This window comes from Erigeron canadensis, chromosome 7 (genome assembly GCF_010389155.1).
Source record: "Erigeron canadensis isolate Cc75 chromosome 7, C_canadensis_v1, whole genome shotgun sequence".
NCBI lineage: Eukaryota > Viridiplantae > Streptophyta > Magnoliopsida > Asterales > Asteraceae > Erigeron > Erigeron canadensis.
In genome coordinates, this window is record NC_057767.1 from 37,538,195 (window position 1) to 37,606,419 (window position 68,225).

At 31.2% G+C, this 68,225-nt stretch overlaps 6 protein-coding genes and 1 pseudogene across 7 annotated transcripts; 6 read left to right on the forward strand and 1 right to left on the reverse strand.

The window, feature by feature from the left end:
- The first annotated feature begins 7,505 nt into the window (after nt 1–7,505).
- LOC122609478 (WRKY DNA-binding transcription factor 70-like) lies at nt 7,506–8,894 on the forward strand. The gene is made up of 3 exons (XM_043782523.1): nt 7,506–7,825; nt 8,178–8,279; nt 8,393–8,894. Exons 1-3 carry the CDS (start codon nt 7,506–7,508, stop codon nt 8,892–8,894), a joined length of 924 nt encoding a protein of 307 aa, XP_043638458.1.
- Nucleotides 8,895–9,528: 634 nt separating this feature from the next.
- Nucleotides 9,529–10,974, reverse strand: LOC122608684 (probable WRKY transcription factor 70). Its single transcript, XM_043781775.1, has 2 exons — nt 10,596–10,974; nt 9,529–10,200 (listed from the first exon to the last, which is right to left on the reverse strand). Exons 1-2 carry the CDS (start codon nt 10,943–10,945, stop codon nt 9,597–9,599), a joined length of 954 nt encoding a protein of 317 aa, XP_043637710.1. The 5' UTR covers nt 10,946–10,974; the 3' UTR covers nt 9,529–9,596.
- A 17,917-nt stretch (nt 10,975–28,891) lies between these two features.
- On the forward strand, nt 28,892–30,971 carry LOC122608151 (probable WRKY transcription factor 70). 2 transcript variants are annotated; one of them, XM_043781242.1, is made up of 3 exons: nt 28,892–29,746; nt 29,872–29,988; nt 30,211–30,971. In XM_043781242.1, the coding sequence occupies exons 1-3, from the start codon at nt 29,457–29,459 to the stop codon at nt 30,560–30,562; spliced, it is 759 nt and encodes a 252-aa protein (XP_043637177.1). In that variant the 5' UTR covers nt 28,892–29,456; the 3' UTR covers nt 30,563–30,971. The 2 variants fall into 2 exon arrangements, with proteins under 2 accessions (XP_043637177.1, XP_043637178.1); XM_043781243.1 differs by having other exon boundaries at nt 29,878–29,988.
- Nucleotides 30,972–37,115: 6,144 nt separating this feature from the next.
- On the forward strand, nt 37,116–38,614 carry LOC122608150 (probable WRKY transcription factor 70). Its single transcript, XM_043781241.1, has 3 exons — nt 37,116–37,509; nt 37,619–37,723; nt 38,026–38,614. The coding sequence occupies exons 1-3, from the start codon at nt 37,169–37,171 to the stop codon at nt 38,444–38,446; spliced, it is 867 nt and encodes a 288-aa protein (XP_043637176.1). The 5' UTR covers nt 37,116–37,168; the 3' UTR covers nt 38,447–38,614.
- A 5,211-nt stretch (nt 38,615–43,825) lies between these two features.
- LOC122608540 (probable WRKY transcription factor 67) lies at nt 43,826–46,319 on the forward strand. The gene is made up of 3 exons (XM_043781643.1): nt 43,826–44,292; nt 44,757–44,858; nt 45,707–46,319. The coding sequence occupies exons 1-3, from the start codon at nt 43,943–43,945 to the stop codon at nt 46,179–46,181; spliced, it is 927 nt and encodes a 308-aa protein (XP_043637578.1). The 5' UTR covers nt 43,826–43,942; the 3' UTR covers nt 46,182–46,319.
- A 10,283-nt stretch (nt 46,320–56,602) lies between these two features.
- On the forward strand, nt 56,603–60,209 carry LOC122607344 (annotated as a pseudogene).
- Nucleotides 60,210–64,534: 4,325 nt separating this feature from the next.
- LOC122608731 (probable WRKY transcription factor 70) lies at nt 64,535–66,569 on the forward strand. The gene is made up of 3 exons (XM_043781825.1): nt 64,535–64,896; nt 65,286–65,387; nt 65,948–66,569. The coding sequence occupies exons 1-3, from the start codon at nt 64,535–64,537 to the stop codon at nt 66,423–66,425; spliced, it is 942 nt and encodes a 313-aa protein (XP_043637760.1). The 3' UTR covers nt 66,426–66,569.
- Nucleotides 66,570–68,225: the final 1,656 nt, after the last annotated feature.

A 68,225-nucleotide genomic window follows, 5' to 3' on the forward strand; every position in this document is an offset into this window, starting at 1 on the left:
ACCACACCACATAAAACCCTTAAGTAAGTGTTCAATCTCCTTAGTGACAGTTTTAGGTAGTAAGAAAACAGATGCCCAGTAAATTTGCATAGAGCTCAATACAGAAGCCACCAATTGAAGTCTGCCAGCATAAGATAGACATTTATTTTTCCAGTCCATGATTCTTCTTCTTACCTTATCAATAAGATTAAGGGGCTCGAGGATTAAGGCAGGGGGATCCTATGTCCCCTTACTTATTCACGTTAGTTATGGAAGTTTTCAATTTAATGCTTAAAAGGTTGATTAGAGAACACAATGGATTCAAATATCATAGAGGTTGCAAAGATATGAAAATTACACATTTGAGCTTTGCTGATGATTTGATTGCAATGTGCTATGGGAACTCACAATATGCTAAGTTTATGAAAGAAGCAATAGATGAATTCAGTAGATGTTCTGGTTTATATCCTAATGTGGGAAAAAGTTCAATCTATTTTGGAAATGTAAAACAAGAGGTGCAGAATAGTATTATGGAGTTGTTGCAATTTAAAGTGGGTAAACTTCAGGTGAAATACCTTGGAGTTCCTTTGGTATCTAATAAGAGCATTGGTGTCATAGTTTTACAACTTGCATATACATGTTAGCAACTTATAGACAATCTACATCGTGCAACATTATCAATTAATTATTTTGTTTTTAAAGGTGAATTTTGTTGGAAATAAATGTGTCCAAAAATCATTTAATTGAAATATTTATTATGCCGTTGTATTTTTACACTAGTCATCTCTAAATAATCAAAATATACATTTTATGTCGATTAACTTCAATTTAATATTTATCATTTTATTATGAATCATAAATATATAATTTTTTTATTTTGTAAAAGGAGTTTGAGTCTATTAAATATAGCGTAACTTGTGTTTGGAAGTTGGAATACAAGCTAGCTAAACAAAATCGTAAACTAGCATAGTTGCATTAAGTAAATAAAGGAAATGATTAATTCTCATAACCAAATAGCATAATAATCCTACTAACTATGTGATTATGATATGTGAAAAAATCAGAAGACAACATTAGGAAAGAGAATTAGTGGATACCACATATTACCTTTTTAATGTATTAGGAGGATTTATCATTTTCCTTATTGAAATTATAGGCTTATTTGTTATGTATTCATCGAATTTTATCTAAAAGATATTTGTTTGAATAAATATAGTTTGTATAGACTAAACGTTATTGTTGTTTGTTTTTTATGGTGAATGAATGAATGGTAAGTGAATGAGAAAAATTTAGTCTAAGAATTTAGTAAAAAAAAAACAATACATCTGTAACTTTTAAAGATAAATTACTTTCTATGGATCAAATCAGAGAAAAACATATATTTGTAACTTGTTAGTTGTTACATTAAAACACTTTTTATTAAGTCACAAACAAGATCTATTATCTCCATCCGAGTAATAGGATGCTTGATTATGGCCTGTAAAAAGGCTTTTTATATATATAACCGTGACCCAAATAGTACAAGTATAATTGGGGCTCTCAACTATCAGCCCATTATTATACTTCACTATATGCCTCCAAAGTCCAATCCAATTCATCGCACCCGTTAGGTGTTAACGACTTAACGTGCATAAAACTTTTATGCTTTCATAATAAAATTCAGAGGAACCTTTTATATAGAAGGTAAAACCTTTTTATGCATATTATTAACATCGTAAAAGAAAGAGATATAAATTTTTAGGGAAACATTTATAAAAGTCTATAGCCTATTATCACATGCTTTAAATTTATCAAATAGAATAAACAAAACAGATAGGATGCCTATTCTTATAATCTTATTGCACTGTTTTAAGAACGACTGTTAGTTAGTTGTGGTTTGAACACTAGCAGTGACAACCAACCAGATATTATGCTAGAGGTTAGAACCCGAGCCCTGGAGACCAAAGGTGCGATAACACGACCCGCACGCATCTGAAGAGGTAATTCCCAAAACCATAGATAATTGAGATTCGATCCCTAGTCTTTAAGCCAACATTTATTCTCTCAAAACCCTTAAAGAGGATCTCAGGTAGCCACTTGATCTGAGATCAAATAATTAAATCATATACAATTATAAATCTCTTCAATTATTGTATTTTTGTTTATGACTGATATAGTTTCATTACGCTAATTTACTTGGGTACATTTATTATTGATACGGTTTAGTTATGTTAATTTATTTGGTTTAAATCGACAAACATAAAGGGTATATTTGGCAATAAAAACTTGGAGTTGGGGTTGTGGTCAGGGGTTTGGAGCTGGAACTTAGAAATGGGGCTAGGAATTGGGACTTCTATTTCAACCTTCTTCCACTAGCTTTTATTTTAAAGACCTTTTGGGGATTTTAGAATCTTTTGAGGGCTGAGGCTTTTAATTTAATTAATATGTATACCCAAACAGGGCTACCATAATAAATGGAGTTTCTTTTTAAAAGCTTGGGGCTTTTACTCTCCTAAAAGCCTCCAAAACCCCTTTACCAAGCAGACACAAAGTGTAACAAGATATATAAATTGAAGGTCCAAAGAAATAAAAACGAAAACAAGAGAGTGTTGCAAACAGTAATAGAAAACTAAGAGTCAAAATGTAATTTTTTATAGAAAAATAAAGAAATATTGGGGACATCCAATTTCAAAGCAACAACTCTTTTATAAAATAGGGATCCTTAACCAAAAGTATTTTGGTAGCTTTAAACAAGATCAATTTTGGGGCTTAGTTTCTTAACATATAAAGTAAAGTAAATGGGAAAAATAACGACCCTGCTGTTAGCTGTTGTCGGATTACTGGTCTGCTGGGCTGCTGTTCTGTTGATATTGTTGTCCTACAGGCTACATTGTATAGCAAATTTGTTATTTTATCTCAAGAGAAACAAATCAAAATTAACTAATAGATAGAAGTAACTCATGGATCAAATAGGTTGCAAGTCAAGTTCATATCATTTTGGACAATTAATAAAAACCCTCCTCTGGGCTTGGGATCGGCATATATAAACTAAAAGGCTTACAAATGGCAGAGTTAAAAACTTTTTTTATCTACTTTTTTAAGTGTATAAAACATAACAAATAATCACAGATTCACCAAATCACAAAAATCACTAATTCACAAAAAACTAGAAAGTTAAAAATCACTAACAATAAGGAAACTTAGAAAGTTAAAAATCACTAATTCACAAAAACCACAGATTCACCAATTCACAGAATCACGGAATGAAATTTAATAGAAATAAATCACAATATTCAAATTCACAAATTAATTAACATAAATGAGAATAAAAATTAATAAAAATCACAAAAGGTTAACAATGAACCTGTTGGTGCCGGTGTGTGTGTGGCACTGCCGTTGGTGATTAACCGTGTTGTCGCCACCGATTCAGATTTACAGAAAAAATAAATTGGTGAATTAAATCCTCTCCTTTTAATCCCTCGTTCGCAGTTGTAAACAACACCAAAACAGATTTTTTTAGGCATAAGAAGTTGAAAGCATCAGTGCATGGTTTTTGGATAATAGAAACAAAAGGGAATAAACTTACCCAAATATAAGGGTAGCAGGTGTTTCAGTTTCACTATAATCAAGAGTCTCGAACGTTGTCATTATAATTGCAAGCAGACTTTTCAATTTTCAAGAAGATGAAAATTTCAAGAAGAAGGTGTGTTTGGACTTCTTGCGTAACCCTTTTTTTGGTGAATATTTCCCTTTTTCTTTTAGTTGCTGCCGTTGCTTATATTATTTATTTGTTGAACATTAGCTTCTATTTTAGGTATATATAAAAACCCATAAAAAATTGAGGGCCTTTAGGTTTTAGGGGCCCAAAGCCCATGCTTGACTCCCTTCTATAGTGGGTCGCCCGTGTGTTTTATATATACTGAAAAGGCATACAAGGACGAATAAAACACTGTTCTTTTGAAAACAAATCATATGGTTATGGAATGCGACGACGATGGTGGTAATAACGTAGGGTGGTGGCGGCGACAGGTGGTGGTGGTGACAGATGGTGTTGGCAACAATGGTGGTTAATGTAAATGTAATCGATGTTAAAGGAGATAGTGTAGTTGTTCTATAAGTATCGAAAAGTTTATGTTTTAAGTTATTTCATTAAAAGATATTATAAGTATGTTATATGAAGATGTTTAAACTAATGAATAAAGAGTAGATATTTTTGATAATTCAGAATTGTACTGTGAGATTTGGGAAGGACTTTTCTTTTTTATATAAGTGTATATATATATAGGAGTTGGGTATTGTAAAACAAGTATTAAAGTAAAACAAATAAGACAAGATCGTGACCCTTAGATCATGGTTAAATTGATTCACGAAGATTCATAGAGCAATTGATGTACGATGATTTTAATGATGCACGGTGATAATCACTTAAAAAAAACCTATTGTTTTATTTGTTTTCCTTTAATACTTGTTTTATTTTACCTAAAACCTATATATATATATATATATTATATATATATATACTATTCTCTTTTTTTCTTTATGAAAGACATCTATATTACTACATAAATAATCTACCTATGTTAAAATGTCTTAATATGAAATTATGTTTTTGCCATTAATTAATTAATTTCCATACTAAGTCCTCTAACTTATAAATTTATACCCTAAACCTTCATCTTTTAATATATTTCTACTTCCCTTCCTAAACCTTCATCTTATAAATTATACTAAGTCCTCAATCCTACTACCGCCATCATTAGTCGCTGTCATCACCACTAGTCGATGTCATCACTAGACCGCCATCGCCACTACCATCGCATTGCTAGTTAAACTAAAAGAAAAAGCCTACAAAACCTCTCCAGGATTTGAATCCTGATTTACGCGTAAAACTTCTCTAAGTTTTATTGGTTATTCTCTATTAAAACTTTCCTTAAAAGGGTAGATACCATAATCGATCAAATTCACTAGCCGTCTAATGAAGACAAATAGAGCCAACTATAATTTTATATATAATAACTTGTATACTTTATAGCCAACTTGTGTGTAAAGCAGGGGATTTATCTGGATCTAGTTAGACAAGTTGGATGCTTAAGGTTAATATATAAGTTTATTCAGCTTTTCTAACGAATATATATTTATTCAATTAACATATGCCTTTTGTGTATTCTATAAAATTAATATCCATGTTTCTATAATACTCATAAAAAAGTATGCTTTGTTAGCTGTTAGCATTTTAAAATATATCCTTCAAGTGGATGCTTAAGCATAATGACTCAAGGCGATAGATACTGTAATGTATATCAATTAAATTTAATGACATTTTTTAGAAAGTGAGTAAAACTATTTCTTTTTCTACCATTTTACGCAAAAATTTAAGTAAAGGTGGAATGCGCATGTAAAAACATTCCTTATATTTCTAACAGTTAGATTCAGGTTCTTACTACAGCTTAACAATTTTGGAGGTTTCACACTTGGTGTTGTTGGCATAGTTCATATGGGAATTGATAATAGTATATTATTTTTAATTAATTTATCATATATATATGTACTAAAAGATACACATATTCGAGTTGTACCAAAAGATACATTAATGATTTTTTTTTTTTGATGGCAAAAATAAAATAAAAATAAAATAAAAATAATAAAAAAAATAAATTCATGATAATAATATGGTTCCCGTTCATTATCTTGATATTTTAGTCCTGACTCCTATATTGTTGGGCTTGTATTAGTTCTGCCATACTATTTGTTTATTGGTTCCAACTCCCAAGTTATCGTATAGTGGACATAGGAATATAGTGGGGCCAGGGTTTGTGCCATATCATCATATCTGTTTGAGGTATCAAATGTGGATAAATTCATTTCTTCAGATGAGTGGTCCCATGTACCTAGATCTATACTACGGAGTATATTATAAATCAAATTCTACTTACATAAATTTTAAATTTTAACATTTGTTCTCTTAAAATACTTTTTTATCTATTCTATATTTACTTAAATAATTATAATACTTTTTTTTTCTCCTCAAATTTCAACTAATCATTTTTTCATCTCTCCTCCATAAATCATTTATTGCTTCAATTCATTCAAAATCTTTTATCTAAAAAACCGTACATCGATAAATTTTAAAAATTTTATGAGTGTTCTTAAAATTTCATGCTCTTTTATTAGAGATGTCATTCGATATACTTTCAACGAATTTTTAAATCCGTGGACGGAACCCGGACGGCTATGACATTTAACTATCATACTCTATGATCTATCACCCTCACCATCACACCAACGCAACACGCGGATACTATGTCCCGTTTAAGTTAAATTAAAATTAAAAGAGTTGAGCCACTGATGAAACTGTATAGCTCGACTAACTCGTAAGTTCCCCGATCGATTCCTTAATTTAAAGAATTTCTTTCACGTCCTGTGCTTGATCTATACCTAAAGGTAGTGATAATATCCAACTTATAATTTCTAATCCGCCATACGTCTAACACAATTCTAATCATCCAACCATTATATTGATTGATATACCAATACAATATTATTGTTTTAATAAATCAAATTTCTCTTTGCTTAACCAACTCCGCTTAGGTGAGTTGGTTATCAGGGGTATGTTCCAAATTCACTATGAGAGCCCTAGAGGTGAATTTTTTTAAGATATCAGGTACGAGTCTTGGTTTTTTTTATCTCAATGTATTTTCTATGAGGAGTGAGTTGGAGGTCGAACGAATCGCTTGTTAATTAAAGTTGTCTTTAACACGTCTGAATCGCAACTAATTTTATAAAAATATATACATATATATATATATATCTTTGCTTATTTATGTGACCAATTAGTTGTCTAGCTATTATGAAAACTTTTTATAGCAAATGATTTTGTTAAATGAATCTTTAAGGGTTTTTATTATTATAGTTGTAATTTAAGGTGGACTTTTTATATAAAAAAATATAATTTTTTATGCATATTAAGTGAATTTGAAAGACTTCATTTAACATTTTCTTAAAATAAAAACCCTTACTCTTAAAAACTTAATTTAGGATTCATTTAAATTCTATATTCAATTATGGACTTACCGATACTATATTAAGGAATCGTCATGATTCACTTGTGATAATTAATCTGCTATTTAATAATAAAAAAATAATAATTCTTGTAAGTTGTTATTAAGATAAAACTCAGACCTTTCCCAATTTGATTCAATTCTCCACGTCTCAAGGCACCTCCACACTATTCTTCAAGCCAAACACACCTTAAGTATATATGAATTTTATTTATAAAAGCTACAGTATATATGGTTAATTATGGTTAATTAAGCATATATGATTAACTTAACCGTAGTTAACTTTAATAATCAACAAATGCTTACGTTAGAGTATGAGGGTTGCAGAAAACGTCACAAACAAGTGGGATAGATATAATATATAGCTTAACTATTATTCGTAAAAACAATTATAAATATTAATCGGGAGGTGTACATCATGATGGAATAATAGTTATATATCCTAGAGTCACCAGCTAATTAGTGACAAAATATATATCAAAATATTCTATGGAGTGTTCCCCTTGGCAAGAGATTTTTACAAACAACAACCAGATTGAAGCATTTCAAGAGCTCATCATTGAAGGTCATGAATTCTCAGAGGAACATTATTGTTTGCCCGAAAAATGCAATGATCTTGCACCAACCGATCATCTACTAGCAATTACGGCGTCACAAATATATGGTGACCCCTTTTCGGTCATGATGAGTAAATACAATGTCAACCACATCCCTCATATACCGGCAAATGACTTGGAGGGCGTGAGATCAAAGGAGACGGTGAAGACTAATCAAAAACCTGGAAAGAAAAAAAGAATGGGCTATAATAGGTATGTAGTTGTTACTTACATTTGTTTTGCCAATTGGTTGTGTTGAAACTTTTGTTTTGTATAACATATTATGATGGAATTACTCTAATTAATGGTAATACTTACATAGCTTCCTAACATATGACCATATCTAGCTAGCTAGCTAGATATATTAACTTTGGCCAGAGGTTCTTCTGAAAACAGCTCTTTATAATATATATATACGTGGACAGCGTCTAAATCTCACCTCATTCATATCCTACTCATGACAGGATTTGTATCGTTAACATTGAGAGAAATGATAACTTTGACCCGTAGACACGACGCATACATACATACATAATAGTTATTGTGTTTGGTCATATGTATGTAGGAAAAGCTCATGGACATCTACGAAGGTAACTTCATCTCCTGAAGATGGACATCAATGGCGAAAATATGGTCAAAAGGATATCCTTAATACAAAGCATAAAAGGTTATTTCTTTTAAATTTATCATTGGTAACTTTTAATTCTACATATTAAAATAGTTAAGTATATCTTACTACAAGGTGCATCGATTTCTTACTATTTTTGTTCATGTGTGTAGGAACTATTATAGGTGTATATATAGATTTGACCAAGGGTGTCAAGCAACCAAACATGTTCAAAAGATTCAAGATGAGCCAACTAAATATAAGATAACTTACCATCAATACCACACTTGCAAAAACTTCTTAAGATCCCCTCAAATCATTCTTGATACCTCCTCGGATCCTAAAGATACATCAATTCTTCTTAGTTTTGAATTAAATGGGCTAACCGACGAAAGACAAGTTGAACCTCATATTCCATCAAAGAAACGCGAAGAACAGTGTGAGCCCTTTTCTTCTGTAGGAGTGACACACAACCAATCATTTTCCTTTCACAATGACCCAACGCCCGAACCTATTTCTCTAATGTCACCGGGCTTGAAACATGAGGACATGAGCTCCATAAGTGGATCTTTCCGAAATTTTGAGAATGGCGATATACTTCTTCAAACTGTTGATTTTAGTCAAATTCCATTTGATGTTTCTCATTGTTACTCGGACGAATACAATTATTTCTAGATTGATCTTGGGTTTATCAAATTCGTTCACAGATCACATGGTTACGTACGGGTCAAGAGAGACTAAATGGTCCAAGAGTAATACGTAAGGTCTTTTGCAGCAAGGTTGGTTTATGAACTCATGGTCGAAGCTATATGTTGACCGAGTAAATTGGAGAATATATGTGGGCATCATAGAAATCATGGAAGAGGTGTTCAAGTGTGTTGGTTTATTTGTTTCGTTTATTATGATGATTAGGAACAACCCTTTATATTGTTTACTTAAGAAATATATGCACGACATGATCAAAATAATGTTCTACTTCAATTCTTGTTCCAGTAAGCGATATTAAGATTTTGGATTTTGGGTTTGTTTTTCAAAAGTTTTCCCAAGCTTTTGATTATATATTCAATCTTCAGTCTCTGATTGTTGTAAACATTAATCATCTCAGCAGAAACAAGAAGCATAACAGTTTTCTCATGATTAATTAATCAAGTTTACATAGATAGCTCATCAACAGACAATCATAATTAATCAAGTTTACATATATCATATATGTGTAAATAAAATATATTGGCATCATACATTTGTAAGTAAAATTATATTGGATATTTTATATCCTTATTAATTCAATATAAAAAAATTATTTGTTTGGCTATAAAAAATGAAATAATAAATTGAATAAATAAATTTAAGTGAAACATATATAACCTAAGGTACTAATTAAAAACGAAGTTCATCAGGAAAATCTTTGAAGTCATTCCTTTGAAGCACATAGTTCATCGGATGATCATAACCATAGGTATTAGTATTAGGCATATACGAATATCCCTCCGAGGATATATCCCCAAGATTCAATGGTATTTGTGAAACATAAGTAGTGTTCGGATCACACGATGGATCCTTATTATAAGAAAATGGGTCATGGTGTTTCACATTACCAATTGAAGGAAACTGCTCTTTAGGTTCAAGTTTTATGGAGGAAAAGTTTGGTATTACTTGTTTCTTTCCTACAAACCCCTTGGTGTCGAAGCTAAGAAGGACCGAGGTTTCTCTAGGATCCGGCAAATCCAAAATGATCTCGGGTGCTCTAAGTAGATTCTTGCAAGTATGTTCTCCTATATAAGTTGTTTTATATTTTGGTGGGCTGTCTTGGATCATTTCGACATGTTTGGTTGCTTGGCAGCCTTGGTCATGTTTATAAGAACATCTGTAATAGCTCCTTTGAAATTCGGAGTTCATAATAGTCTTTTGACCATACTTTCTCCATGCATGTCCATCATCAACCAAAATAGAAGCGATTTGTGTAGATGTCCATGCGTTTTTCCTGCATTTTTGTCAAAAAGAATCGCAACTTAAGACATTTTTATATATGAAATCCAAAAAGAAAGTGCTTAATGCATGGTTCTCATGTATTATTCTTTTCGTCCAAATTTAAATGTTTTGTTTGACATTTGAGTCAATTTTTTCTAAACTTTAACTATAAATATTTTTGTTTGTGTTACATTACATTTAATGAAAACTATATCAATAAAAAAGGAATTTAAAACTCAATTTATTCATATATTTAACATCAAGTATAATATAGTACAACCAAAGTTATTTACGGTCAAAGTTAAAAGTGCAAGACCTTAAAAGTCAAACGAAAGAATTTTACATATACAGTGTTCTCATTTCAATTCATGGGTAAAATTTATCTAGAGATAGTGATACAAGGCATACCTTCTTTTATAACACCCCTTTTTATTTTTCTCTGGTTTTGTAGTCTCTAAGTTCTCATTGGAACTTTTCGATTTCTGCTCATCCGAACTACACAAGGAATGATCAACATCACGGGTCGTAAGTTGAACGACCTCGTTAGAGGGACAAGAGCTCATAATTGAGAGTGCATTCTCAAACATCCCTAAAACTTGAACCACTAAACCATCTTCTTGTATGAAATTTGACACGTCGGTTTTCGGCCACCAAAGCATCTCCTGAAGAATATTGATCGATTCTTGACCTTGAGTGAGCTCTTGAATTGCTTGAATCCGGTTACTTGGTAAAATTTCCGGCCAACTTGTGGACTCCATACAATAATTGGTGGTGGTTGTTTTAAGTCTTTGAGATGCAACTATAAAAAGTACAACACGGCTAAACTTTCCTTTCACTTATATATGAAAGAAATTGGGAGGCATACATAACATCCTTTGAACTAAAGTACAAAAAACCGTTAAGAAAATATAGATAAGGAAACTGACTAGAAATTACCAACATACTTCTTATTCTTTGTATATGAGAATTTTTTTTTTGAAAAGGTGTTTAAAGTAAAATAAAAGTAGAAAAGGCAAGTGACAAGAAGTTGAGGATATAACATAGTATCATAAACCTTTTTAGAATATTTAAAACATGCCCACGCGCCAAAAATGAAGAAATCTACTAAGACCATATACTAGAGCATCCCCAATTATGTACAGTTTTAAGAAAGATATTAACGACTTTCGTTCCCCAATTCGACTTTAGGCCTATAGAACTTCTGCTCTAACATCAATTTTATGACCACTATGTTAAAATTTACACGACAGAGTTTTAAATGTATGTTTCTTTCTTTTCTTTTTTTTTTTATTCCTATAACAGGCACTCCAGAAAAACGTTTAATACAAGCACTACATGTACTTGCAACCCGGCCATTAGTACCCCCTTTGTATATAGTATTGTAACCCGAAACCTATTTGATATACTAGATAGATTTAATTTCGAGGTAGTAGACAGTTTTGTTAGGCGATGAAGTTGTAGAAGGGGACAATCCCCCCCTAGACCGTTTGACAAACACTACCCTTAAAAAATAATAATAAAAAAAACCACTTTTATTAAACTCGAATCTTAATGAAATATCTCAAAGATAAAATACTCTATTAATATAATAAAGATGGTCTAGTCATATAAAAATTGTCTAATGTTTATTGTAAAGGAAATAATAATAATATAATCATTTGTTTTTAATTTGTCATAATATATAAGATGTGTAACATATTGCGTTAGCTAAACGGAGCATATATCATTTGTTGTGGTATCGACTCACTCCCTTTTTTACGAGGATTTTATGAGGAGTTGATATTCGTATCATAGTAATTAATAAATTTATCATAACTATGCATCACATACTTGTACAGTACGCTGTAAAATTTGTATATTGTGGTACATCTATCATTTCTTGTTGTACATTTATCATTTCCTTTCTTTTTTTTTTTTATTTTTTATTTTTTTTATTTTTAGGTAGAGTGATATATATTTGGTACACGGATTTAAATGAGGGTGGGGGTACTACATGACGTTTACTATAGCCGTCCGCTGACGATTAAAGCCGTGTCAATTGGGTCATAGAAGTTGACGGCAATCTGGATGGTCGTTAGAAAACATTATTCTAAGTAATAAAGCAACACATGTGTTTATCCATAAATAATTAATTAATCAATGCATATAATAGAGGGTTAATTGGTTAATAAAAACAATGGTTCCTGTGTTATCTCATATCTTTATGCTTGATTCAATTTCATTCATTTTTTTCCCTTCATTTATATCCACATGACTCTTTTTTAAGTAAATATAGCCTATATGATATCATAAAAAACACTTTCTTTGGTTTCGGGTTTTATTTGTTTAGTTTTGTTAATTAGTCCCAATTTTAGAACTTAAATTTGATGACCAGTGAATGTTTGCTGATGCAAGTTATCAGCGAAAAGCAGTAGTTTATGATCAACACACAACGTACATTCAAGTGGAGTCAAAAACTATCGCGTCTAAATAGAACCATTAAGAAGGTGTAGGTTTTGTTATTTTAAGCAATTAAAATTTAAAAGTAAAAAAACTCTTCGATCTACACAATGATACTAGCTTCTTTCTTCATTGGTACACTTCAAGCATATTATTTAACTAATTTAGTTTTTCTATATACTGTTATGTATGACTAGCCTATTCGATAGAGATTTTCGCTGCCTAAGGGCAAAATTATGGTTCAATCCCGACGCTTCAAAAGGGAAAAAACAATAGTATAGTCTTTTCTTTTTCTTTTTACGGGATAAATTTGAAAAATCATCATCATCATATGAGGTCTAATTGAGTGGAGCGAATGAAGGGCGCCATTTCGGAAATATATCAAGTCATGTGGTATTGAAGTTTAAGTAAAGCCCCTTTGAGTTGACTACTTTGAGGTCGAAACTCGAAATTAATTCCCAATAATCCCATGTGGCACAGTAGTTTCATATTGCATTGTTGATTGTTTCATGAAATCAATAAATTAAGCGTCGAAGTTAGCTACGTACTAGCTACTTGAACTCTTGAAGAGTATCACATAATTAGACGTTTTTAAAAAAAAAAAATTTTTTTTTATGATAACTGATATAAGCATCATGCTTTTTTATACATATACGTCATTATGTATAATTTATAAAGCAAATTATACGAGTTTGCATTATATAATATTGGTAAAAATATTAAATAAATACTACCATTATTACTTTTCTTTCTTATTGGTGTTATTCAATGATTTTTTATAGAGGTTGTTGCGGATTCGTAAGTAATGCAATAATATACATGATAGTGTTTCGATAAATTAAAGTTTTTTCTTTATTTTTCATAATAAAAAAATTTATATAATTAAGTTAATTGTTAAATAAGGTAATTATACGCCTACTACAATGACAAGGAAGGCCTTTACTCTTATTCCTGTTCCTGGAATGCTTTCTTTCATCAAGAATGAATGTTTGACTAAATAAAAGTATTACTAAAATATTATACATAGTTGTGAAAAATCAACTGGGTTGAATTAGTGATTGGAGCTCTTGTCTCTGAATACAAAAAGTCATGGGTTCGATCCTCATACACATTTTGAAGGTTCTTTTTTATATTTGGTAGCACTTGGAAGTAGTCTCTCTATCTTTAATAGGGGTAAGGTTGTCTACATCTCAACATTTCTCATATACCGTTAAAAATGGTATTGAGACGGTATTAGAGTTACCTTACTTTACATTACATAGTTGTAGAAGAGTAAAATAAGTATTTAAAGTTTGAAAGTTGAAAAAAGAATGATAAATAGTTTATAAAGTCAGGCGGAGTGCACATGTGGAAGGAGAGGTAGTACCGTAGCACAACGTACCTCAAGAGAACCCCACCCCATATGAAGTATCTTGCGTTGGGGAAGACATGGTGAAAGAGGTAACCAACCTCGTCAAGCATGAAGGAGGGGCAGTTTTAAAAAGAGAAAACGAAATGGTGGAGCCATCTTTGAATAGATAGTAGAGGAAGGAGAGAACATTTCTTCTATGAAGAAGAAAAACAAAGTGTTGAATTATAGCCTTAACTTAAACTATTTAAACCTAAGGGACCATTTGTGTTAGTTTGTTATTTTGCAGGTTTGGTGCCAAAAGTGTCAAAGAAGAAACAAGAGAGTGAAGATTGAAAGATGTTTATTTTGTCTCCTATATATTGAAGACTATACCCAGCCTAGGGTTTTTTCTCTTGAGAGAGATTAGAGAAAAATCATACCGTTTGAAGTTTTGTACGATCCTCTCCTGTTATTGTTTAATTTGTTTTGTAATAGAACGATGATCATTATTAGATAATAGGTTTACAACCGAATAACGGGGGTAAACTTTTATTTAGATTGTTTGTGTTTAGTTTGATTGAAATTAGTCTTGTAAACGTTTATTGGATTGAGATTCAATATATATGAGTTTGTTTAGATTTCTTAACATAGTATCAGAGCCAGGTTACGGAAAAATACTAATTTCACCTAAATCTTCTCAATAATAACTTTTAGGGTTTGTTGATCGATTTGGGGTTTTTTGATTAGATCTGGTTTTTCTTGAACGGCGTATGATTATTTAATCACCGGTTGAGTTTACAGATCTAGGTGTGTACGGAAACCCTAATTTCTTATTTTAGGGTTAGGGTTTTCTTGTGGTTCAGATCCTCTGGGTTTATACTATTGACTAAGTGAATCAATAGATAAACTCTTTCTTCTGGTGCTCTGCTGCTTTGATCCTGCTATGTTTATTGACTAAGTGAATCAATAAAATATTAGGGTTCTATCATCTGAGCCGTCTAAATAGCACTGTTTGTATCTTCTTCTTCCCTTCTTTCGCTCTATGCTTATTTTGTTTCCTTTTTTCAAAAAGTTTTGTTATCATCCTTTTTTCACAAAACCAGCTGTGTTAAACTTGACCTACCTCTGTGAGAGGCAAGGAATCCTGTCCCTGGCACTGTTTGGGGGAAAAAGATTATTTTCTTTTTTATAAATATATATATATATATATATTCTTTTTTCTTGCTTTATTCTTTTATATATTCCTGCCTTTCTGTGTGTTCTTGTTGCTGTGCTAGTTTATTTGTGTTGTTCTTCATCTTGTGTATATTATTATCTGTGTTTGCTTGTTTCTACTTGCTATCATGGATATGGATGATAACCTGCATGACTATGATTATAACACTGATAATGAATCTGTTGAAAGTGAAAATGCAACAAGAATTAGTAAACTTGATATAAGTCACCCTTTACATTTGCATCCTAATGACTCTGCCTCCTTGACTGTTGTCTCTATTAAACTCAAAGGAACTGAAAATTATAATATTTGGTCTTGTGCTATGATGCTTGCTCTTGAGGGTAAAAATAAAATTGGCTTTATTGATGGAACTTGTAAAAGGTCTAATAGAGATGAGGTTTTAGGAAAACAATGGGACAGAGTCAATGCTGTTGTACTGGGTTGGATCTTGAACTCTATCTCTGAAGAGTTGTATGTTGGTCAAATTTTTTCTAAAAGGGCTTCTCATGTCTGGGCTGAATTACAAGAAACTTATGATAAAGTTGATGAATCTGTTACTTTTAATTTGCATCACAAGATTAACTCTCTTTGTCAAAATGGTTCTACTATTGCTGATTATTATCATAAACTTAATGCTTTGTGGAAACAGTTTGATGCTTTGGTTAAACTGCCTAAATGCACTTGTCATGCTGTTGAGGATTTTAAAAAACATAATCAATTGTTAAAATTGACGCAATTCTTAATGGGTCTTGATGATGTTTATATGCAAGTTAGAAGTAATATTCTGTCTAAAGATCCTTTGCCTGATGTGAGACATGCTTATGCTATTATTTCTGGGGAAGAGTCACATAGGTTAATCTCTAGTGGTAATTCTGGTAACTCTCAAAAGGTTTCATCCTCTGTTTTTCACTCTAATGTGAATAACAAAACTGATTTTAAAACTGGTTTTCAAAGGAAAGTCTCAAATGAAAACAATTTAAGGTTTGGAAACAAAAACTCCACTTTCAAAAGGAATCCTGGTGGTCCTTCTGTTGTCTGTGAACAATGTGGTTACAATGGTCACACAATTGATAAATGTTTTCAACTCATTGGATATCCACCTGATTTTGGAAAAAAGAAGACAAATGGCTTTCAAAACACACAAAATTTCAACAAAAGATTTGTAAACAACAATAACATTGTTGGTTCTAGTACCTCTGCTTCTTTCTCTGATGAACAAATTTCTCAGCTAATTTCTCTGATCAAAGAAAATTCTGTTGGTGCTCCTAGTCAAGGTGTGAAAGTGAATATGGCAGGTATAAGATTGTTTAACATCAATGCCTTTTTTAACAAAAATTTTCACAAGTTTGTGTGCTTCAATTCAAAATTCAAACCTGCATTAGAAAAACTAGGTTTAATCTGTGATTCTGGTGCTAATCAACATCTCACTTACACTGATAAGCATTTGGTTGATGTCATTGACATATCTTATTTAAGAATAAGAGTGTCTCATCCCAATGGGACTGAGGCTTTTATTACCAAAGTTGGTAACATGATTCTGTCCAAAGACATCATTCTATATGATGTTCTTGTTGTTCCTGAATATTGTGTTAGTTTAATTTATGTGCATAAAATGTCAAGAGACAATAAATGTATTGTTGCTTTTAATGAAAATGCTTGTTATGTGTTACCTCAGGATTTGAGGGATGTGAAAATTCTGGGGATTGGTAGACAGATTGGTGGACTTTATTATTTTGATCAAGGTATTACAATGTGTCAAATAACCTCCTGCTCTGTTAAGCAAATGTGGCATAATAGACTTGGTCACCCTTCTGACCAAGTCTTAACTGTTTTAAACAAAAGAGATGATATAAATTTTTCAAAGGAAACTGTAATGTGTGAAATTTGTCAGAAGGCCAAACAAGTTAGAGAACCTTTTCCCTTGAGTGATCATAAATCCACACACCTTGGTGAGCTTGTGCATCTGGATGTGTGGGGTCCATATAAGGTTCCAAGCCTTGAAGGGTATAAATATTTTTTAACCATTGTTGATGACTATTCTAGGGCTGTTTGGGTGTATTTACTCAAGTCTAAAACTGAAGTGTATGATTGCATTGTTGTTTTCTACAATCTGATCTTAAATCAATTTGAAAAAAAGGTTAAGATCTTTAGGAGTGATAATGGGACTGAGTTCTGTAATAAAAATTTCATCATGTTTTGTGAAAACAAAGGTATTATTCATCAAACTTCAATTGCTTACACTCCTCAACAAAATGGAATTGTTGAAAGGAAGCACAGGCATTTGCTTAATATTGCTAGGGCCCTTTTGTTCCAGGGGGGATTGCCCCTGTACTTGTGGTCTGAGTGTATCTTAACTGCTTGCTATTTGATTAACAGATTACCTGCTTCTGTGTTGAATGGAAAATCTCCATACTATATGATCTTTGGAAAAGAACCTTCTTTATCTCATCTTAGAATATTTGGATGTCTTTGCTTTGCTACTATTCTTGCCAATCATGACAAGTTTAGTAGTAGAGCAGAGATATGTGTGTTTGTTGGTTATGCTGGTTATAAAAAGGGTTATAAGTTATCCAGTCTTAATAAGAAACACTTTATCTACTCAAGGGATGTTAAATTTTTTGAGAAAGTGTTTCCCTTTAAAATAAGTGATCAGGCTGCCTTAAATAATGATCAAGAAATAAATCAAATTGATTTTTTCAATTTGTGTGATGACCCTGATGTACCCAATGATGAAAATGACCCTGCTAGGACCCCTACTAGTGAAGGCAGCAACTCTGGGCATTCTGGCACCCCAACTATTGATCTTGGAGAATTACCTGGTGGTAATTTACCAGATTCCAATGAGGGTACTAATGCACATGAGATGGCTACAACACATGAGGAAAATATTGACAATTCTGAGGGGAATGATCAAAATAACACACATAATATAAATGAACTTGAAGGTCAAAATACTTCTCAAATTGGAAATAGAAAGTCAGAAAGGTCATCACACATGCCAAACAAATAAAAGGATTTTTTCATTGATTCTAAAGTAAAATTTGGTATTGAAAAGTTTGTTGGTTATGCTAGTCTTGATCTTGAAAGTTTTTGATGTGACTAATTTATACCCATTACCCACATCATTATTGGCCATTTATTTATATGTTTTAAGTCTACTTTGTGTGCATTTGGCGCGTTTATGGTGTTTGTTAGTAGTTTCAGGCGCTTAGCAGGTTACGTAGTCATTTGGCTCACATTTGGAAGACTATTGGCTAATACAATAATTCATGAAGTCGAGAGTTGATTTATGCAAAAGAGATGATGAAAGTGGCGAGTGGAAAGTTGAAAACGAAGTTGTCGAAGTCTTTGTGTCCACTGCGACGCAGTGGAAATGCACATTTTCCCACTGCGCCGCAGTGGTTATTCATGCAGGAGTGACTTTTGTCCAGTGAGTTTTGGATGCGCAGCAGTGGTCGTAATCGAGGATCACTACGCCGCAGTGATCAAGCAAGTCAACAGAGACAAGTCGTAGGGCACGACTGCGCCGCAGTGGTGGGTGTGTACGAGCCCACTGCGCCGCAGTCACCCATTTTGCACGCGAAGATTTGGCAGAGATATTTGGCTGCGACGCAGTGGAGGCCATCACATGACCACTGCGCCGCAGTGGGAGGCTGGTCAACAAAAGTCAACGGCCCACTTAAAGCCTTATTTTTCAAGAGGTATAAATATAAACCCTAGGCACGAATTTCTAGGTATTCAAACTCTTTCTAGGAGCTGCTCTATCAGGATTCTTCCTTCTCCAATCAAGTGTTTCACTTAGGCGGACTCATTGAAGATATTACGGGCATCCATCTAGATCGTATCTACATTATTGTCTTGCAAATTATTTTCTTCAAACAATTGGTACTTCATGTTTCTCTTCTGTTTCTTTGATTATTGTGAATTGATCATGAGTGGCTAACTGTTTAATCATCCACCTTGATGAAACTAGACGGATAATGTGATTGCTATATTTTTAATTCAAAAGGGTTTATTCAATTATCGTTGTTCCGTGATCTTGATGGTTTTAATTCTTTTCATTTATTTAAAATCGATATTGGTTGCATATGATTCTTCGTTGGTGGTACCAGTCGAATGTGTATGTGATTTTAAAACGGTTACTTGTCTATAAGTAATTATCACTAGTTCATGGTATGATAGTGAATATCATTTTAAGTAAAGATTAAATTTGTCAACGTGATTGATATCGGTTGGTGGTACCACGTTATTGTCACATAGGTTCAATTGGTAATTCAACTTTAATTTGAAACCAAATCATTTAAAGAGCATCGAGGAACAAAAGTTTGATGGAAAGAAGAAGTGGGATCCCTATAAGCACTTGGAGAGGTTTGAGAAATTGGCACGGCTATACCAATATGGTCAAAACCAAATGAATGCCGTGAAACTTGAAACTTTTCCTATCACTCTTACCGGGGAAGCCGATGATTGGTTTAATGATCTTCCCGAGAATTCAATTACAACTTGGGATCAACTCAAGGAAGCTTTTATCGGAGAGTTCTACTCGGTTAGGACTCAAAGGCAATTGGAAAACTTGATTAGGTCTTTTATGCAAGAAGATGGGGAAGATATGGTAGATGCATGGATCCGTTTTAAAGAAATGTTGAGGAATTGTCCGGGTCATGATTTGACCAAGGAGAAATATGTTGAATTGTTCATCGATGGATTGACCAAGGCTTCAAAAAGAGAGATGGGATATGCTTTTGGTGGAAGTTTTAGCAAGATCACTCCAAATGAAGGTTTTGACATTTTGGAGAGGATGGTGAAGGATAATGCGGCCATGGATGATAAGAGGTTTATGAAGAATGAGAGCCGATTCAAGCAAAACAAGGTTGCAAGGGCCGATGGAAGCAGTAGTTCTAGTGTAATTGATGAGATTCAAGCTTTATCGGCAAGGATGGATAAAGGTTTTGCTAACCAAGAAGCGAGGTTTGGATATCTAGAATGAGATGTGAAGGTGCTTGCTGATGGATGTGACCATTGTGGAGACATACACTATTCAGAAGAGTGTCCCAACCGGGGACCTGAAGATGTCAACTTTGTTTAGAATCAGCAAGGAGGTTTTTAGAGGAACACTGGTTTTCAGAATCGGACAGCAGGTAACAATTCCTATAACTCTTCTTTTCCTGCTAATAGTTTTCGTTTTTCAGGTAACAAGTGGCAAAAGAGCAACTATCAAAGTCAGCCACAGCAGCAGGAGACTAGGCAAGGTCAAGGATCGAGTTCTTCCTCTTCTATTACCGATCCTAATGCCGAGCTGGAGAGATGATGAAGCAAATGATGAGTAATCAGATCGAGACGAATACATGTATCCAGAACATAAGGGAGGATACTCGGGAGTTGAGTGAAAGGATAGACAGGATTAATGGCAAGGTGGAGATGAATGCCAAGAATCAAGATATTAACTTCAAGGATCTTGAGAGTAGGATGGCTGCTCTAACTAGGCCCCAGGGTTCTTTGCCTAGTAACACTCAGCAGAATCCAAAACAGAATCAAGGATCCAGCAGTAATCAGAAGTACACTCCACCACCTGTTCGTCAGGAGCAAGCGAACATTAGTCCACTGCCCGTGAGTGCGTAGTAGTTAGTTCTTTGGTAGTTTTAGTTTACAAATATTAAAGCTTGATTTGGCACATCAGTTTTGCATTTACTTCTGAATAGAACAAATCTGTTGAACTTGTTCACTATTGGCAGGCTTGTAAGGATAGTAATTGGGTAGAAGCTATGAACCTTGAAATGAGTGCTTTATATGATAATGATACTTAGGAAATTACTGAATTACCTGAGGGTAGAAAACCTGTAGGGTGCAAATGGGTATATAAAATCAAGTACCAGGCTAATGGGGAAATAGAAAGATATAAAACTAGACTTGTTGCTAAGGGCTACAGTCAAAAGCCTGGTGTGGACTTTGATGAGACATTTTCTCCTGTTGTTAAAATTGTTACTATTAGATGCATGATTAACTTAGCTATGCAAATGAATTGGTCTTTGTTTCAACTTGATATTAACAATGCCTTTTTGTATGGAGAACTTGATGAAACTGTGTACATGTCTTTACCTGAAGGTTACTTCAATTTGGATGACAATAGGGTTTGTAAGCTTAAAAAATCCCTATATGGATTAAAGCAGGCACCTAGGCAGTGGAATGCTAAACTTACTCATGCCCTGCTTGAACACAACTTTGTGCAAAGTAAGAGTGATTACTCTCTTTTCACAAAAAGTGAAGGAAATGTGTTTATTGCCCTACTGGTGTATGTTGATGACATTATTGTCACTGGTAACAATCTTGATGCTATTGATGAATTTAAGATGTTTCTTAAATCAAAGTTTATGATCAAGGATTTAGGGTTACTTAAATATTTTCTAGGAATAGAAGTGATTAAAACAGAACAGGGTTTAGTGCTATCTCAGAGAAAGTATTGTATGGACTTGTTAAGTGAATTTGGCCTACTTGCTTGTAAACCCTTTGCAACTCCTCTTGAACAGAATCTGGTTATTACTAGTGAGGCCAGTGAAAAAGATAGTGTCATTGATAACATCACTGAATATCAAAAACTGATTGGCAAATTAATCTATCTTACTCATACTAGGCCTGACATTGCTTATTCTGTCCACTGTTTGAGTCAGTTTATGCATAAACCATTAAAATCTCATGTGAAAATTGCTCTTAGAGTATTAAAATACTTGAAAGGGTCACCTGGTTTGGGGGTTCACATTGTCAAGAATCCCAAGCTTTCTCTTGAAACCTTTGTTGATGCAGATTGGGCTAAGTGTGTAGTTACCAGGAAATCTGTTACTGGTTTCTGCTTGTTCTTGAATGGGTCATTAGTGTCTTGGAAAAGTAAAAAACAACTTACTTTGTCTAAGTCTTCTGCTGAAGCAGAATATAGGTCCCTTGCTTCTGCTACCTCTGAAGTTATATGGGTTCTAAAACTGCTTGATGATCTTAAATGGGGTAAGTGGCTTCCTGTTCCTGTGCATTGTGATAGTGAGGCTGCAATCAAAATTGCAGCCAACCCTGTGTTCCATGAGAGAACAAAACACCTTGAAATTGATCTCCACTTTGTGAGAGACAAAGTCTTGGCAGGTGTCATTGAAACAAGAAAGATTAATTCAGCAAATCAGATTGCTGATATTCTGACCAAAGGGTTGAACAAAGTTCAACATGATAAGTTAGCTTCAAAATTAGGTCTCTATGATGTGTTTAAGGTTAAGGCTAAGAGGGGATGTTGAATTATAGCCTTAACTTAAACTATTTAAACCTGAGGGACCATTTGTGTTAGTTTGTTATTTTGCAGGTTTGATGCCAAAAGTGTCAAAGAAGAAAGAAGATGGTGAAGATTGAAAGATGTTTATTTTGTCTCCTATATATTGAAGACTATACCCAGCCTAGGGTTTCTCTCTTGAGAGAGATTAGAGAAAAATCATACCGTTTGAAGTTTTGTACGATCCTCTCTTGTTATTGTTTAATTTGTTTTGTAATAGAACGATGATCATTATTAGATAATAGGTTTACAACCGAATAACGGGGGTAAACTTTTATTTAGATTGTGTTTAGTTTGATTGAAATTAGTCTTGTAAACGTTTATTGGATTGAGATTCAATATATATGAGTTTGTTTAGATTTCTTAACACAAAGAGAAAGAATATGAAAATTGAGTAAAGACATGAGAGACACTATATATTGACTTGAAATATCATAGTATTGTGATAATAGGTAAAAATTTCTTTCAAATTAATTTGGACACTAGTCATCAATAAAATATGCAAGACATTCTAACAAAAGATTTATAAGCGTAAAAATTGATTAATAAGTTGTTATGTTCATTTTATTCCTAAATGGAATTTTCAATTCTAGTTCACTTATTTTTTGGGATTTGCATTGCAAGATATCACGCATATCAATCTTTTGTCCTGTAAGAAGCTCTTTTGGATAAATAATTTTCTTTAAATAGTAATTAATCAATAGTCGCATGCATAAACATGAGAAGACATTTCGATAGTTGATAAAAGAATTAAGTATTTGATTGACGAGGTACCATACTACATGGGCTCTAATTGGACTTACTCACATAGTGAAGACCCAAAGGGCAAAGGCGTTAAAGTTCATAAGACCCAACTGTACCCGTTATAAATAATGTGTCATCCTCTCATTTCCCAAAAGTTGGATAAGGCTGCTTTAATTAAACGATTAAAAACTTACCTTTGTGAAGTGCTTCTATATTTTAGGTACATGACTTTTTACATCTTAACCTGCTCAAACACCATCAAAAACGATACTAAAAGCCTATAATCCATAAAAAACGATATTAAATGTTCCTTACTTTTTACTTTTGTCTCTCATTTTTCATAGGTTAAGAAATTATTTGTTGATACATTTTATCCACCAAATACACAACATCATCTCTTGCCACGGATATATATAAGGGTGATGGCATCACCACCACCCACCACTCACTCACTACTCAATTTTAACCAATCAAATTACGTCACCTCAAATTCACCACTCACTCACCATTCACCCAAATTTGTTGGCATTGCCACCACTCACACATCACTCACACCACACTATCCCTTACAAGAAAAGACAAAAAAGAAAGAAAAGGACAAAATAAAGAAAGAAGAGAAAGAAGACCACTAGTGGTTGTAGGAAGTGGAAGTTCCACCCAAAACTCACCACTCATGGGTGGAAAATCGTTGGCGGCGGTGTTTCACGAGTGGTCGGGGCTTTCACTCTTGTTCCACGCGGGTGATGCCAACGCCCCATAATATACTCCGTAGTACCTAGCTATATATGCTCTTTTCTTTTTCACAGATCGACTGTAGTATTGTAGTTTGAAGAATTAATTACATGGGTCGTCCCGTCATAGGAGTGAATGACTATAGTGTTTTCGATATAATGAATAATATAAATAACTCTGAGTACGTTTACATGTTTGATTGATTTTTGTTTTTGAACATCTATATATATTTTACTGCTTTACTAATTCTGTTATGCATATAAGTCGTTTGTGTTATGTTGTCGGATAAACTGATATTAGTTTTGATTAATTTATTATGATTCTCGTGGTCATAACTCATAACGTACATGGGATATAAACGGAGTTTACCTTATAAAGTAGTCTTATATAAATTAAATATGTTAATCCTTATACCAAGTCAATTTTGAAAATTTTTTTCTGTATAATAATATTCACCTTTGTAAATATATATATATATATATATACTTTCCATAATTACATATAACTTTGTTAACATAGTTTGGATTATAACATGAAATAGAGATGACAATTATTGTTAGTATATATAACTTTGTTACCACCTTATTTGTTCACGGTAACTAAAAAGTTAACGTGGACAAATAGGGTATGACAAAATAATTATGAAAGTTTACATTAAAAAGTGTGAACTTTTAATTCTACACACTTTTTAGTGTGGAGAAATTTCTATACATTTTTAGTTCTATACATTTTTACACACATAAAAGCGTGACAAAATTTTAATTTTTGTTCACACTAACTAAAAGTATGGACAAATGCAATATAATTTGTAGTGTTAGCATTAGTATGTTTAAAATTCGAATATAAACTATGAAAATTTCCACATGTCGATCAAAACGGATATTACATAATGAATTTAGCTTACTAATATTCATAATCTCATCTCATCTGATTGTCTAATAAATTTCGAGAAATATGTGTTGTATTTATAATTTTAAAAAACTAAAAAATATCTAATGTTACGACTACGTCATTGTATGAAAAAGCAGAAACGTCACACCTATAGCTCAAGGTTTTAAAAATATATTTCCTTTCTCTATCTTATAATAATTTAGTGATCCTTTTCGATAAAAAAAATATTCCATGTTTTCCATAAAAAATGGGGAAGGATGTGTTTTTGGGGTTCTATGCTTGTAATCGAAACAACAATATATATATTACAAATATTGTAGGAGTTTTTCATCGTATTAGCTAGAGAGTTATCAAACCAACCAGATCAAAGGCAGTTAAGATGATTGATAATTAAGCTTGGAACGATTGCTCGGTCGTCAAAGATCTATCGAAGCATGGACACTTACAACTCCGATGAGGTTATCAGGTACGAATGAGTGATTTAAACTTCTAAATATAACCAAGTATTTGATGTTATAAACCATTTTGAGAATGATAAATTTATTTTTAAGCCTATTTTTTCTTAACATGTTATAAACCAAGTTTTAGGCTTTTAGCTAAATATCTTTATGCATCATATGCCTTCCTATTTGAGTTTTGCTGTTTTGCATACATATCTGAATATGAAATCTAATTCTAATAATTAGTTTGTTGGGTCACATGTAGAAAAGTTCTTGGGCATCGATCTACAATACTATGGTCAAACAGATGCATCCTCAAATAAAAGGTTTGATTTTTTTTCTTTAACCCACCAACGGCAATAAAGTATTCACTTTCTTTGATTTAGAATTTTAAAAGCAATTTTTATAAATATTTAAGCTTATTTGAACACTCAAAGATGCTTGTTCAAAGAATTTAAGCATCAAACTGTGATAAAGACAAAATAAATACAGCTCAACAGAATAATGACACATAACAACTCAATTTTTTGTTTGTATTACAACATTATTTTTAAAAGAACATATGTGCCTTTCAAAGTAATATATTTGTTGTTTCCAACTAGTTAATTTAGTTTTATCCACAAATACAAATTTCGAGTAATAATGTAACAATAAATACATTTTTGATGTATTATTCTTTACTTTGAAGATTAAGAACCACAAGTTATGTGCAGAAAATGACAACATAACAATCCAGAAGGACCAGAACCTTTAAACTTTGTGGAGAAATACTTTTTCTTTTTGACATTAGGTACTTGAGATTTGAGATATTGGTGCCACAATGTTTAATTATAAGTTAACAAGCTAAATAACCCAGGTGCTCGGGCATTTTAATACGTTTTGCTAGTCAATATTCAATAATGCTTAGTAAAGAAATAATTACATATTTGTTTAATTTTTATATATGAAATATACTTAATCAAAGAATGCAATAATAATTAAACAGGGTGCAATAAAGTAGTTCGCATTGATATATTTCACATATATGAGAGAAACTGATAAAATAATATACAAGAATGGGAAAAAAAAGTTATAAACATATTAATGTATTTAAAGCTTTTAATAGATATCATACAATCAACTTTTCATTTGCTTAACACCTTCAAATTCAAGAAATAATAAAAAAATTTATGAAAATTATTACAATATTGTTTAAGAAGAAAAATCATTATTAAAGCTAAAAATTTTATAGAATACACATGAATTCATAATTATATTCCTTTAGTTAAGCTACAATTAAAAAATAATAATAATTAAGCTACAAATTAAAATAAACTATAACTTTATATTACTAATAATAATATTAGCATAATGATAATAGTTAATAACTATAAGTGAAAATCTTGGCATGGAATTTGTAGGAGGAAGATTTGGTTTCCAAATTAAATCAAATTCTACAAAAATCTAAAGAAAAGAAAAATCAAAATGATTTATGATTAATGATGTCATAATTTTTTAAAACCCTTGTAAGAAATAATATGAACTTGACATATAAGATTTGTATTTAAAAAATTCCTAGAAACAATCCTCTTTTATTTATATAAAAGATTTCTCTAATTAATATATGTATTACACGTTACATATCATAGATTATGCATAATATATTCAATAAAATTCAATACTGCCCCAAAAGAATAAAAGATACATTAAATACGAATTCTAGCCCCAAGATCTAGCTAGCAACAATTTTTATTCTTCGATTTTTTATACAGATTTAGAAAGAAACTAGATTATTACCCACGTAATATGCGAAAAATATATATAATTAGTGTCATGTTAAATTTTTATAATATCATCATAAGTTCACTAACGTTTAACCATGTAAGAATTAAACCACTTAAAACATGAAGTTACGATAGTGGTTGTTTAGTTTCCGGTTAACAGTAACTTACATTATCTATTAGAGGTCTCGCTAAGTAAGGTTTTGATTTCTTTGGAGTCTTTCATTCATCTGGAATGTCTACATTGTCATTGTACTTGTGCTTTAACGTTTTATTCGAATAATTTAGTTATACACTAAAATTAATAAGTAACTTAATTATCAATCTATATATCTCATGTTATGTTAATCTAAGTTAAGATTATGCATAATATCATTGCAATTTTCATACAATTATTTTTTTGATATGTAATTTTGATAACTTACTATTGACTTCCTGTTTGTTTTTTAGTCCAAAAAACATTTATTTAATAAAAACGTTACATAATAAAAGTCTTATACAAAAATCCTTGTAACCAAAATTTATTCGTTATATGATAAAAATCATATACAAAAATATAATTTAATAAAAATGTATTACGCTAAAAATGAAAATTTTATTGTTGAAAAATTTAAAATTGTTTTTTAAGATAAAAAATGATGTAAAATATATAAATATTAGTTTTCATAATTATATCATTAAAAAAAATAATTATTAATGTCTACAAACTTAATTAAGGAAATAATAATAATTTAAATTTATTAAAATAAAATTAAATCTAAAAATGTTAAATAAGGTATATGACATCATCATTTGATCTAATGACTCTAATTAAAAGTTGAACTTCATCTAAGGGTTCATGTTTCTCCAATTATGAATTAAGGTTTTTCTTTCATATATATTTAGAAATTTTTTTATTTTTATAAAAAACCAAACCTATATCATATATGGCTATATCTGAGCAAAATATAGAGGCCCAGATAAAACTTCGGCCCATATTAAGTTCGAGCCCAAAAACTAAAAATCTGGCTCTCCTGAGTTTCTAAATCTTTCGTTGAAGTCAATATTTTGGTTATGACTTGTGAAATTTAGACCGTGCTTGCCAAACTTTGAGCCGGTAAGGTGGTTGGTTTTTTTTAACGGGTCTAGTATATCTGTAAAAGCAATAATTTCAATTTCAAATGTTGTACCTTTCTTTTACGGGAGTGATATCCCTATTACAACATCTTAAACACAATCATGCATATATATTCTACAATATAACGTTATATTCCGTGTAGTAAAGTATGTAATTTGGTTTTTTTTTTTTTATGCTAATATTGATTGTATCCGAGCTAGTGATTGTAATTAACTAATGACCGTTTTTGAACTATTAGCCTGGTTATTTAATGAGATTAATTACGAATCTAATACATTTTTATGATTAAATAGAACTTCGAATCGGTAGGCAACCTAGCTTGGTTTGTTTCATAAAATTTCCACACCTAGTATTCATAACTTAATAATTAACGACCAAAATTAATACGAGTATTTGTTTCTTTGTCAAATTTTACATACTCTAAAGCCGCGTATAAACAATTATGCTTCACTAAAAAATAGTCATTGTGTCAGCTGTCAACGTCACTTAATTTCCAACACTCACACCTTCGCACATGCTTACCAATAAAAACTGTATTGGAACCTCCAAATACTCATATTATTCTCAGTTTGGGGAGTGCAATTGATATATATATATATTATGAGAACAGTAAATACGTACCTGTTAGACACCAAGGTAAGATATAGAACTCTTATTAACTACTCCGTAATTATGTAATATTTATTGTATAATGAATAAGTGATTCTATTATTTTTATGTTGGATCCACAATTAATCCAATAATGGATCCTTAATTACGATCATTTTTTAATTTTGAATTAAAATATAAAGATGTGAGAAGTTTATATCTAAACTTAACGAGCATAATATCCGCGCGTTACGGCGGAATTTTGTTTTAAGAATGAAATAGATTCGGTGGTAGTTTAGTCCAACTGTAGAGGTAGGTATAGAAAAATGTATTAAGGTAAGGGGCATTTTAGACTTATCAGGTTCTTAATGACTTAAAGCTAGTTTGCTTTATAAGAGAGTATATAAGGTAAGGGGCATTTTAGACTTATCAAGTTCTTAATAACTTAAAACTAGTTTGCTTTATAAGGGAGTATAGATATCTAAGCAGTAACACCTACATACCAAACCTTATATATTATATAGTCATCTAAAATGTTTAGTAATGTTCTTTGTCATTTTCTTACCACGCACCTTCTTGTCAGTTGCGTATTTTAAGTTTAAAGAGAATACAAAATTTCAAAAATTGCGATTATATAAATATGAAGAGTTAGTGTACGTTGTGCGTATTTGTATAGCTAGCACATCCACCAATTATTATTATAGTATATATGGAGTCTCCAACATTGCCGGAGAGTTTTAGTAACCGGAATCATCAAGCTATCCAAGAGCTCATCCAAGGCCAAGAATCGATCAACAATCTTACTGATCTTCTTTGTAAACCACAAAAGATTGAACCTAGCCCGATATTAGATGAGGATGGTGTCGTTGCTCGAATTCTTGAGATCTTCGAGAATACCCTCTCAATAATCAAGCATTCTTCGTGTGTTTCGGATGGGATGCACTTAATAAAACCGGACGAAAATCAAAGCCAAGTAGCACCCGGAAAAAATAAAAGAAGGTATATATGTCTAATGATTTGTATCACTCTTTGCTTTTGAAGTAGTCCACCTTGTGTATTTAACAAATTGCATCATATGATTTCAATGTTTGCCAAATATTAAAGTTTATATAAAATTAATTAAGCCGCAGAAAAAGAAAAACCACATGGAAATCCACACAAGTGACTTCTGTTTTGGTTGATGATGGATATGCATGGAGAAAATATGGCCAAAAACAAATTCTCAACTTCAAACATCCAAGGTATGTTTAGTTTTTGAAGTAAATATGATTTAGGTTCTTGATGTTGAAAAAGAATATTAATTTGACGGTATTGAGTGTACATATATATGAGCCTTCTTAATTTGACAAATACTTGGTTTATATAGACTAGGAACTTTAGAGAAATTAATTATGTGTATATAAGAAAAGTAAATTTTCCATATATACTTATAAGATTATGTATGCTAATTTATTGATATACAGGAGCTATTATAGGTGTACTTATAAGTTTGATCAAGGGTGCCTAGCAACCAAATATGTCCAAAAGATCCAGGACAACCCATCTAAATACGAAACTACCTACATTCGAAACCATACTTGCAATAATCTACTCAGAACTCCTCCAATCATTTTGGATTCTATGAACCCTACCGACACCTCAATTCTTCTCATCAACTTTTCCACAAACAGGTTCATTGAACCGAAAAATGTGGATCCTTCTACCAAATTTGTGAAACATGAACTCGACGACGGTTTCCCTCCTCTAGGTGATATGAATCCTAATTACTTGTCCCCGTCCTTCATTAGCCATGTACCGTGGGAAGCATATAATTAAACGTGTTCTAGGAGTACCATCCGAACCAACATCATCAACGACTGAATTATCAAGGCTAGATCATGGAAACATCGTACCATTAAGGGTACATTCGGGGTATATATGATCGATACCATTAGACGATAATAATCGATGCCCGATGCTTATGGTTATGAGATGGATCATATGTTAATGTTGAAGGAATAATCTCAAAGATTTTCGTTTTTGATATTGCTTTTAGCAATATTTGCTTAAATTTCAAAATGTAACTAAGCCAAGTGCGCGCAAACTTTAATTAAACATAGATTTTATGCTCAAGTATAAGTGTAAAATTTAGTTGAACGTAATATTTTTACATATATAAATAAGTGACAAAAATGTAGACGATTTATACAGGTAATTTCCGAATACATTAAAAGTTAACATATTAATTTTCTAGCAATTAAACTTATGCTCGCTCAATGCAACGATAATGGTGATAACGGCGATGGTGTGGTGGCCGGTGATGGTTGTGGCATGCATGTGGCGGTAACAATAATGATAAATGTAAAAGTAATTAATGTTAAAGGTGACAATATAATTATTTTAAGGGTTCGAGAATCTATATTGTAAATTATTTTATGAAGAGTATTATATGTATTTTAGGTAAAAATATTTAAATTAATGAATAAATAAAAATAGTATTTTAGATAGTTCAAAATTATAATCGAAAAAAGAGAAGAGTTGATGCTTTATATAGTAGTATAGATATAGATAGTATTTTAGGTAGTTTAAAATTATAATTAAAAAAAGAGAAAAGCTGATGTTTTATATAGTAGTATAAATATAGATATAGATACAGATATAATCATATACATATACTTATTGTCTAACCCTACAACATGGTAATTAAGGTAAAAGAGATTGATTAATATTGGAAAGTAGTAGAAACCAAACAGTTTAATGTATAAATACGATTACAATATAACAAAAATAAATTACAAATTAAGTACATGAAAAGCCAACGAGTTGGTGACTTATTGGTAAAGTTTTAGATCTCAGAGAAATTCATCAGGATTTGAATCTTATTTTCTAAATTTGTAAGAGTAGTTGATTATTAGGAGGGTTTTCGAGAGTCTTAAGTTTCATCTCAAGCATATGTGGTTCGAGCTCCGGATACTACTAACTACACACTAGTTGTTAAAACGAAAAATACACAGAAAAACAGAATGAAGAAGAAAGAGATGTGGTTGTTCATGCAAGTCTTTACCACGTACGGTTTCCTTCAAACAGAATATTAATGTGTGTTTCGTAGAGTATAAAGCTTGAGCAATGTACTGACGGAGTTGATTCTTGCCTAAAAAGTGATTGGAGTACTGGTGTTGATTAAAATGGGTGTGTAAATTCTTCGTCCCGTTTTAAATTTATAATTTGATTTTCCATTTTTTTATATTTAAATGCAAATACTTTTTATTCATGACATATAATACTTGATATTAATTATATTAATTGATTGGTTTATATTATTTTTCAATGATATAAGTTTTTTATCAACTAATATATAATAAAAATAAAATATTTACTTTTAAAGTTAAAAACAAAAACTTATAGCTAAAAAAGTATCATAATGGAAGAGCGTAGTGTTTGTTGCCTTTTCATTTCGTTGGGGGTGTTTCTCCTCCCATTGTAAGCCCAGATTTATAGAGCCAGAAACCAAATGATGGATTTAATTACTGATTATAACTTGTCATTACAATCATTATGAACACACTCAAGTTAAAGTTATATCAAAACAGCCTAATCATTACGACCTTTCTGATAATTTGTCATTACTACAGAAGATAAAATATAATATATGCGTTTAGTATTTTATAATTATATATGTTCTTTAAGTTGATTTTACTTACATGTTATACATTTAAATTTATATATCTAATAATTTGTTTTATCTTGAAAATGACTACTGTGTATTTAATCGAAACCGGCAAAATCTAGCTAGTATACATAGTGACCATTTTTAAAGCTAATTAGCATTTTGATAATGATTAATTATTTTTTGTACTCATCCCGTTTTATGGTGACGATTCCTGCCATCACTCAAATTTCGTCATCACGATAAATTATTTTTTTATTTAGTCAAAATTTTGATATAAACTATGAAAGTTTTATTTGTCCTTTTATAGATACTTTCACCAACTATGGAGTTGTGTGCAAAGTTTGACCCGTTTATGGTCTTAAATAAGACTAAAGATATACCTATCAATGTATATATCCACGTATGATACTTGTTGCCATTACAAAAAGGTACTAAATGGGTACCCGCGCGATACGGCGATACCTTTTTAGTGATGGTTAAATGTGTCGGTACCTTTTTGCAGTTGAATAGAGAGAGTGGGGCCAATCTTTTTGTAGATTGATGTTGATTGCCGTCGAGATGAAACTAATTTTTATATTAGGGTTCAGGCTAGAGCAAGAGAGAAGGGATTAGGGATAGATATTGGGAAATAGATGGAAGGGTAGTACGGGAAAATCAAGAGTGGAAGGGATATTTGTTTGTAGGAGGGTATAATAGGTATTTCAAAGGTAGAATGGTTGAAAAAAATAGGTAGTTTGCTTTAATATGGAGTATAGATAATTAATTTTACAAGATCGGTATAGAATTAGGGTGCGTTTTTTTTAAACGTTTGAACCAAATATCATAAACGGAAAATCTAAATTATATTGTTTTAATCGGTCCACGTTAAAAAGTCCGCCCAAAACTTAATAGAGGAAAAATCCTCTAATAGTCTTCCTAAAGACAAGAAAACATATTAGTGGAAATTTTACCGGTTGCAACGTGTAAGTTTGGATAAGTTTATAATTCCTTTTTTTAGAACAGCGAATGTCCAGACCACGGATATCCGGACTGAATATCATGGGCCTATCCGACCCCCTCTCCGACCGATCCAACTATGTTTTATGTTTTTTTATGTTTCCGTGGTTTGAATATGTCACTGTGACATGCATCAAAGGGCATTTGCTTAGAAGGCGTATGAAGGGTTTTTTTACCTATAGATCGGGGTTTAAACTATGGCCGGGTCTTGTAAGTTTTATTATCCTTAAAGAAAAAAATGTTTCCTTTAAAAATAACACAACTCCTAACTTTTTGGCACTAACTGCAACTTTAAAAACCTCAAATTTCTCTCCAATGTTACTAATTAATATATGGATAGGAAATATTTATTGATAGATATTAGTAGTTGTTTGATTAGCTTGTTAGTTGTTACTGCTGTACGTATATTCTGATATAATTATTAAAGTGAAAATTTTGATGTTTATCCAAAATTGTGTTTAATGTAAAAACAGGATAATAAGTTCATGAAAAAAAAATTTATACTGATTTTCCCACCTTTACCCATACCAAATTCAGTGTCACTTAAACCAATTTGGATCACATATATATATATATATATATATATAACTAATTATCATTATTTAAGTGTATAATAACACATTGGCCTGTTAAAATCAAGAAAATCATGTTTTTTGTTTTGTGCATCCATCTTGGATGCATATTCTTCAAAATGATGCATCCACCAAAAAACATGATTTTTTCGATTTTGACGGATCAATGTGTTGTTAAACACTTAAATAATGATATTTAGTTATATATATATATGGTAACACTCCGCTGAGAACAGTCTTAAAATAAGAACGGTGAGAACACTTAAAAAACATCATTTTGATGCATTAAAAGTCCATAAAACTAACATATTGCATAACTAATTATCATTATTTAAGTGTTTAACAACACATTGATCCGTCAAAATCGAAAAAATCACGTTTTTTGGTGGATGCATCATTTTGAAGAATATGCATCCAAGATGGATACACAAAACAAAAAACATGATTTTCTTGATTTTGACAGGCCAATGTGTTGTTATACACTTAAATAATGATAATTAGTTATGTATTACGTTAGTTTTAATGGACTTTTAATGCATCAAAATGATGTTTTTTAAGTGTTCTCACTGTTCTTATTTTAAAATTGTTCTTATTTGATTGTCCCCTACATAGATACATATATATATATATAGTTTTCTTATTTTAAAAACCATTTTTTTGTAGGAACCATAAGAACTGTTAAAATATGCATTTGTTTACATTTTTTTTTTGCTTATTCACATGTGAAATAATGTAAAAATTTATGTTGTAGAAGAAACTTTTTTAAGAAACCTCAAAAATAGTCTTTTGTAAACTTATAAATGAATATGTTCATGTTTTTTGTTTACATATTATAAACGGCTATATATAAGGTTTTGAAAAAAAAAATTCTTTTACAACACATGTTTTTATGACCTTTCAATTCACATGTGAATGAACAAAAAAAAAAGCATGTGATCTAGATTACCATGTGAATGAACAAAATAAATTTTACGAGTTCTTACAGTTCTTGCAAAATAATGAGTTCTCAAAATAAGGGTCCTATATATATATATATATATATAAAAGAAGATTTTTAAATTTTTATTTAATTTGTTTATTCATGTATCTAGATTAATTACCTGAATGTCAATGTTAACTATGTATGTCACTATGTCAGGTTATTTGGAAAAGAGTTAATTGCAAAATTGGTCCATGTGGTTTGTACATTTTAGCAAGGGGGGTCTCTATTCAAGAATCATTACAATAAGGGTCCATATTTTGAGAATTTTTTTGCAAAATTGGTCCAAATTTAACAGATCCGTTAAATGTGACCGTCAAGTATGCACCTGTGGGGGTATTTATGTACTTTTCACCCCACAAGGACCCACATTGCTAAAATGGAAAACCACAGGGATCAATCTTGCAACTAATACCTTGATATATATATATATATATATTTAATTTAAGAGATTGTAACATACAACTATCTGCTCGTTAGGTATATAATAGTAAATTTATATGTACCTTAAAATTTTAATAATAGAAATATAACTTATATAAATACTTTTGTTTTATAAAACCGATTTATATATAAATTTTTGTTATTATATAAACTTAAATAAATAAAAGATTGTACGTTAGGAATTTGATATTTATTAAAAAGAAGACAAAAAATTTGTTCGAGTAATCTAAATGTCATATATGGTATTTTAGTTATCGATTCTCGAATCAAATACACAAAAAGTCAACCACATTTTTTAAAATAAAATAAATTATTAAATAAATAAAATACACGAAAAGTCAACAACATTTTCTGTCTACTTTACTCGAGAATAGATAACTAAAATACCATATATGACATTTATATTATTCGAATAGATTTGTTTTTTTGTTTTTAATAAATATCAAATTCTAACATACAATATTTTATTTATTTAACCTAATATAATAACAAAAGTTTATATATAAATCAGTTTTCTAAAAAAAAAGTATTTATATAAGGTATATTTCTATTATTAAAATTTTAAAGTGCACATAAATTTAGTATTAGGGACTTAATAAGCAGATAATTTTATGTTACAATCTCTTAAATTAAATATATATATATATATATATATATATCAAGGTATTAGTTGCAAGATTGGTCCCCGTGTTTTTTTCATTTTAGCAATGGGGGTCCCTGTGGGATGGAAAGTACAGAAATACCCCCATAGATGCACCCTTGACGGCCACCTTTAACGGATCCGTCAAATTTGGACCAATTTTGTAAAAATTTATCAAAATAGGGACCCCAATTGCAACGATTCTCGAATAAGGACCCCCTTGCTAAAACGGACAAACCACAGGGACCAATTTTGCAATTAACTCTTTGGAAAATTGTATGTGTTTGTAATTTGAATTATTATGCAATTGGAATAAGTCTGCATAGCATGTTTGTGAAGTAATAAAAATAATAGTATATGTTTTGTACATATTGAACTCTGGTATGTGAGATGAACGACTACTATATACCCATAATACGTTTAGTATTATGGGTATATTTCCCTTTAGAATAATTAGAGGCATATAAGCAGCATGGTTGGATTAATGGTAAACACTTTTGCATCTGAAAACAAAGGTTATGGGTTTGATCTTCATCCCATGCAAAGATTTGAGGGTCTTTTCTACTATTTAGGTAGAAACTGGAATCAGCCTCTACTTAGGTAGAGGTAAAGTTTGCCTATATCTTAACCTCCCCATACACTGTCGAGGTATTAAGGCTCAAAACCCACAAAAGATAACACTGAACAGTTTCTTTCTTTCATTCTTAGAATAATTAGAGGCATTTATATAAACCTTTTTCATGATAGATTTTAATTCAGGTTTTGGATGGGCTCGACTAAAATTACATAATTTGAAAACCAAACCATCAAACCAATGTTTAATGTATTCGGTTATATCGAAAACCCAAACTATTTAAATCCAAAATGACCAGTCCGAAGTATAAGTTTTTTTTTTTAAAAAGTCCAAAATGACCAGTCCGAAGTATAAGTTAGTTGGAAATGAATTTTCTCGGTATATTCTTATTTTTCCTTTTTAGTATACGCATGCATCTCGTTTTCTATCAGTCAATTAATTGTCTACAAAATATATTAAGATATACATCTTTCTTTTCCTATATAATTATCATTGAGAAGTTTGTCGTGATGGCTATATACTTCATGTACTTTGAAGCTAGCTAGCTCACCACCACATTTTGCAATTATGGCATCATCTTCTTGGCCGGACAGTTTACCAAGCAAACGGATCAAAGTCATCGAATACCTTGTTCAAGGCCAAAAATTGACAAATAGGCTTCTTGGAATGCTGCGACAATCCGAAAAGTCTATGTCAAATGACCAAACATCAGTGGATGATGTTGCGGTTCAAATACTAAAGATGTTTGATAGCACACTTGCAATACTAAGTTCATGTACCTTCAACGAGATTCCTCGTGGCGAAACAAAATATTTAAGCAATTCTAATGCCCAAAATACAGAACACACCGACGAAAGTGTTCAAATTATCACACCCGTAAAACCAAAAAGGGGATGTCACAAAAGAAGGTACATATATATATATATATATGTTTCATATATCGAAATAATTTGGGTTTAGATAACGTTACTTATAATTAATCATTGTGATAATTTGGATACATATATGTATATACAGAAAAGGCTCATGGACATCAACGAAAATTACTTCTGCTTTGGTAGATGATGGATATGCATGGAGGAAATATGGTCAAAAGGTGATCCTCAATAAAAAACACAAAAGGTATAGTAACACATTTTCATTCCAAGTAATTTCCTAGAAATTAATTACCTGTGACGTTTACTAATAAAGACAGATAGGATATCACTTTCGATGGCTATATATATATTAAGGATTTATTATTAGTTAAGAAATATTATTAAATTATCGATTTATATATCATATTATACCATTAAATTAATACAGCTTGTATAATATACTTAAACAATACGCATTGTGTCAGATAATTTGAAATGTATGATATTTTATCATCTTCCATTAACTACTATAGCTAATGTTAATTGCCATGTTTATTTAATATACAGAAACTACTATAGGTGCACTTATAAATTTGATCAAGGTTGTCATGCAACCAAACAAGTTCAAAAGATTGAAGATAATCCACCAAAATATAAGACAATCTATGATGGACAACATACTTGCAACATTTTACGAAGGACGATCCCTCATCAAATAATCTTGGATTCTTCACATCATCCAAAGGATAACTCAGTCCTCCTTAATTTTGCCATAGAAGGGCTCACTAACAACAACAACTACAACAACCAAGTTGACCTTTCTCCAGATTTACGACACAGACAAAAGTCGTCGCTAAATCATTGTCTATTGTGGAACCGAACCAAGCAAGTCACACAAGCTATATCAAAGCCTATCTCTATGACGATGTCGTCTGGGTTGGATAATCACGAGGACATGGTTTCTCTAGGTGTGTGTTCTTCTGCATGAAGCTAGTAAGATATGGTATTATCTTGGTTCAAGTTAGTTTGTTTTAGTTTTTGAGTGCTTTCTAACATATACATATGTATATGGGAATTAGAAAAATGTAACTTTTTTATGAAACTAATCCTGATTTAGCTAAGTTAACTTTGTGCTCTAGCTAGCAATAATAAGGCATGAGATAGTGTTGCAATATTATATATAACTATAGGTGTGTTACTTAAACTAATGAATAATTAAGATCATATCCTATGCATGCTTAATTGGGTAATTAGTTTAACTTAAGTGAGTACGCACATAGTTATAGACCTCAAGTGTGTATATATATATATATATATATATATTAGGGGTAACACTCTGGTGAGAACACTTTTAAAATAAGAATGGTGAGAACACTTAAAAACATCATTTTGATGCATTAAAAGTCCATAAAACTAACATAGTGTTTAACTAATTATCATTATTTAAGTGTTTAACAACACATTGATCCGTTAAAATCGGAAAAAACACGTTTTTTTTGTGCATCCCTCTTGGATGCATATTCATCAATATGATGCATCCAACAAAAAACGTGATATTTCGATTTTGACGGATCAATGTGTTGTTAAACACTTAAATAATGATAATTAGTTATCACTATGTCAGTTTTATATACTTTTAATGCATCAAAATGTAGTTTTTAAGTGTTCTCATTTGTTCTTATTTTAATTTTGTTCTTATTTGATTGTCACCCTATATATTAGGTATATATATATATATAATATAACTAAAATAGGGGGTTCGGGGTACACTTGGCACCCTTAATCTCCCTCCTTTAACCTAATTCTCCATCCTTATTAATCCTCTAATTTTTTAATATTAATCTAAGTTAATTTACACTTTTTGGTTTTCCATCACAAGTTTACACTTTAACCCAATCCAAAACAATTATTTTACACTTTTTGGTTTCCCATCACGATTTACACAACTTAAAAATAACTAACTTACACTTTTTTTAATTTCCATCACCAATTTACACTTTAACCAAATTTAAAATTAATTAATTATACTTTTTGGTTTTCCATAAGCAATTTACACTTAAAAACAATTAATTTACACTTTTTGGTTTTCCATCACCGATTTACAATTTCACCAAATTTAAAAATAATTAATTTACACTTTTCGGGTTTATTGGTAATTTATAATATAACTCACGCACGACAACAAAAAAAAGATGCTACGATCAACTACAAAAGAGTATGTATTTTACGACTCCATGTTGTGCATGTATGGACTGTTTCAGAGTGGAACAACCCGAAGAAAGTCAAAACATTCGAGATGGTCTTTGTTAATGAATTGGTATGTATTTTTCAGATTATATAGCTTACACTTTTAGAATATAAGAACTGTAAATTTTTTATAGTTGAAAAAAAAGGTAAATTGGAATCAATATTTATATGGAGTTAATTTTCGTATGTTTCTTCTTTAGCTTTCATATTGATTAAATTGTGTTATATGACTTAACTAATCTAAATATTAGCCACGCTATATCTTTCTATAAGTTTTTAGATAAAAAGTCAAATTTTGTTATGAGTTAGATTATGATTACTTTAATATATCGATTATGATTATTTTTTTCCTAGATCTGTATGAAAAGATATTTATTCGATTCTTATGGTTAATTTATTTGGGGTTTATATTTTAAAATTGAATTAGATACATAGAAACACACTAAGAGAACTTATCAGCTTTTCCATGGGTTTTTTTTTTCTATTTACAGGGCATTATCATACATGACTCGGTCAATGGTGAATGAGCGGAAAATTTTAGGAGTATTTTGAGAGATAGAGTGGCTATTCAGCTAGCAAATTTCTAAATTGATTTTGATATATCTATTTAATATATTTAATATAACTATTTAATAATAATAAAATATATTTTGAGACTACTCGTCCATTGGACGTGTCTGAACACTAGTATATATATGTATATAGGGAAAATGGAATATAAGGATGTCCGACACCTAAGCTTAGGTGTGGAACCTCTCACATACTAATATTTTATTATTTATTATTTAATGAATAAATGCCTAGACCCCCATGAATTTTATGGCTTATAAATTAATATTTGAGTGTCTGGCACCTAAGCTTAGATACCTAACAGCCTTATATTCTCATCCCCTATATATATGTAGTGTTGGTACCACATAGGGAGCAAAGAGACAAATGTCCCCCTCAAAATTTAGATTTTGTCATTTACTTTTTAAACTTTTCATCGATTTGTACAAATTTCTTATACTAACATTTTGACCTTTTTTATATTATTTTTTATGGATTTTTATTTCTGCTTTCTTTTTTTTCTAAGTTAATGTCAATTAAAAGTGTGGGAGTCCCACTATATATATATATATATATATATATGACAAGTCACACACCTAACTAATACGTGATGGATAATGGTGCATGGGAGCTCGGCATGGTATTTTTCACGATGTGTTCTGCTTTGCCAATTAATTTGAAGGGTTAATAATGTTACAATCTCTTAAATCTGATTTAATAATTGTTTTTATCCATTTAATATGGTGTTTTTAATTGGATAATGATAAAAATGCCTAATAATGTGCCTAAAAGTATGCCTAATACATTTAAATTTTGACACATGGATTCCACATATTCTCTTTCATGATCTTTACTATTGGATTTGTCATGTGTCAATCCCTCTTCATTAGGCATACTTTTAGGCCCATATTTTAAGTACATTAATCATTTTTCTTTTAACTTAATGCGTAGATTGCATTGAGGATAATTTGAATAAATCAATGTTAACGTTGTCACTACCTGGCATATACGACTATTGTAGAACAGTAGAAGGTACGTAAAAAAACAAAAAAGAAAAAATTTGTGAATTTGTCGTTTTATGGCGGCTACATCTCAACGGCACGTGCCATTTATTACCATTTGAGACAATTGACTGGTCAACTACTTCGATTGAAGCTCAAGTTATGGGTTCGAATAGATTTCTTCCCAACAAACTAAGTTTTATTTGATAACTTGATGTTTCAATATAACTGGGTGATTTCGCAAATAATAATATGACGCAATGATATATATAATGATCCGTCAAAAATTTAAAAATTCTTGTTAGAAAAAACAAACATGAAGTCAACAATATAACGGCGTAAATAATTTAGCCACTTTAGATTTGAGAATTGATATCCGTACCATGAATTTTGATTAAGTTACCGCACTGTACAAATGAAACAGTGTGATAATGCATGTATATGGTAGATATATCAAATTAGATGATACTAATATCATCTCCCTTTAGATTTGGCTATTGAAGAATAAGATTTTTACAGGACATGATAAAAGGTAGATTGTTAGATAACGTATTCTTAACTTTAAAATATACCATAATATTTAAACTTTCGGTATGACAGTATCCATTGTAACCTTTTGCGCATAAGTGTTTTTATATATTGTATTCGAAAATGATTTTTATGTAACCATCGTAACTTTATGTAACCATCATAACGATGAACGGGGATTTATGTTATTGTAAAAAGCTTTTGCTTCGAATTTTACTAGATAAAAATCATCATAAAGATGAACAGGGTCTTACATGTGCTGCTGTCATTAGAAAAGGTTTTTAATTCGAATTGCTAGATAAATATCTTAAGGTCATTAAGAAAAAGGTTTGAAAATGGTTATAAAAAACATACCGCAGTTTGGTTGTATATATGACTCAAATATTCCTTATACGTAAGTAACTTTGAACAAGAAAAACTTTTCGATTACCAACTAGTTTATAATTAAATTCAATATCGCCTCGCGTCCCGACCATGGAATTTTGGTTAATCCGACCAGCAACTTTTTGCGGCGACGTAATTCCATGATGTGACAACCTTGGGGAAAGAAGTTTAAACCAACTGTACTACGTACACTCACTCACCACTAACTGAAATTTTTAGTAACCCATCACTCATTACAATTTTATTTTCATTTTATTAAAAGCTAAAATTCCATTAAACATAAAAACATTACATAATAATTTTATTAAAAACATAAAACCATTATATAATAATACTAAAACTGAAAAAAAATTATAATTACCAAAACCTAACAATATTACTTAACGCCAACCCAATTGAAAATCGGTTGAGGATGTCACTGTCTCCGTCATTGCGATGGATGTATTCATAGTTTTTCAGACTAACGGGAAGCCCGGTCGTCTTGACTTGCGTATTCTTCTCCCGGGTCTGTCTCGTAACCTTCGGGTCGACCACCATCGACATTACCTTGCCGAAATTCCATGTGTTCAAGCATGGCCGTTAATGTGAAAACGACACTTGTAAGGCTGGCAAGGGCTTGATCCAACCAGACGATCTTCTGTTGAAGATAAGTACATATGAGGATGTTAGGATGACGTCCCAAAGCTTGAAGTTGTTAGATTTCTGCCATGTAAGCCTTCCTGGTTTATTCGTTATGCTTTGAATAACAGCTTCCACCTCTGATCTATGTCTGGCGTTGTTAAGCATGTAAAGTTTGTTATTTGATTTAGTTGTTTCAACTTCCTTTCATTGGTTATCTAATCGTTTTAGAAAGACACATGTCTCTTGCCCATTATGGCAAACTAGTCATATTTGTATAATACCGAAGCCTTTCTAATAAATATATATATATAAGTGAACATTAAACATATCTATACTCCATTAATAAGCAAACTACCTCACCCCCTTTTAACACTTCTACCTTTAAAATGTCTTTTATGCCCTCTTAATTTACACTGCCCTATTTTTTTTACATCACGCTCATTACACACACATACATTCATCTGATTTCTGATTTTCTCTCCCTCCCCCTTCTCTGATTTTCTCCCCCCATAAACACCATCCACCACCGCCCCAAAAACCACCATCCACTGCCGCCGACTTATTTTTTTTCTTTTTCATCGCCGCCGCCCCACAAACCACCATCAAACAACCGACGTTTTTTTCTTATTCCCCGCTGCATCGTGCGGGTACAACGCTAGTTTACGTATATTAATTTACCATTTCTAATTTGTAAAATTAATTTGTAGGGAGTGGCTAAAAATAGCCTAAAATCAAAATGGATCAATGGATAAAAACACAAAATGACAATTTGTAATCTGTTAAGATAATTTATTATTGCCAAACTCCGTGATAACACTCGTATAGGCATATACTCGTAATTTGTTTTATTTATAAGACACACTTGCATCCCACTTGACATTACTACGTCATTCTATGGACGTCATACTAACATCACGTTTTTTTCACGCAGGTCATTCTGTAACGCGTGTAATCACCTCTTTCCATTGATTAATTTAGTAGACTGCATAAGAATATAGGACAGTTTGGCGCGTGAGCATTGGACTGGGTGTCATTTAAAGGTTCATGACGTTTTTGATTATTTTAAGAATCTATGTTTTATAAGGATAACATCCTAATTTTCCGTAGATAAATATAGGAAGATGTGCTTTGAGGTACTAATGAAATAGCAAATCATGGAGTCTCATTTTGGCCAAAAAGTTTTCCATACAACCCAACCACACCCATCCAAGAGCTCGACCATTCAAGTCCAAATATCTACCGGTGACATTCGGGATTTCTCTCGATTGTCTAAAGGCATATTGATTGATCCAACGTCAAACAATCGTATATCAACTCAACCTTTGAAAATGTTTGACAACTTTGAATTCTCATCCATCGTGAGCGGTTATAGTGTCAATCAGGTTCATCTCCCAATAAATGGTGTGTGTTTCTCACATAACTTTTCAAGCCAGAGATCAATGAACGTAAACAAGGCGGTTAAACTTGCAAAACCGGTGAAAAACAAAAGAGGGCGCTATATAAGGTACGTGTTTAAAGTTACAAAGATAATAAATTTACCAAACATTTGAATTTATTTACCAAAAAATAGGGTAAATGCAAGGCTTCGACATTATACGGTGAGGTTTCCCGATTTCTTATGCTAACTGAATGTTCGGAAAAAAAAAAAACGTACAACCTCTTATATATTGTTAGTGGGATATAAGTCAAAACTTATGATCGATCTATCATCTCATTTAATTCAAGTTATAATAATGATTTCTATAAGAATAGTTACGTTTGCTTATATTTATTAATCATTTTACTGTTGGTCATATTTCACAACTTGATAACAAGAAAGTATGTGAAAATAACATGTATGATGTATGTCCCGTTTGTACAACTTATTCATCAATGACAATATATATATTATCTCTCACAGTTTCACTTGAATTTTAGTGTATGCTTATGTAACTTTAAACTTTTTTCTCTTTGTTTGGCCACATGTAGAAAGAGCTCATGGACATCTACACAAGTAACTTCGCTGATTGATGACGGGCATACATGGAGAAAATATGGTCAAAAAGAGATTATAAATGCAAGACACAAAAGGTTTCACTCTTTCTAAATTCGAAGCTTTTACTTTAAGTTATAATAACAAAACATATATATTTTTCAAAACATTAGTTACTTGTAAGCATCTTTTTTTTTTAACATTCTAGATTTTTTTTTTTATAGATTACGAGCAGCTTAATCGGTAAACGATAAAATAATTACAGCTTAACAAAATTGGTTTTTTCTAATCATTGACAAAATGACAGCTATGTAATATTACTTTTGTATATCAACTACACTATAGGTATATCAACTACGTCTATGGAGAAAATAGGGTCAAAAAGAGATTATAAATGCAAGACACAAAAGGTTTTACTCTTTCTAAACTCGAAGCTTTTACTTTAAGTTATAATAACAAACATATATATTTCTCAAAACATTAGTTACTTGTAAGCATCTTTTTTTTTTAACATTCTAGATCCTTTTTTATAGATTACGAGCAGCTTAATCGGTAAACGACAAAATAATTACAGCTTAACAAAATTGGTTTTCTCTAATCATTGACAAAATGACAGCTAAGTAATATTACTATTGTATATCAACTACACTATAGGTATAATAAGATAGTTTATTTTTATGAACCGAGTCTTTAAAAAATTAAAAGAGAAATAAATACAGCTCAAAAAAATAATATTTAAACTGAATCAACTGACAACACAATGTCTCTATTTTATAGCAAATGAGTTTTAGGTATGACAAACTAGCTTATTTAAATTAATTTAGATGTTTCTTGGACTGCAAAAAGTTATAAAGGCATTTAACATTTTTGATATATATTTTAGTAGTTAATTCTTTGGCAACATTTAACTTTTACATATATGCTTGGTGTGTCTATCGATATGTAGGAACTACTATAGGTGCACCCACAAGTTTGACCAAGGCTGTCAAGCAACCAAACAAGTTCAAAAGATTGAAGATGAGCCACAAAAATATAAAATCACATATCATCGACACCACACTTGCAAGAATTTCCTAAGAACCCCTCAAATATTTTTGGATACGACAGACCATAATGATACATCTGTCCTTCTAAATTTCGAGTCAAATGAGCTCATTCTGAATGACAAATTAGTTGATGCCCATTTTCCTTTACATACACAAGAAGAACCACCAACATACCGTTTTTCGTCTCTAGAGTCATTGAACAATCAATCGCCTTCGTTTGATAATAATCCACCCCTTAATGTTATTATCTCGGATCCCTCTAGGTTGGAACATGGAGAAGAGATTTCAACAGGGTTATATTCACCAATTTATGAGATCGACCATATACTTGAAGATATCGATTTGAGTGAAATTCCATTTGATTTTACACATTGACGGCCTACGGATTTGTATTGTTTGCAAGTATTATGAATGCATAAATGGTCAACAAATAACATGAAAAATGTGAACCAATTTGTTTGTATATATAGAAGTTAATTCAAAATAAGCAATTTCAATTCATTTGTTTCTAAATTTTGTTTTACATGTATGTTTGTGTGGGACAAGAAGATGGCTAATAAAGCAACATCATGTTTTCCATTCGTTTTTAAACTTATCGGCTTTACTTACAAAGATAAAAAAGTACATTTCGTGACTTACTATAACTTTGAGTCGGATAAGCGAAATGTTTGGGTGTGGAATAAATAGCAAAATTAGTAAATTAAAAAAAAAAAAATCAGAGGGCAAGATTAGAAAAGATAATTAGTGGATACCACATGTCACCTTCCTATTGTATTAGGAAAATTATTAGGCTATTTGATTAGGAGAATTTGTCATTTTTCTTCTTTTAATTTACTAAGAATAATGATAAACTATTAAACATTGAGAACGTATTGTTTTTGTCCCCATTTAAACTTCTTTTTTTTTTTCTCGGACTCCCCATGGGCCATGTCTCCATGTATCATTTAGTTCAAACAAACTTAAAGCCCATATCAATATATGGGCTGGTTTTTATGTCGTTTCATATTATTTCCCTTATTGGGCTAAAGATGCCCATGCCCAGCCCAAGATACAAAAACACACACACTCACACATAAAACCAAACCAGTGCCAACCGTTATTTATGTGAAATTTGAAATCCAATTTTTCCGATTGAAAACAAGAGAAAGTGAAACTAGGTAAACACATTAACATAATCACAGAATTCTTTTTCGGATTTTAATAACGATATTTCTCATTAGCAAAAACTGTTGTAAGCAAATATAACAATCAATAGTTATGGTCTTATGGACAATATCTAGCATTGTACCCGCGCGATGCGGCGGCGATTTGGTGTTGACGACGATTGGCGATGGTGACGGTGGCCGTGGTGGTGTTGTTCATGGTAGGTGCAACTGTGTAAGTAATTTGTGTAAATGTAATTGATGTAAAGTGATAGTAGATGTAATTTAGAAAATAAAGTATTAATGATATAAATTAATTTATAAAGGGTAAAATGGTAATTTTTCATCTAACACTTTTATGAGAGAGAAAATGATAATTATTATAAGATAGTATAGATATATATATTATAATGGGTAGATTTAACCACAAATTCACAAATGTATATAATTGTTGATTAGGTAAACGCATCAAGAATATGATAGATATAACGGTTTGATAATTAATGAAAATTAATACGACTATACGAGTACATGTTTGGAAGATGTGAAAAAGAACAAAAGAACAGATAATTCATTCAGATATCTAATATGGAAGGATTCCAAATTAGTCAATTTAGAATATAGATAGATAGATAGATAGATAGATAGATAGATAGATAGTAGTCATAGTACGGAAATAAGAGACCAGACATGTAAAAAACCATTACTCCTTCACATATAGAAAGTAAAACGTACGTATGAACAAATGATTCCTTATATATTCTAAACATAGATTTGAATTCCCTCTTATAATTCCGTCTTATAATAGTAACCCAATATGGTTCATAATTTGATAGTGTTATATGTCGATGAATTATTGTCTCGCATAGTCACACTCGGCCCAAAATATATAATCCTTTTTTATAAAGATAAGGTAATTACTTACTCTATAACATCAAACATGATTAGCCAAAATGTGAGGTAGCTCACATTTGTTACACACAAGTTGATTTACACCATATACAAGGGGATTCGCTGGGTATTTTTTTTTTCTCCCGACTTTAAGAGTCGCGCTGTGAATTAAACAAGTTAATGCGAGTCGCAAACTTATGATTGTTCTAGTTTGATAATATGTTTATATATATATATATATCATATTTATGATCAAATTATTTTGTATCTCATATATCCATATTTTTTATTTTAGTATGACTTTAGAGATAACTGTAAGTTTATGACTTAAAAATATCAAATATGTAATATATTGTTATAAATACGTCATATTCATATAATTATACAATATTATGTAGTATATATATAAAAATGTTCCGACTCTTACGAGTCGAGTCACGAGTTAAAAATTATATTTCTGAGTCGAGTTAAAAATTACGAGTCGACAACACTATGAACACGCTTGTTAAAGTCTTTGTCTTATGGGGTGAAAACCAAATTAATTAAGTTCAAATCTTGAGATGGAGTAGATTAGTTTGTTTTTAATTATTAATTGGTGTAATTTAGATTAAATTTGCTTTTAACATTGACGAAAACAACGAATATGATTGATATATGGCATGTAGTTTAATTTGTGTTTTCCACAGTCAAAACCGATGGAAATATATATTCCGTCTAATACGTATTTCTTTGCAAGGATGATCTGTTCTACACATAAAATGATTAAAGTCACGTAGTTTTGCTATATATTGAGTAATTGAGAATCAAAAAAGACATATATATATATATATATTAAATATAAGGAAATGATTAATTTTCCTAACCAAATAGCTAATTTTCGAGGGAGTTATCTAACGCGGACCTGATTAAGACAACGTATATTAGACCTCTCGCTATCGAATCGCGACACGAAGTTTCAAGCGAAATTTATCTTTCAAAAACATAATACTGTTAACTAGTAAACTGAAACAATTTAACACAACTTAAAAATACATTTAAATCTGGTTAATTTACTTCCAACTTATGTGGTCGATCAGCAACCTTAGAAACAATTTAACACAATGTATTTTGACTTTTTAAACAATCAAATTAACTACTCGTAGTAAACTGAAAATATTGAGTAATTGAGAATCAATTCTTAGATCACGTATTCGGTATCATGTCCATTATTAGAAAATATATCTTGCCTATAACCGGATGACATCACGTAATCACTACGAAGGTTGATTCCGTGAATGTGACTACAAATTAAGGCTAACTTGAGCTGACACATCATATCCTTACAAATCCTTACACATCCTTATAAATCCTTAAAATCTTATAATTTTACCTCCAACCATACAAACATCCTTACATATCCTTTAACTCCACTAAAAAAAATATATATATATATATAAGTAAGGGCACCTAAGGGCATGCTTTTGGGTAAGGATATGCATGAAAAAATATTTAGTTTTTGACAAACTTCAACCGCAAAGGATATCTAAGGGCATCTAAGGGCACCCAAAGGCGCCCAAAAACATCCCCATTGGAGATAGTCAAAAGAGTCTTTTTGAAAATGAAAATATGTAACGTTCGTTTATAAACAAGTTTCACCGTTAGTCTTCGGGGGCAAAGATTAATTAAGGCTTCGTTTCAAAAATAGTAAGAAGTGTTGTTATACATCAAAAATGACTATTAGTGTAGGCGGTTGAAAATCTGAACTTTTTTTAATAACTGCTACCGATATTGTATATTGCTGGGTACAAGTTCGTTGATAATGTTATTTGTCTTTTATTTAAGCATACATTTGTTTTCTAACAACCCAAGGTTAATATGGCCATTTCGCAAATTAAGCATTCTAGATCATTGTATTATGCTCGCAATACGTCATCACCAGCCGTTGTGCTAACGTCACTTGTTATTTTTCATAAATTTACGAGAAATTTCTTGTTACTTGTCTAAGAAAATGCGTTTGTCTTTCAAAATTCATTTTTTCGATATTTGGTATATATAAATAGTAAAGAGTGTGCTAGTGTCTTGCTTATGTACTAGCTATAGATAACATTTTCTAATTCGAAACACCATCAAATAATAGTAATATAATTGTATATATGGAATCTCCAAATTGGCCGGAGAGTATACCTAGCAACCGAAAAAAAGCTATTCACGAACTCGTCCAAGGCCAAGAATGGACCGAGAAGCTTCGTGAGATCCTTGGGTGGTCGATCGAGCAGTAACAATCTGCAGCTTGACCCCAAATCAATCGACGGGCTACTAGTCCAAATCTTGGGGATGTTTGAGAGTACACTCTCAATCATAGGCTGTAATAGTAGTAGTGTCGAAAGACAATCTCCCCTTCCATCAACCGGATTGCATGTTTTCCATAGTCCGAAATCAGAAAAATTCAACGAGAGTCATGGGACTACTATAATACAGGTGAAAATGATACGAGAGTGTTATAAAAGAAGGTAAAATATATAATACAATCTATAAATATGTTCTATGATCTTGATCAATTGATATAGCCCCTTAGTTTGATTTTCTTTGTAGCCTATGCATAATTTAAATATTGTTGTCATATTTATCCTTTAAATATGACCACCCAAATATCAAAGCTAGGCACACCTTGTTTACTTTTGGAGTTGATATAATATTCATTCATGATTCAGTGGCGTATCCAGAATTTTAAACCAGGTAAATTCTATTTTTACGTATTTAAATCGAAAAAATGATTGAATTAATTTGTCAGGTCGATCGGGTCGGACTGACACTGACACCATTCACAACATGAATTTTGCTTGTTACAAAAAATAAGACATTAATATCATCTAAAGCATGAATTTTGTAAACCAATAAATTATGAAAATATATCGAGACATGCATTTTTTCTATATAAACTCAAAGCTTTGTCATACTATTAAATAATAAACTTTTTTTGTTATTCAACTTTATGTGTTTTTATTTGTTTTACAAGAAATTAACTATTCAAAACTTCCATTATAAATTTAAAAAGAAATAATCATGTACATTATTTTTTAAAATGTTGTGGGCTATCAGCTATGTAATATTTTTTGTTAAACTAGTCCGATCATTTGTATTAATTGATCAAAAAATATATACATGAAATGAGTTTGAATGGTCATTTTATAGTTAAAAGCTCAAGGACATACTATGGAATTTTAATTAAATTTAAAGGGGTTCAATAAAAAATAATGATAAATGAAAAGTATTGACTTTCTCTTTCTTTTGTGTCATCTTCCTCAACACATTTATAACCAAAAACCTCCATTAAAGCTTGAAATCTCATTTTCAGCTTCTAACAACTAGATCAATGGTTAGATAAATAACTACTATGTTCATCATAAAGCTTCTAACATATAAGGTAGGTCCTTATAAAAAAAATTACATAGGTCCTAAAAATAATTATCCTATAAGCTCTAAATATTTTTTCAAAACTAAAGTAGGTCCTTTAATCAGATGACAAGTTGCGAATTATTAAATATTGTCTCAAAATGCAGAAAAAACGTATGTACATCCACAAAGCTAACTTCTATTTTGATTGATGATGGGCATGCTTGGAGAAAATATGGTCAAAAGGAGATTCTCAATTCTAAGACATCAAAGGTTCGTTTATTTAACCCCAAAATTAGTTAACTCATTAATCGTTTTTAGTTCATCTAGCTAGTTAACCCTAAGACCAGTGGCTCGGCCTTGTCACTCATAGGTCGTATGTAAGGAGCGTGTATATATATATATGTGTAAACGAAGAGTTGCCCACCAGCTGCCACTTTCTAGAAGTAACCTGTTGGGAGAATTGAATTTAAGTGGTTGAATTAACTTGACACTATCCCTGTTGGGAGCTATGTGGGTACCAATTCAGTACATGGGATCAAACTTACAACGAGCCCCTCCAATCATTTTGGATACGCCGGATCCTAGAGATACCTCTATCCTTGTTAGATTTGGAGCTAAGGGGCTCATTGAGAAGAAACAAGTTGACCCTTATTTCCCAACCATGAAAAATGAACAAAGCATGGATACTCCCATGTCTTCCAACACCTATCAATCGTGGGATCAATTTACACATGTTTCACAAATTCCGGTGGAATCAGTATCTATGATTTCATCAAGTTTTCATGATCATGTGGACATGATATCACCCGGGGTATATCCGGGGTTGGATCATGGGGACACTAGAACAACTCAAGGTTATCGATCATGAGATGGAGCATATGATGGGAATGAATGCTTTCCATGAAATTCCTTATTGATTAGATTACATTTTTCTTATCAAACATATACTCAATCTAGATAGAGATGGGCATTTATGTATATGTAATCGAGCTCTTTTACGGATACAAATCTAAATTTGGGTATTAGTCGAGCCTAGCTTACACTATCCATGAAATATCGAATGAAATCGATATTTACTTGCGCTATTTGCCTATAAACATATGCAAGTTTTATCTTTTTAATAGATTGTTAAAAGATGAAATAAAAAAGGCGTGGATCATAGTTGGTCCTGTTGCCTTATGAATCCGGGTTAGGGATGAGCGTTTAGCCCGAAAACCTGTGACCCGTTTCTAACCCGACCGTAACCGGCCCGACCCGACCCGCCCGGACACCAAACGGGTCGGGCCACGGTTCAACTTTTCGTGGATTTTCGGTTCACCGGTCGGGTCGGTCCAAAACCGTCAAAACCCGCCAAAACCCGACACAACAAAAAAAATGTCCAATAAATGGTATTGTATTGAAAATATGTGTAGAAAACAAGAGGTAGTATAAGCTTGAAGAAGAGGTAGAAGAAGAAATTAAAGATAACCCATGAAATAAATAGAACAGAGGAACTATATGTTGATGTTATACACTAATATATGTTATATATATAATTAAAAGAAGAATGAGTTTAAATGGTAAGATAAAAGAGTTTTTTTGTTTGAGTCGAAGACTATAACCATGGTTGTATATATGTAAGAGAAAAGGAGATAGTACTAGGGTAGTACTATGAATCGATCTGTGAAGATGTAATGTCAAAAATATGAAGGTGAAACAACAAAGAGAGAGATATTTTGGTGCATTGGTTAATGCGAAGTAAATGAAGGATAAATGTACACGTCTCACTCCATCACCAATTTCCCATACTAGTATTAATTTATTATTAAATTAATTATTAATTATTTATTGTTTTACAGTCTTTTACACACTATTTTACCAACTTTTTTTAGAAATCACTATGACAAATTTTTTATTTTCATACTTTTTTCTTTGAGTAGACCAATTATAAAAAAATCTTGCCCTTTCTCTCGAGATTCGGAAGCAACGTCTTCAAGGTGTGTTTCTTTTACAGTATTTATGCTTAATCTTCTTGCCCATGTGATTATATTTTTGGGAAAAATAAATCTGTCTTGCTGTTGAAAAAAAACAACACAGGGAGTCTCCCCTCCACCACTTCGGCACCTCCAATAATTCACAAGGCACACGATCACGTATAGAGCCCATAAAGCTCAGTCTCCATCCTTCATTCTCAGCTCAAAAAGTAGCAGCAACCCAGCTAGTAGTCACTTTCGGGTCACCCCAAAAAACCCGAACCTGACCCTGTTAAACCCGGGCCTGAACCGACCTGCCCGGGGGGTTAACGGGCTGGGTCTCGGTTTCACTTTTCATGCATTTTCGGGTCACGGGTCTACACGGGTCGGGCCGGTTTTTAACCCCTGCACATCCCTAATCCGGGTAGCGTTTGTAGTATCTTAATATATATTATAAGACAGTTGAACTAATGACTAATTAACTAATTACATCGTTCGATTTCATCAAATTGACTTTTGATGATGTCATCATTTAGATAAACTACAAATTAAAAATCCTAATAATCATTACCCAAATATATTATTATATTAATATTTATATTAATTTGTAGAAAAGTCTCATTAATTTACACTTTTTTGTTTTACATCAATAATTTACACTTTTTAGCCCTGAATACTTAATTTATATTTATTTTTAGCCATCAACTTGAGAGAATTTTTTAAAATTTACAATCATTTAATTAAATAAAAAAAATTTAACCTATGAAATATTTTCTACAAAAAATTATTTAAAAATCTAATGACTTATTAACAAATATTAGAAGAGTCCTAATTGTTATCAAATTATCATAGAACAAGTGATTGAAAATAAACATATGCTTGTTATGAACACGCATCATGATTAAATACATATACTTGAATGTCATGTTCGGGATCACAAATATGTTTATATTTTAATTCTTAACTATTTTTCCTAATAATATTACATTATGAGTACATCTATTTCAAAATATATTATAATAGAGAAATTATTATATATAGCATATGCCTTGTGGAATGACTACGGCAAACAATTCCATCAATATGTCTAGGCTAATAATGACAGTGAGGAACCTATGATTATTGTACTACAACTTGCAAAATATAACACTTAAAACTGTTTTTTTTTTTTTAAATTATAAGCTTTTATGATTATCTAGGACTTAATTATATTCAATCATATAATATAATGTTATAAACTTTCCGCTGCCTGTTATAACACACTACATAGTACGTACCTTCCACACATACATCGAATGACGTACTTAAATACATATACACTATTCATACTATTGTACGTGGTAATCTTTTGTATTTATTGTCTCCTTATCATTTCAAAGAACTTAGATAGTGTGATTAAAACTTATGAATTAATTAGGACGCCTTAATTACCACTAATTCATCTCAGATGTGGTTTAAGGGTATATTAATTAGCGTATATATATAGCATAATTTGATTCATTTTGTTTATAGCTTCTTCTCGGTAGCGGAACATTTATTTTTACAAATATATAAATCAATCAAGAAACTAAACAAAATTTGTAAATAATTGAGTACTAATTAATGGAGTATATATTGAAAAAGTTAGAGTTCATTTTATGGTGGTAGCTTCACGAATAATAGATAGATATACTTATATATGTGTTCATGCATTGAGCCTCATATATACAAATCAAGAGCAAGAAGTAAATGTGACCTATACTAAAGTAATATAGTTAGTTTACTAAATAAAAGTTTTAACTATTGTTGAATAAAAAAAAAATTACCAATAAACTAAAACAGTATTGACATGTTATTGAAACGACATGTGGCATATCGTTTGATCGACAAGTTTCTTTTTAATATAACTATTTTATTAAATAAGGTTTTTTTAGTTATATATAAATTCAATTTTCTTATTAGACTTAAAATTAAGCTCTAACTTTTGACTTATCTATATCTATACTATATTATAAAGCATTTTGTCCTTTTTGAAAAATCTCAATCCATGATTTGAAGTACCTAAAATATCATTCTTCTTTATTCACTAATTTAAGGGAAATAATTAATCCTCCTAACCAAATAGCCTAATAATCCTCCTAACTATGAGATGATGACATGTGAAAAACCAAGGGGTAAGATTAGGAAAGAGAATTAGTGGATACCACATGTCACCTTCTTAATGTATTAGGAGGATTATTAGGCTATTTGGTTAGGAGGATTTATCATTTTTTCTTAATTTAAACATCCTTAGCTAATATACCTATGATATCTTTAAATCTCAACCACTTATTTTTTTTCTCTCTCCCCTATAAATCATTTTATTCATCTAATTCGTTCAAAATCTTTTATTTCAAAAACCGTATATCAATAAATTATAAAAATTGTATGAGTGTTCTTAAAATTTCATTCTCTTTCATTAGAGATGTCATTCGATATACTTTTGACGAATTTTTAAATGCGAGAGCGGAGCCCATACGGATAAAGCATTTGGCTATTACACTCTATGACATATCACCTCCTATGACCTATCACTCTACCATATCACCGTCGCAATACGCAGGCACTTTCTCTCGTTAATACAAAAGAGATTATAACCTTATTTGGTTGATCGTTTTCTCATTGATAAATTGTTCTTTTTCTAGTTCTCAATTCTTCAAAACCTATTACTTATATTAATTATAATAAGTTATTAAGATGAAAACTTCAAAAATTTGAGTTTACGATCTGAAATTACAAAGCTAGTTGTCATTATCTATTATTCTTACAAGTTCTGATTTTGATGTGGTTCTAAAAATTGAAGGTAAACCCAAAATTTTAACTATACATATATTATTTTTATCATTATTGTTTATTATAATTCAGTTTTGATCATCGATATACTATAAGAACAATTTATTTGATACTCACGAATCATACATGTGTATGGCATATTTAAATTTATTTAAGATACAATATATATATATATATATATATATATATATATAATTACCATATATCATATGAGTATTAGTCTATTTAGACTAGTAAATAAAATAGAAAAGGATGGGAAAGGGTGAGGAAGAATGGCGAGATATTCTATGCAATTAGAGAATGAAAAAATACCTATTGAAAAATCAGGAGAGTTAGGGGCGAGTTACTTCCCCCACTCTTAGGGGCGTTTGGTACGATGGAATCATAGAGAATAGAAATGTAATAGAGAATAAAAAAAATGGAAAAAAGAATAAGTGTATGGAAAGAGAATATATTCAGTTGTTTGGTAATAACAGAGAATGAACACAAGAAAAATACAAAAAAAATAAACAAAATTAATTAAAAAAATATCAAAAAAATTTTAAAAACTTAATAATTTTATACTTCAAAAAATATATATAAATAATACATAAACTCCATTATCAATATAGTATAATCAAACTAAAGAAGTGATTATCATTTTCTTTCCCCCCTTCTATTCTACTCTAACAAACACCCCCTTGATGCTTGACAAGTCCGGCACATAAAATAAAATAAAACCAAATAAACAAACCAAACCACAATTCTGGTCTCTCTCTCATCAAATCAATGGCGAATTCCACTGACCAACCACCGTCACAATCCGATAACCCGAATCCACCTATTTCGGATCTACCCGATCCATCTCCATCATCTTCCACCGTTCCACCACCATTATCATCATCAATTCCCCCACCAGCAAACCCTAACCCTAATTTACAACAACAAACGGCCATGGCACCGCCCCCTCAGATCCAACCATACTCTACCGTCCCTCCTTCTTTCCGTCCGCCGGTGCCTCTAACGTCCTTTGTTCCTCAGTTACCTCCAATTCCAAATGCTAGCTTTCAAAATCACGGAATTCTACCTCAGGGACAGGAGCAGGTTCTGCCGGCGGCGGTTATGATGTACGAACAGCCTGGTCAGCCTCCTTCCGGTCCGCCGGTGTCTTTTCCTCCAGGTGGATTATGTCTTTCCAATTTGTGTAATTCATTACATATTTTTGTATATATATACATGCATAAATTAAGAAAGTGTGATTTATTTGAATTTATTCAAAAGTGTAAATTAAATAATGATAATTAATTCTAAATTATGTAAATTTGTGGGATTACAATCATCAAGTTGTGAATAGTTTTATACTTTTTTTTCTTGAATTGTATTAATACTTGGTTGGAAAGTGGAATGGACTTGTGAATTTGATTAATTAATTTATATGTTGGTTGTTTGATATATAGATAGATACAAATGTGTGTATGTATAGGTTGCAGTTTAGTGTTTATGTGTGTAGTATTACTGTATTAGTAATTATATAGTCTGGTGGAAAGCAATTGGGAGGAGTGTAGTGTTTTTGGTTTAGGGAGAAGTCATGACAAGATGTTTTCTGGTACAGTTTGAAAAACGTTGGAAGGCTCTCGGTCATATGGCAGTTTCTTAGAGACCCTTGATTCATTACTCCCACAACTTTTTTGGTATGCAAGCATTTTTTTGACTAGCTTCCTTCATTCTCCTTAACATAGAAACACAAGAATATAAGTGGAAAAAGTTTAGTTTTTGATGATCCAATTTGACCCCGTTGAACGAAAAAAGAAGTCGCTTGTAGTTTGTCATGCTATACAATTTGTGCCATGTTATTTTTTAGTAGGGTTTTATCTGTAGTCTACTTTCCCTTTAATGGTTCTCGAATCGTGATTTGTCGGCAGCAGAACATGCTTGCAACTGAGTGCTTCTTGCATCTTGCCCATTACATGCCAAGGTATCTCAATCCTTTCAACTACACTATTTGGTTTCAATTCTTTGCATTTGTTACCGTGCATAGTAATATAATAGTTTAAGATATAAAATTTGCGGAACACACCTTAAAGTGTCTTGTCACAATGAATCGGCGTATGTGAGACTTTTTGCACTTTCATGATCTTGAATTACATATTCTTGTCCTCAGTTACATTCAGGTTCTCTGTTCAGCTGGTGTGCTTATGCTGCCATCTCTAATTACTTGTAATATTTTGGGTAAAGACTGTTGATTAGCTTTTGCTGTTGAATATGACTTATTGTGGAAGTTCATGAACATCACACTTTCAAAACCGTATTCATTTCCTGGACATGCTCTAACAAGTTTGCATAGTATGTTTGTCTACTTTTTGCAGGATACATACGTTATCTGGGACGAGTTGTAGCATTACAACCCCATCCAATGGTGCTTGTGCGGCGGGGTCAAGTTCCTCCCATCTTGAGGACACCTATCAATCTAAACGTAGAAAAGCCAATGACCACAATTTATGTTGGCAAGATAGCATCAACGGTGGATAATGAATCAAACAAAGAAAATGATTACTACTCTACCTTTGGTCTGGTGACGGATGAAGATAAGGAAGCTGACCGTGATCCCTGTGAAAAACTTACAGGAATGATAGAAGAGAGTATCAAGAATAAACCTTTACCACTCCCCTCTCCTCCCCCACAAATTGCTCCTGATGTTCTAGTTACTCCAACCTCTGAACATCTAGCAAAATCGAGGGATGGTGACTCAGATTTGGATATGACGAGAAATGGTAAGTATAGATTTGCCTGGGGAGTTGCATTTACATTTTGAGATTGATTTTTTATTATTATTTTTGTGACATGTAATCTCAATAGTTGGTTTATAGTTCTGGATGAAGTAGTTCTGCCTTGAATTATTCATGGGTCAAATAACCAGCTCCATATTAGTAACTGTTTTAATTGATAAAATGACAGTTGTCATCTCTTTTGTTCTGATTTGAGAGACTTATACCCTCATCTCACAAGTCGATTCTTTTTAGTATCTTAAGATTCTTCTTTTGAGTCATTTAGTAAATAACTTCATGTAATTACAAAAAACTGTCCAACATTTAGCGTGGTTGATTATTTTTTTATTACAACAAAAGGAAATCCAGACACTATCTCATACCATATGTTTTGATTATTTGATTTTGACTCTTAGCGCTTTCATAATGCGCATCTAAGGACCAACTTTGTAATCTGTTTACTTGCTTTCTCTGGCAGTTATGGTATCCTAATTGATTGTCGGCTTTTGTGTGTTGGAAACTCTTTGCTTAATTACTTACTGATCTGTTACGTATACAGTGGAAGATAGAAATGATGAAGAAATGAATAGCAAAAGCATACCCTCAGTGAAAGCAAGAAAGCTGAAACAAGTTCACCCGACCGAAATAATAGGCGGAGCAAAGACAGAGATCGGAACCTGAAGCGTGAAAAGGAACGCGAATTAGAAAGATACAAAAGAGAGAGGGAGCAGGAAGGGGCTAAGAGAGAGAGGGACAGAGAATACAAAATACGCGAAGATGAGTGAAGATATCGGCCCCGTTTGAAGGATTGGGAATCTCGGGAAAAGGAGAAAGAGCGAGCCCGCTAACAAGAGAGAGAAAGGGAAAAGCAGAGTGAACAAGATAGAAAATATGAGATACTTGATCAAGAAAATGATGATAGTTATAGCAAAAAGAGAAAATATAGTGGGGAGGAAAGAGAGAAAAGAAAACGGAGGTTAAGGGAAAAGGAAGAAGTTATTGATGACAAAATCAGAGAGGAAGAAGAGATTGATGAAGCAAAGAAGAAAGAAGAAGAGAGAGAGCGGCAAAAAGAACAACAAAAACATGCCTTAGAAATTTTGTCCAATAATACCACAAATGGATCTGAAAATGCTATGGCTGTTGATGGAAGTTTGTTGGAAATTAGAAATAAGGCTGTTGATCACGAGACCACTGATGTTGCGATGGAGCTTGGAAATGCGATCGGTAAGTTCTAATTTAGAGGTTGCAATTTCAGTTCTTCTCTTGCATAAATAGGTTAATTTGGTCTAGGGTAACCTACTAAAGAAGGGAACGGAATCAAATGAATTAAAAGTCACCCAAATTTCTCGAGTGTTATATTGTCATGATATTTTCAATTGCAATAATAATCAGGATTGTTGTACTAGTAGTTCGGATAGTAATCATTACCATATTAACTGTGTATAAAATTAATATTGTGCATAACAAAGTGACGCGTTTTGTCTACATTATCTTTTGATTATTTGCTTAAATTTAACTCTGGAGAAAAATATTGGTGGCGGCTACATCCAAACGGCACATGCCATTTTATTACCATTTGAGACAATTGACTGGTCAACTACTATATGAAGAAGGGATAAGTATCTTATAATGTAATAAACTTTGAACGAATGTTTATAGTAGGAAAAATAACTAAAGTTGTGTGTATTGTATGTAAACAACTCGAAAATAATGTTTATTGTATGTAAGAAAATGTATTCAACCAATTAAAATCAGACAAGTGACACTTTTATATGGCTGCCACGTAGGTTTTCTTACATACAATAAACATTTTTTAAAGGTGTTTACATACAATACACAAAACTTTAGTTATTTCCTACTATAGACATTCGTCCAAAGTTTATTACATTCCCGGATACTTATCCCAATGAAGAACCAATTAACTTTCTTTCCAAAAAAAAAAAAAAACGATTAACTTGAAAGTCAGCCGTATCATTTAGATTAAAGCTTCGAATGGATTTTTCGGAAAACAAATATGAGTTTTATTTCTGAATTGATTACTTGGTGTTCCAATATAACCGTGTAATACCACTAATAACAATATGACGGGATGATATTATAATGGTCTGTGAGAGATTTAATTTTTTTTTTAAACGTGAGAAACTTGAAAGTCAACAATATACCAATCTGGATAATTAAGATACATTAGATTAGGCTGTTGAAAAATAAGATTTTTACAAGAGGACATGATAAAAGGTATATTGTTATATAATGTTATTAACTTTTAAAAGATTACCATAATATACATACTTTTCGTTATGACGGTATCCATTGTAAACTTTTGTGTATTAAGACCCCTGTCTCATTTTAGTTGTTCACTGTTAACTTAAAGTCTTTTTGTCCCAACTTTGACCACAAATATTTTTGTTTATATTCTATAACACTTGATATAAAATATATCAATAGATTTAATTTTAAACGAACTTTTCAATGATATAACTTTCATCAAGTATTATATAGAGTTAATTACAGAAATCGTCCCTGTCGTGAATCTGCCCTTGCAGATTTCGTCCCTAAGTTTAATAAATTACAGTTTTAGTCAAAAAAAAACTTTTCTCTGTTAACACTTTTGGTCATGACCATAAACGCCTGTTAAAAAGTATGTCAGGTATCAGGCACGTGATGGGTAATGCTTAGAGTAAATTACAGACTTTGTCCCTATCATGAACCACCACTTTTAGCTTTGGTTCCCTTATAATAACTACACTTTTAGTCCAAAAAAAAAATTACAAACACATAAACAAAAGCCATAACTTATTTACTAGATTATCATCATCTTCATCTAACTACAACATCAAATTTATATAGATCCAGAAAAATATAAAAAAAAAAAAAAAAAATCTTTTCCCAACAATTATATGAAATCACCTGATTCATCAAAAATCCATTGAAGTAAACAAAAATATCTTTGATCTATCTACATCTACATCATCGATATATATATATATATCCGATCTAAATCTATATCTCTTTCATTTCCGGTAACAACTCCAACACATAAAAAAAAACTGGTGGGAGGAAGAATATATGGATATAGATATGATTTTATGTATGGAGGAAAGAATAATTTAATAGGGGTATTTATTATGTATGTATATAGTTAGAGATATAGATCCGATTCATATGAATATAAATTTTATTATGTATTACATAAGTACGAATTTTATTATATACATACATGTTATGTATATGTTCTTGATTTGTTTTTTACGAGGATGGATAGACGAATGAATGATTTGTTTTTGATATATATATATATATGAAAAAGTTAAATGCTTTAACTGTAGGTATATGAAACTATGATGTGACAACTTTGGGAAAAAAAGTTTAGCCACACTTTCAGTATCAAACCTACTTAATTTGCTTAATATATAAAGAGAAATACTACATTAACAAAACAAGTTATAAACACAAACTTATAAACTTATGTATCACCAATTGATCTAATTCACATGACAATAAGTGAATTTGTAAACATTATTACATAATTTATTTAATAATTTACCATTTCTCATTGTAAAGTTTGTTTGTAGGAAGCGGTTATAGATTTTTTTTTTCGAACATTCAGTCGGTACACACATCGAAGAAACCTCACCGTATAATGGTGAAATATTACATGTACCCTAGACAACGAGATGTTGACCATAAACGTTACAAGTATTCAAAGGGAAAAACCCCAAGGTTTTGTCACCCCTAAAGATCGAAATCAAGATCTTGGATAAAATCGGGAGTGCCTCTAACCAGTTAGACTGATCTTCATTGGCAAAAACTTAAACAAAATGACAATTTTAATATATATTAAAAAACAACTGATATTACTTCAATCGACCAATTAAAACTCACAATTTTTCTAAATTAAACTATTAAATATGTGACTAAATTAGGTTAACATAAATAATTTATGTTGTTATTAGATAATATTTTACTATATATAATAGTAAGCATAATAAATTGTGTTCAAATAGAGAATACGTATGGTTATTAGATAATGATTACAATATATAAGAATAATACTTTTATTATGTTAAATTTTATATATTATTAATTGTAATATTATTGTTAGGGGGGTAAGAAATGAACCGGAAAACCGAAAAACCGATCCGAATCGCGTGATCCGAAACCCAAAAAACCGAAACCGGAAATGTTTTCAATATTCATTACCCGCGGTTAACTGAATCGAACCGAGTTTTGTTATATACCTACATATATTCATATATATGTATATTTACAGATATATGTATTACATGATTACATCATTTACATATCTATTTAGCTAAATTTTTGTATTTGTCGCCTAAAATATTAATAAATTATTAAATTTTTTTCACAATCTATAATTAGTTTTAGATATTCCAAGTAATTTTCTTATATATATACTCTTTTTAGAAAAAGTTGTTAACTTTGTTTAAAATATTTATCTAAAATATTAATAATATCATATAAAAGACATTTTCAGTAGTAAATCATGATATTCTTAAATAGAACTTGCATTGCATAAATATAACGTGTTAGAAAAAAGTAATTCAAAATAGATGTAATGTATATATATATTTATTAAAAAAAATATTTTTGTAGTTAAATGTCTATTATAGATAGAAAAGTTAATTAATACAATGTAAATTGATTATTATAATTGAAAACTTAAACTTTATATTAGCATATCTTTAATAAATGGTCAACCGAAAATAAAACCAAAATTGACCAACTTTTTCAGATAACCGAAATTAATGGTTCAAAATTTCTAGCTAACCGAACTGAACCAAAACTCGAAAAACAGTTCAAAATTTCTAGCTAACCGAACTGAACCGTTTACAGCCCTAATTATTGTTATAATTGTAATCGGAATATAACTAGGATAGTCATATATAGTTTATATTAATATTTGTAATCAGACTATAATTAGGATAAGTATGGTTGTTATTAGCAATTGAAATCAAATTATATTTAAGATACAAATTATTATTATATATAAACTAAACCTTACAAATAAAAGTAACATGTAAAATCATTGAAAATTTCACAAATCAGCAGCTACTTTTATTGTTTTTAAAAACCATGACTAACAAAAGTAAAATTACTTTTTTGCAAAACATATATGAGAAATCGGCCAATTGTGTAATCAAAGTTAAGCTATTGCTTCTCTGGAAGAGTTTGTATAAAAAAGAACTCTGCTACACTATACAAACTTAATATGATATAGCATCCAGTATTTACACTTGAAAATCTCAATATCTTTTTTAAGTATATTTTTACTTTTAATGTATTAGCATTTTTGTTGTTCCATATACTAATTTTTATATTAATAATATTATAAAATCCGTGTATTTGATAAGGGTCTAAATTGTAGATTGTAATTATCTGTTAATATGATTTGTTGGATTGCATTTTAAAAAGACGTACATATAATCAGACTCCGTAATAACAGTCATATGGCCGAGGTTAATTTGTTTTATTTAAGACATCACTTGCATCCCACTTGATATGACTACGTCATTCTATGGATGTCACACTAACATCACGTTCTTTTCACTCAGGTCATTCTTTAGCGCGTGTAATCACCTCTTCTCTTCCATTGATTTAATTATAGTAGACTGCATAGGAATATAGGATATGTTGGCGCGTGGCCATTGGATTGGGTGTCATTTAAAAGTTCATGACGTTTTTGATTATTTTAAGAATCTATATTTTAAAAGGATTATATCCTAATTTTCCGTAGATAAATATAGGAAGATGTGCTTTGAGGTACAAATGAAATACCACAACACCAAATCATGGAGTTTCCTTTTGGCCAGAAAGTTTTCAGTACAACCCAACCACACCCATCCAAGAGCTCGATCATGCAAGGCCATGAATTGACAAATAAAATTCAGGATTTTTCTAGATTGTCTAAAACCGTATTGATTGATCCAACATCAACCAATTGTATATCAATTCAACCTTTGGAAATGTTCGACAACTTTGAATTCCCATCAATCATGAGCGATTATAGTGTCAATTATAGTGTCAATCAGATTTATGTCCCGATTAATCGTGTGTGTTCTCCACATAACTTTGCAAGCGAGAGATCAACCACTGTCAACAAGCTGGTTAAAAATGCAAAACCGGTAAAAAACAAAAGAGGGCGCTATGTTAGGTATGTGTTTAAAGTTACGAAGACAATCAATTTACCTTAAACATTTGAATTTATTTACCAAAAGATAAAATTTTTATAGCATGTACAAGCTATTATATATTGTTAATGAGGTAAAGTCGAAACTTATGATCAATCTATCATCTCATTTAGTTAAAGTTATAATAATGATTTCTATAAAAATAATTACGTTTACTTAGATTAATTTATCATTTTATTCTTGGTCATATTTCACAACTTGATAACAAGCAAGTATGTGAAAATAACATGTATGTCCCGTTTGTACAACTTAATTAGTCTGGCAATAATATATTATCTCTCAGGGTCTCACTTGAATTAAGTGTATGCTTATGTAACTTGAAACGTTTTATTTTTGTTTTGGCCACATGTAGAAAGAGCTCTTGGACATCTACACAAGTAACTTCGCTGATTGATGACGGGCATACATGGAGAAAATATGGTCAAAAAGAGATTATAGATGCAAGACACAAAAGGTTTTACTCTTTCTAAATTCTAAGTTTTTACTTAAAGTTAAAAAATAAAAAATAAAAAAACATATTTCTCAAAACATTAGTTACTTGTAAGCATTTTTTTTTTAACATTCTAGATGTAATTTTTATAGATTACAAGCAGTTTAATCGGTAAACAACAAAATAATTGCAACTTAACAAAATTGGTTTTTTCAAATCATTGACAAAATGACAGCTAATTAATATTACTATTGTATATCAACTACACTATAGGTATAATAAACTAGTTTATTTTTGTAAACCGAGTCTTTAAAAGATTAAAAGACAAATAAATACAGCTCAGCAAAATAATATTTAAACTGAATCAACTGATAGATAAATGATAACACAATATCACTATAGCAACTAAGCTTTTGGTATGACAAACTAGCTTATTTAAATAAATTTTGATGTTTCTTGGACTACAAAAAGTTATAAAGATATACATTAAACATTTTCGATATATACTTGAAAATATAGTACTTAATTCCTTGGCAACATCTAACTTTTACATATTTGCTTGGTGTGTCTGTATCGATATGTAGGAACTATTATAGGTGCACCCACAAGTTTGACCAAGGCTGTCAAGCAACCAAACAAGTTCAAAAGATTGAAGATGAGCCACAAAAATATAAAATCACATATCATCGACACCACACTTGCAAGAATTTCCTAAGAACCCCTCAAATATTTTTGGATACGGCAGACCATAATGATACATCTGTCCTTCTAAATTTCGAGTCAAATGAGCTCATTTTGAATGACAAATTAGTTGCCCATTTTCCTTTACATACACAAGAAGAACCAACATATCATTTTTCGTCTCTAGAGTCAATGGAGAATCAATCATCAATGTTTGATAATAATAATAATCCACCCCATAATCTTATTATCTCGGATTCCTCTAGGTTGGAACCTAGAGAAAAGATAATTTCAACGGGATTATATTCACCAATTTATGAGATCGACCATATACTTGAAGATATCGATTTGAGTGAAATTCCATTTGATTTTACACATTGACAGCCTACGTATTTGTATTGGTTGTAATTATTATATGAATGTATAAATGGCCAGCAAATAACATGAAAAATGTGATCCAATTTGTTTGTATAGAAGTCTATATATTCAAAGTAAGCGATTTCACTTCATTTGTTAACTTCTAAATTTTGTTTTGCATGTATGTTTGTGTTGGACAAGTACAACAAGATGGCTAAAGTAACATCATGTTTTCTAAACTTCTGGGCTTTACTTACAAAGATAAGAAGTAAGTACATATAGTGACTTATTATAACTTTGAGTCGGATAAGCGATAGTAATGTTTGCGTGCGGAATAAATAGAAAATTTAGTAAAATAAAAAAATAATGATAAACCACTGGAACGTATTGTTTTTGTCCCCATTTAAACTTCTTTTTTTTTTTTTTTTTTTCTTCTCGGACTCACTATGTACGTCCTTTTCAAGTTTGAATAGTACATGTATCATTTACTTCAAAGGTCAAAGAAACTTAAAGCCCATATCAATATATGGGCTGGTTTTTATCTCGTTGCATATAATTTGCCTTATTGGGCTCAATTTACACATGCCGAAGACACAACACACACACACATCAAACCAAACCAGGGCCAACCGTTATTTATGTGAAACTTGAACTCCAATTTTTCCGATTCATCAGCAGAAAGTGAAACCAGGTAAACACATCAATATAATTACAGAATTCCTATTCGGATTTTAATAACGATATTTCTCATTAGCAAAAACTGTTGTAAACAAAAATAATAATCAATCGTTATGTACAATATTTATCGTGTCTTAGCTTAAGCACAACCCTTATGGTTACTTATTTCTCTGTATATATATATACTAGTTTTAATACCTGTACGATGTACAGATTATATAATATTTGATGATCCAATTATATTTATACAGAGAATAGAAAATATATAGTTGTTAGATACATATATTTGGATACAGGTCCTTTCACATATTATATAGTCATAATGCCCTTATGATGTACGGATAGACTATGTATGTATATCCTCAGTGGTTACTTTCTTTGTATAAAAACTGAAGTCATAACAAATTAAAAAGGACTCGTGGATTTTTAGCTACATTAAAAATAATATCTATTGATACGTATAAATTTAACCATTTACGTAAATTTCATAGTATTACATAAACTAATTCTTATATCTGCATTTGTCGCATGCAGTTATATCTATTTTAATTGTTTATAATACTGATGTTCCAGCTTGTATAGATTGCCATAATAATTTACTAATTGGATTATTACAACATATTTAGAATTCTATTTGGTTTTGTAGGAAAGTCATCTATTTATACTTTTAACGTAAGTAATTAAGTAGACGTACATACTATAATACAGAGTAATAGTTATTATGTCATGTGTCGATTAAAGAATGCTACAATCCTATTTTAGTTTATTAGTAGATAGACAATTATGGGTGAATGTAAACACAAATTCACAAATGTATAATAAGCTGTTCATTAAGGGACTAAAAACCGCAACCTACTAGTTGGTATTTTATCTATATTTATAATACCTTATAAAAGGAGAACCACTCTTCCCAAATCTCAAAAGATGAATTGATATATCCAAAATATCCTTCTTAGTATTCATCATTTTAAACATTTCCACATAAATTAAATAATTTACAACATAAATTCATCAATTCTTAAAAAATTATTGCACCACCTCATTTAACATCAATTACTTTTACATTCACCACCGTTGCTAGCCCCACCACCCGTCACCACCACCATTATTGCGGCCACCACCGCCACCACCTGTTGTCACTGCTGC

Coding starts and splice junctions, on each gene's coding strand:
- LOC122609478 (XM_043782523.1), top strand. CDS start 7,506: ATGGAGTGTTCCCCTTGGCAAGAGATTTTTACAAACAACAACCAGATT. Junction 7,826..8,177: donor AAAAGAATGGGCTATAATAG/GTATGTAGTTGT, acceptor ATATGTATGTAG/GAAAAGCTCATGGACATCTA. Junction 8,280..8,392: donor CTTAATACAAAGCATAAAAG/GTTATTTCTTTT, acceptor TCATGTGTGTAG/GAACTATTATAGGTGTATAT.
- LOC122608684 (XM_043781775.1), bottom strand. CDS start 10,945: ATGGAGTCCACAAGTTGGCCGGAAATTTTACCAAGTAACCGGATTCAA. Junction 10,201..10,595: donor AAGGGGTGTTATAAAAGAAG/GTATGCCTTGTA, acceptor ACAAAAATGCAG/GAAAAACGCATGGACATCTA.
- LOC122608151 (XM_043781242.1), top strand. CDS start 29,457: ATGGAGTCTCCAACATTGCCGGAGAGTTTTAGTAACCGGAATCATCAA. Junction 29,747..29,871: donor CCCGGAAAAAATAAAAGAAG/GTATATATGTCT, acceptor AAATTAATTAAG/CCGCAGAAAAAGAAAAACCA. Junction 29,989..30,210: donor CTCAACTTCAAACATCCAAG/GTATGTTTAGTT, acceptor ATTGATATACAG/GAGCTATTATAGGTGTACTT.
- LOC122608150 (XM_043781241.1), top strand. CDS start 37,169: ATGGCATCATCTTCTTGGCCGGACAGTTTACCAAGCAAACGGATCAAA. Junction 37,510..37,618: donor AGGGGATGTCACAAAAGAAG/GTACATATATAT, acceptor ATGTATATACAG/AAAAGGCTCATGGACATCAA. Junction 37,724..38,025: donor CTCAATAAAAAACACAAAAG/GTATAGTAACAC, acceptor TTTAATATACAG/AAACTACTATAGGTGCACTT.
- LOC122608540 (XM_043781643.1), top strand. CDS start 43,943: ATGGAGTCTCATTTTGGCCAAAAAGTTTTCCATACAACCCAACCACAC. Junction 44,293..44,756: donor AAAAGAGGGCGCTATATAAG/GTACGTGTTTAA, acceptor GGCCACATGTAG/AAAGAGCTCATGGACATCTA. Junction 44,859..45,706: donor ATAAATGCAAGACACAAAAG/GTTTCACTCTTT, acceptor ATCGATATGTAG/GAACTACTATAGGTGCACCC.
- LOC122608731 (XM_043781825.1), top strand. CDS start 64,535: ATGGAGTTTCCTTTTGGCCAGAAAGTTTTCAGTACAACCCAACCACAC. Junction 64,897..65,285: donor AAAAGAGGGCGCTATGTTAG/GTATGTGTTTAA, acceptor GGCCACATGTAG/AAAGAGCTCTTGGACATCTA. Junction 65,388..65,947: donor ATAGATGCAAGACACAAAAG/GTTTTACTCTTT, acceptor ATCGATATGTAG/GAACTATTATAGGTGCACCC.